This window comes from Ziziphus jujuba, chromosome 11 (genome assembly GCF_031755915.1).
Source record: "Ziziphus jujuba cultivar Dongzao chromosome 11, ASM3175591v1".
NCBI lineage: Eukaryota > Viridiplantae > Streptophyta > Magnoliopsida > Rosales > Rhamnaceae > Ziziphus > Ziziphus jujuba.
Genome location: NC_083389.1, coordinates 20,540,825 through 20,612,913, shown reverse-complemented (window position 1 = coordinate 20,612,913; position 72,089 = coordinate 20,540,825). Strand labels below are relative to the sequence as shown.

Below are 72,089 nucleotides of genomic sequence, written 5' to 3'. Positions count from 1 at the left end.
TTAAAAAAATTAATTTCTCAATTTTTTTTTCAATATTTAAAATTCTAAAAGAGTTATTAAGGAAAGAAAAACAATTAAAAGACTATGAAACAATAAAGAAAATGGATATAAATATTATTTTTTTAATTGCTATATTCATTGCTTGAAATATATTTTATCCTTTTTATAAAGGTGGTTAAATATTTCTTTTGCTTCTTAATATTTATTTAGATATTTTCATTTTTTAATAAACAATAAATTTTAAAATTTATTACATTTGGTGTCTAAACAATTTAAAATTTAATTTTAGCTCTGTAAATTGACCAACCCTATCCCTAGTGCAGGTCGAATATGACAAGTATATATCATTTTTATTAGCAAAACAAACAAGAAACCAAGTAAGAATTAACGGTGTACTATTCCATCGCATTTGAGAACCAAAAATAATAAGACAAAAGAAAGTTCTAACACCAAAATTGATTAACCTCTGTAATTCAGGAAACCCATATTCATATTTAATGGTTACTAAGTTTTTGTTTCCCATAAATTCTTACAGTTGGTTTTATGATTAGATGTTCAAATGAAAATTTAGTAGTTTAAAAAGGACATCAAAAAAATTTGTTTATATCTTTCTAGAATTTATTTGATTCTTTAGTAGGTGACATTGTCAACTATATTTAAATATCCATATGCTAATGGAAAATATATAGATTTTAAGTTGGGCCCTTGGTCTTTTACTACTGTAGAAAATAATAATAAAATAAATAAACTATGACATTTTGGAAAAGATTTTTGAGCTACAAAAATAATTGATATAGCTAAATCATGTTTTATTACGATATTAATTAAAGGCATTGTTTTTGCCATGGTACAAAAGCCTGTTTCCATGATATTTAATGCTCCATCTTTTGCAATTCCTATTTTGTCCTTAATGAAATTTTCTTTTCCCTTTATTTTCTCATTCAGTTCAAATAAAAATTAGTAAATATTGTTTTCCTTTTCTCTCATGATTTCCTTATTTTATTAGAATAGATTAATATAGCATGTAAATCTTTATTAAGAAATAGTAAATAGTTTTTCTTTTTCCAGCATGATTTCCTTATTTTATTCGAAGAGATTAGCATATGCGTAAATCTTTATTAAAAAAATAGTAAATGTTGTTTTCTTTTTCTAGTATGATTTCCTTATTTTATTAGAATAGATTAAGATACATGCAAATCTTTAATAGCATGTAAAATTCTAAACTTCCAAATATATAAATATTTACACTAAAAAAAATTTTAAAAAAATCCATTCGTTATTAAAAAAAAAAAATTGAAAGAAAAGTGAAAGAATGCATGCAAATTATTTTAAAACTTACATACGCGTGTAAAATGTTAAAATTATTTTACAAATATTATTATTTTTAATTTTTAAAAAAATAACTAAGAGAAATAAGAAATTAAAAATGTGTAATATTTACAATTTCAACAAAATTTGAGAGGAAAAAAGTCATTACAAATGTGGAAAATAAATTATTAAAACTTTGCAAGCATGAATGAAGATAAAACTGGAATAGATAAAGAAGGTGCATTAAAATCCCGTGGAAAAAGGTTTTTGCACCGTGGCAATAACATTGGCCATTAATTAGTTTAAAAACAATTTTAGCTTTAAAAACATGTAAATTAAATTAATCTTTATGAAAAACTTTTAATTACGAGATTATTAGTCATGTTAGTATACTTTATATTGCTAATACTTTTTAGAAAACTGTAGCATTTTGAAGCACAATATTTATTGTCATTAATAGTTAATATTTTTTTGAGAAAAATTATTTTCTCAATTTTCTTTTTTAGTATTTAAAAATTCTAAAATAGTTTTTTAGGAAAGAAAATAATTAAAAGACCATACAACAACAAAGAAAATGGATATAAATATTATTTTCTTTAACTATATAGTTTTTGTTATTCATTGCCTGAAACAAATTTATCCCTTTTTATTTAGGTGGATAAATATATCTTTTACGTTTTTAATGTTTATTTATATTTTTTCATAATTTTATTAATAAAACAGTTTTAGCTTTGGAAAACATGTAAAGAAATCTTTGTAAAAAGCTTTTAAATTCAAAGTTACCAATCACATTAATATACTTTGTTGTTGCTAACACTTTTAGCTAAATCTGTAGCATTTTAGGCACAATCTTTGTCGTCATTAATAATTAATTTATTTTTTGGTTTCTCTAGTTGCTGAAGAACTTGGAAGGGTTAAGGGTGAGACAGTGTGATTCATTGGAGGTGGTATTTGACTATCGGGAAGGCCCATTGGCTCCAGCCCTCAATGAGTTGAAAAGTTTGAAACTATCTCATCTACCAAAGCTGATGCACATATGGAAGGAGGGTCCACAACAGGTTAAAACAGTTTGCTTCCAAAATCTCAAAACTCTATCATTAGATTCATGTCCAAGTTTGAGATATTTATTCACTGCTTCCATAGTCAAACTCCTCGCGATGCTAGAAAGTCTCGACATTGTTAAGTGTGAATCGATGGAAGAGGTTGTTACAAAAACAAAAGAGGAGATCAATAATGTTAATGCGGAATCTTATGTGGTTTCATTTCCCCATCTGGTTTCCATTAAATTAGATAATCTGGATAATCTTTGTTGTTTCTGTTCACAACCTTATGCTTTTGAATTCCCATTCCTAGAGACTTTACAGATAAGAAAATGTCCTAAGTTACAGACATTTATGTAATAGCCTAGTCCACCTGCATGCGATATTGTCCGCTTTGGATCCAGTCTGCACGGTTTTATCAAAACACGTCGCAAGGGAAAGATATCCACATCCTTTTTTAAGGCATGTTTCGTTCCCCTTTTCAACTGATGTGAGATCTCACAATTCACTCCCCTTGGAGCCCAGCGTCCTCGATGGCACACCAATACGGGTACTGGCTCTGATACTATCTGTAACAGCCCAGTCCACCCGCATGCGATATTGTCCGTTTTGGATCCAGCCCGCACGGTTTTGTCAAAACACGTCGCAAGGGAAAGGTATCCACATCCTCTTTTAAAATATGCTCCGTTCCCCTTTCCAACTGATGTGGGATCTCACATTTATTACTGCAAATAAACCACTAAAGACACCTAATCTTATGGGTGTACAGCTTGATGACAAATACATGGAGATTTTGGAACAGAATTTTAATGGCACCATAAGACACTGTTTTGAAGCAAACCAGGTACCTATTTTAATTCCACCAATCCTTTTATTATTATTATTATTATTATTATTATTAGAGAATTTTCCAATCATTATATTTATATAAATTTTGTTGACACTCTCTTTATATTTTGATGACACTCTCCTCTCTCCACATGTAAATCCTATTATTTTTGGGCTCATTTGCTACTTAAATTAAGGGGAAATTACTTATTAATAACTTATAAATTTGTCTTTTTGGGGCTGTTGATTTTTTTTTTTTCAGTCCATTTCAAAAAAGTACACTTCCAAATCATTTAAAGTTTAATAGATTACATCAAAAACTGGTCAAATGAGTTGCACGTGACCACCAAAATTAGTTTTTGTTTTTTTTTTTTTTAACTCTTTTATTATCATTAGAGACTTTTTCCAATCATTATACTTATGTAATTTTGGTTGACAGTTTCTTTATATTTTGTTGACAATCTCCCTCTCTCACATATAAATCCTATTGTTTTTGGGCTAATTTGCTACTTAAATTAATGGAAAATTACTTATTAGTACCTTTATAAATCTGCCTTTTTGGGGCTGTTGATTTTTTTTTTTTTTTTTAACATCCGTTTCAAAACCTTACATCAAAACTGGTCAATTGAGTTGCATGTGACCACCAAAATTGGTTTTTTTTCATTTTTTAAAATTAATTTCGATGAAAACCAGATATATGCAGAAAGAAATGAAAAAGAAGTGAAGAAGAAGAAGAAGATCCAGAGAGCATAGAAGAAGAAGAAGAAGTTGAAGATGAAGAAGAAGAACCAGATATTCAAATAAAAAAATCTGTATGGTGGAGGAAGAAGAAGAACCAGAGATGAAAACAAAAAAACTTTGTATGATGGAAAAACATATGCAGTTTGTATTCAGAGTGTGGCAGTACTGGGGGTTTGGGTTATTGTATGTTATTTTCAATTTTTGGGGGTTTGGTGTATTGTATGTTAGCATATATTAGTTGTGATAAGTCCATTATCTCTTTTCCTTTTCATTCGGTGGTGCAGTCCTAATTCAGTTGTAGTATTTATCCTCATTATACATCTCCTTGTAATCCTAATTATCTCATTAGTTTTTTCAGTTTTATAGTACCCTTCTTGTATATTCTTGAACATATAGAAAGCCTTAACAGACAAATATTTATTGTCCATTAATTTGTCTTTTTTGTTAACATTGCACTCAACAAACCAAAAAAAGTCTTCATGGGCAAGTGCAACGTGCATGTCCTATGGCTGTATCATTTTATGCCCTTGTAATGTAGTATGAGTATATTATTGGTTCAGCCAGGGGTAAGAAGTTGGTTGTTGCACTTTATTATCTTTGCACTAAACTGGCCAAATGTTACAACATATAGCAAAAGATTATAAATTACTTGATTCTCTACCATTAGGCATAATTTATTTATTTATTGTTTTGGATAATAGATTTTCTATCTTTAAGAATTTCCACTAACATTACATCCTTTCATTGCAATGTCAAAAAAAATAGCATAATTATGCTCTTTGTATGTTTCATTTGAGCATTGCATTTTTGAGGAGTGGACCCCACTACAATAAAATTTATGGGATCTAACATCATTAAATAATAAACTTTTTAGTTTTTTAATTGATAAAGTTTAAAAAGTGGAACAAATCCAAACTTTTTTGGTAGATAAAATAAAATAATGCAGCTAAATAAAATATATATTTGTCTATGCTATTTTTTGTCATATGTCATTAGAGAGGTAATATCAAAATTTGTCATTTACATTAGTATTTATTATTGGAAAAGGTATATCAATGTCAAAATTTAGAAATGCCAATGATAAAATGCAATTTACCATTGGAGTTGCTTTTAAATATATTATATTAAAAAGGCTGCATACCTCTCTACTTCTTCTTCTTGTATATTTGATTCATTGAATAAAGCTAGAAATACCAAATAATTTTATCAACATGATGTATATTAAGTGTCATATGTTAGTATTTTATTTGTTTATATTTAATTATATTTATTCCTTCAATAATTCACTTATCTATAACTAAATTATAATAATATATTAATGAATAAAATATTCACTCATGACACTTGGTATAATCTTGGTAGGTTTACTTAATATCTTTAATATTATTCTTCGTTCATCTAGTCCTTTTTCTTCTACAAACATATCATCTTCTTTGTCTTCCTCTTTTTCTACACATATATCTTCTTCTTTTTTGATTTTATGTCAAAATTAATTATAAAAAAAAACACTTTTTGGGTCTGGTGCAACTCACATAACCCTTTTTTTTTTTACGGAATTTGTTAGATATGGGCAAAAGTATATGTTTTTGAAACTACACGGTATCAAATGTTACAAAAAAACAAAATGAAATAACAAAAATAGAGGGGGGTGCAAATTTTGAAGGTGCTAAATTGTAATTTTGTTATAAATTAATATGTCACTTGCACTGAAAGTCTATATATTTCTAAGCAATCATGTGTGTGTGTGTATATGTGTTATATATCTTTGACATAATTTGCTACACATATTAAACTTACTTTCTGACAATTTAAACTTTTGAAAACGACAATAATTTAACAAAATATTAGAACCAAAATTATAGACACCCATATATATTCACTTTCTAATGGTTTAAATTTTTAAGAATAGTGGATTTTTTTTTTACATATATAAATATATATAATTTTGATTTGTCAAAAACCTAGTTTCTAGCTTATATTGGACACTAATGATGTCACAGGTGCTAAGGGTTAGTATTTGTCTAACTAAGTAACACCTTCAACAATTAGCATATCACATGCTCCTAATAGAATCTCTCTCTCTCTCTCTCTCTCTCTCTCTCTCTCTCTCTCTCTCTCTCTCTATGTGTCTATATATATATATATATATATCAATAATGATACGTTGGGAATATATGTCCAAGATAACATAAGAACATGCTAATGTGTCAAGTACTAAAGGTGTCAAAAAAAAAAAGAAAAAAAGAAAAGAAAAAGAAGTTGTCACTACAATTGATAATTTAAAGTAAATATTTAGTTGCAAATGACAAGCCCTTTGTAATTGTCATGTCAATAGGTTTCCAACATAAAATATGGATGTTCCAACATATCAAGGTTATATATGAGAGAGAATTGTTCTGTTAAGAACATATCTTTAACATAAAATGTTAAAAGTGTTATCTCAATTAATGAATTAGGATTAAAAGCTTACTTGGACAAGTAATAACTCTTAACACTTATCATGTCACTAGATACATAATACTTAATATAAGTGGTGGTAACTATATTCCCAGCATATTAAAACTGTATAGAAAATTATTTCATTGGGAACATTTTTCTAGTTATATATACATAAATACACTTAGATTCACATTAAGACAACATGATATTTTTTAAATAAGATCTTCTTGCAAGAGCTAGATTTAAAATTCAAAAAATTGTCAAATATGATTTTAACGATATATTAAAACCCTATTTAAGAAAACTAAACCCTATTAGAGCCAATAAATAACAAATATAATTTTAAATATTAGTCATTGATATAATCTAGTGGTTGGAAAAGAAAGTTTGAATGCTAATTCTGATATCAAGGATCTGATTTCAGCCTAATTGTATATATATATATATATATATGTATATCTATTATATATAATATCACAATCAGACTGATATAAGGTCCTTATTGTCAGTACTAATATTAGAATTTCTTTTTTCAACTCTTAGATAGCATAAATGATTGATATTTAAAATTACATTTATTAATTATGAGAATTCGACAATATTCAATTTTCTTAAATAAAGTTTTAGTATTATGTCACTGAATCTATATTTGACTTTTTGAATTTAAATCTTGACATATAATATGACTTAAGGATTAATAAAAAAAAAAAATCCGATGTAAAAGAAATTAGTTTACCTTGATGTATGCCTAACTGTATAATGAATTTGGATCCTTTTTTGGTGTTCTAAACTTTTTGTAAGCTTTTGAGGATCCAATAACACATGGCAAATGCATGTCAATAGCCATGATTTATCCTTCATAATTTTAAAAGTTTATAATTTAATAATTCCATCAAAATAAGATAATAAATCATATGCGCTCTTTCCACGCCCTTTTCTTCTTTGTGCTCTTTTCCACAATTTTCTTCTCTGCTTTGACAGTTGTTCTTCTCAACTTCAAGACTAATATTTCAAAGGGAAAAGAAAATCTCACAAAGAAAAATTTCAACCAATACTTTGATAAGGTTAGACATATTCCAACAAGATCCCTAAATATTTATTCCTTTTTGCGTTTTTCTCAATATATATATATATATATATACATTTCTACAATCTTTGTGTCATAATTTGCTTTCCCATTAAACCAGTTAAATGAAAATTAATTATTCTTGGAATTTATACGAAAATTGATGGGAAGAAAAATTTATTTAAAAATTGCTGATGGCTCTTCCTTTGTCTAGTTTAGGAACTAGAAAAATTAAGTTTTATTTAAATTAGAACCCTTTTAGCAACGTTGTGTACATAATAATTGTTGAATTCGTCTTGTATGTTGATTATATTATTTTATTATTTTCTTTAGGTTAGACATTTTTGTAAATCTTTATTTCTATTTAATTGGAATTTTTATTTACAAGTCCTACCACTAGTGGACTACACCTTTTGTATTGATTTTTAGAAGCTAATCAAATAATGCCTTCTATTTGTCAAGTTACAACAATAAATAAATAAAAGAAATTACGTCGAAATTACTTCAGTGCTTTGGGCAAAGCCTTGAGTGGAAACTCCTTTCTTTATTAGGTCAATAAGGTATTTATTTTTCTATTAAAATATTTTGTTTTTCAGATTTTCTTCATAGTTGTATAAATTTATTACAATTTTATTTATTTTTGAAACACTATTTTTATGAGTTAATAAGATTAAATTTAAAAATAAAAAATTAATGAAAAGATGAATATTAACCTTTTCATTTATTAATTGTTAAATATCAATAGTTTAGGAAACATTTTAAACATAAAAATGGAATAATAATAAAAGAAAGATAAATCATGGGCATTGATATCCAATTTGTAATGTATCATTGGATCCTCAAAAGCTTAGGTAAAGCTCAAATCCCTGTATAATAATTTATCATATTTGATTTGCTAATTGTCTTTGCAGGGAAGAAAAATTTAGGTAGGATGGTAACACCTGGTGTGACTATGGCTATGACTTTTGCCCTTTTTGCATTAAAACGATCCTAATCTAAGTTGACCAAGCAAAGGTGATATAATTTAAATGGTGGCAAACTATGTTTTCTCTAAACCCAATTTTATGTTCCATGAAGAAACCCAGCCGAATGCAAACTCTTTATTGCTTCATCAATTTCTTTTAAAGCCAAAACTTAGACCTTTTTTCCCAAATTTCTTTTCTTAGTTTGCAAATTTTACCCACAATTTAATAAAGATATATGAGTTTTTACTGTTGCCAACCTGTTGGGGTTTTCTGGCCAACTATGGTTTCCAGCGAGAGGAAAAAAGTAGTAAAGGCCGTTTACTTTCCATTAAAAAAAATAATAATAAATTTAGATTTTAACAAAAGATTTAGAAGTAAAGGAAAGATATAGGGACAAAAGGAAGAGATAGAGATGAATGAAGAGGCTCTTAGAAGAAATATTTACCGGAATCACATAGAGGAGAGGAGAGGTGGAAAAAAAGTGAAATAAATAAAAATATATATTTTCAACAAAAATAACACATAAAAACTTTTGGTTGGCCTAGTGCCACCATCTTTCTCCCCTAATCTAATTGAAATGTCCGCATTCTTTCACACATGTGAGATTTGAATAATTCTCTTGATCAAAAAAATAATTGAATTGTTAATTAATTATGATTTTGCATATAAAGAAAAGTTGATACGAACATAAAATGCAAACCCCTCACACCTACACTTTTTAAAGTAATGGGTTAGAAATATTAAAGGGAAATTGTGCGGATTTGTTGTAAGAAATCAAAAATAAATAAATAAATAAAAACATAAAATGCAGCATTTATTCTGTTACTCATAGACAAGTACTTCATAAAAACATGAATTCCATTAGCCGAATGGGAGTACTTTTTCTTTTTTTTTTTTCTTTTTTTAAATAATTCACCTAATTACAAGTTATCCAAATCCTCCTTTCCCAAAATTTTTATTTTTTTTTTTTTAATTGTTACTTTTTTTTTTTTTTTTTTTTATCTCTTCACAGATGGAACAAATATTTTGATGGCCTGCAAAAGCTATTAGGAGACCTACCATTATTTCACCTAAAAAAACTGTCATGTCAGTCTACACCGCTAAAGATATGGTGGTGCTTTTCGATGTTCCATATTATTCAGAAAAGGAAAAAAATAACAATAAAAAATAGTAATAATAATCATAAACAAATTTTGAACATTGCTTGTTACAAAATACTCTTCCATCGAGTCACAGAAGAAAAGAAGCAGAAGATTTTTGCTACAAAAGAATTTTTACATTCCATGTACAATGAATTTTGTTAACCAAACCACTGTTTCGGATGGCAGTCTACCCAACCCAACAAAGAATCAGAACCTCCAACACCACTCTACTCGAATGAAAGAATACCATCACATAAATTACATGTATACAAAAAAAATTATAATAATAAAATAAAATAAATTATTACCCAAGACAATTTTTTATACTGAACCTCCTATCTATGTATCTGTGGTAGTACTGCTCTCGATACTTGCTTCGGCTTGTTTACACATGCAATCTGGCATGGGAAATGTATAGAGTGATCCACTGGGCTTTCTCATTTCAATACCCTTTTGATCACTGTGGCAAAGCATGTCTCCCATTTGCCGCTTAAAGGCATCCCATCTGCAGTAGACGAACATTGATGTAGGACAGATAGGGAAAGAAAAAAAAAACAAAAAAGAAATAGATAGGGTTCTAGTATCACACTAGATTGATTTTAGGAATCACTCCCAAACCCTAGGCATCACACCTAAGTTTGTTTTGCATCACACAAAATCAGAGAAAATAATCTCATAAAATTCTTGTAATATTGATTAACTGCCCCCAGAATTACAAAGAACTCTATTTATATTAAAATCATCTAATAATATTAGGAAACTAAAATAATAGGAAACCTAGTTAAATACGGAAACTAATAACATTAAGAAACTGAAAACAATAGGAAACCTAATTAAATAATAAAATGCTCTAATTAAAAATAGGAAACTAAATTAATCTACTAAAATCCTTGAAGATCCCAAATAAGCCCATCTTGTCCTAGATCATGCCAAATTAATGTTTGGGCCTTAGAATCTGTTTTTCCTCTTCTCTGATAAGTTTTCAGAGGTTGTTTCCATCTTGCATCAATTCCCCTTGGCTTAGAAAAACTCGACCCCGGCAAGTTGATGGCATGAAATTGATCATAGAGGTCTTGATTGAGTTTCTGAAATTCTTGGTCAGTGATCCATGTGCAATCTGAAAGTGGTCGGTCCTTCCACTTGATAAGATACCATTGATATCCTCCACCTCTAGTTGATACTATTTGATGATCAACAACATCTTCAATTTCCTCTTTTAATCGAAATGTAGATGGTAGACTTGCTGCCTTGCTACCTCTTGCTGTATCATTTTCATGTCCCTCATAAGAACTTAGATCCTCAATATTGAAGACATTACTTATACCCATATCCTTTGGTAGATCAAGGACATAGGCATTTGAGCTGATTTTCTTTAAAATCTTATATGGACCAACATTCCTTGAATGTAGCTTCTTATAAGTGCCTCTAGGAAAACACTCAGGCCTTATCCGAACCATTACCATATCCCCTTCATTAAATTCAACAAATTTTCTCTTCAAATCAGCATGTGCCTTGTAGCTTTCATTACTTAGAGCAATTTTTCTGCGAATATCATCATGAATTTCTTGAATGTGTCTTTCAAAAGTTTCAGCTTCAGCACTTGGTCTTGCTGCCAAAGGTAAAGGAACCAAGTCAATAGGCTTCCTAGGGAGCATCCCAGTTACAATTTCAAATGGACTGCGACCTGTGCTCCTATTTATGGAGCTATTATATGCAAATTCTGCCATAGGAAGTATTTGATCCCAACTAGATATGTGATCTCCAACTAAACAGCGAAGTAAATCTCCCAAGCTTCGATTTACAACTTCTGTTTGACCATCTGATTGTGGATGAAAAGCAGAAAAGAACTTCAATTTAGTATTCATTGTCTTCCATAAGGGTCTCCAAAAATAACTCATGAACTTTACATCCCGATCTGAAACTATTGTCATAGGTAGTCCATGAAGACGAACTATTTCTTTGAAAAATAATTTAGCTACGTGAACAGCATCCATGGTCTTTGAACAGGCAATAAAGTGTGCCATTTTTGAAAATCTATCAACCACAACCATTATGCAATCATGCCCCCTTATTGTTTTAGGTAATCCTAAAACAAAATTCATGCTTAACTCTTTCCATGGCTCATGAGGTATGGGAAGAGGCATATACAAACCTGTATTCTTCTTTCTTCCTTTTGATAATTGACATATCTGACATCGAGAAATTGTTTTGATAACATCCCTCTTCAAAGTTGGCCAATAGAATCGATCTTCAACCATGGCTATGGTTTTATCTCTTCCAAAATGACCAGCTGCCCCTCCACCATGTAATTCCCAAATCATTTGCTCACGTAATGATGTATTAGGCAAACAAAGTTTGGTTTTTTCAAAAAGATAACCATCATGTAGTGAAAAATTAGGGTATTCACCTAGCTGTCCTCTTGTTAAAGCTGCATGTATAAGGCTGAAATCCTTACAAGAAGGATAATCCATTTTAAGAGATTCAAACCCCACAACTTGAATTGCCATAGAAGCTAAGATATACACAACTCTACTCAATGCATCAGCAACCTTGTTTTCTGCACCAGATTTGTGTTTGATAAGGAATGAATATTCTTGCAAGAAAGAAATCCATTTCCCATGCCGATAATTCATCTTCTTTTGTGAGTTGATGTACTTGAGGGCTTCATGATCTGAAAATAGAATAAACTCCTTTGATATAAGATAATGACGCCAATATCGCAAAGCTTGAACCACCGCATAAAATTCTTTGTCATAAGTAGAATACTTTTGCTTAGCTTCATTGAATTTCTCACTGAAAAATGCAATTGGATGCCCTTCTTGACTAAGTATGCCACCAATTCCCACATTAAATGCATCACATGCTACCTCAAAAACCTTTGAAAAATCTGGGAGTCGAAGAATTGGTGCTTCAGTCAATCTTTTCTTAACCTCTTCCAAAGCTTTTGTTGCTGTCTTGGTCCAAAGAAATTGATTTTTCTTCATACAATCAGTTATTGGAGCCATAATTGAGCTGAAATTCCGAATAAATCTTCGATAAAATGTAGCTAATCCATGAAAGCTCCGTACCTCTTGCAATGAGCTAGGAATTGGCCACTCTAAGATAGCTTTAATCTTCAAAGGATCCATTTCCAGCCCTCTTGATGAAACAACATAACCTAAGAATACCACTGATGATGTCATAAAACAACACTTCTTCAAATTTATGTAGAGCTTCTCTTGTCGAATAACTCTCATAACTTGCTGCAAATGTGAAAGATGGTCTTTCCTGCTCTTGCTATATATCAATATATCATCAAAATATACTACCAAAAATTTACCAAAGAATGGCTGTAGAATTTGATTCATAAACCTCATAAATGTACTTGGAGCATTTGAAAGACCAAATGGCATTACCAGCCATTCATAAAGACCATCCTTTGTTTTGAAAGCTGTTTTCCACTCATCTCCGAGCCTTAGACGAATTTGGTGATATCCACTTTTTAGATCCAATTTTGAAAATATACACGAACCAGCCATCATGTCCAACATGTCATCAAATCGAGGGATAGGGAAGCGATATTGGATTGTAATCTTGTTAATCGCACGACTATCAACACACATTCGCCAACTCCCATCTTTCTTAGGTGTAAGCAAAGCAGGAACAGCACAAGAACTTAAACTCTCACGGATGAATCCCTTGGACAACAACTCCTCCACTTGCCTCTTAAGCTCCGCATGCTCGCTAGGATTCATACGATATGCTGGAAGATTAGGTAATTGAGCTCCTGGTACAAAGTCTATGGCATGCTGAATGTTACGTAAAGGAGGTAATTCACTTGGAAATTCTTCCGGAACCAAATCTGAAAAATCAGACAACAACTTCTGAATCTCTACTGGAAACGTTTGCTTGCTCGTTGCTGTTTCCTTCTTTATTTCCTTTGCTAGAACAGCATATATAACTCCATTTTTCTTACTTTCTCGCTCAAAATTCTTCTTAGTGAGAATATGTAGAGACTTTTGTGGATTGTTAGAAACCTTACTTGGTTTTTCCACCTTATACTTATCCATCTCAGCTACCGTCATAGGCTTCAACACAACCTTCCTACCTTTGAACATGAAAGAGTAGGTATTTTCTCTCCCACAGTGAAACACATCTCTATCATACAGCCAAGGACGACCAAGAAGAAGATGTGTTACTTTCATCGGAATCACATCACACCAAATTGAGTCATTGTAAACCCCACATGAAAAAGAAACTAGACAGCGTTGGGTTACCGAAATTGAAGTACTGTCAATCCATGCTACTTTATATGGATGTAGATGCGGTTCAATAGGAAGTTTTAATCGTCCTACCATAGATGCCGACACAACATTCATACTACTCCCACCATCAATGATAAGTTTTTGTGCTTGATTTTCACAACGAACCAACATTTGAAAAATAGAGGTGCGTTTCCAATCTTCCTTCTCATCTTTCGGAATTGAAAGGATACGTCTAACAACAGCACTTAATGAAGTATCTACTTCATCTTCTTCCAAGTCATCAGGATTATAAACTCCATAGTTGAAATTGTCTTCATCTTCCTCTCTTTGTTGATCAGGTTCTTCATGATGTTCTACATCAAGATGTAGGTTTCTTTTAGGACAATTATAGGCCATATGACCAGGCTGTCCACATTTGAAACATTGGTTGCCTTTTCCTCTAAGTTCAGAAGCATTAGGAACAGGTACCTTGGCCTTCATAGGTTGTTTTGAAGGCTGATTTGTTACAACTCTGCTGCTGCGATTTATATCCAGTTTTTTAAAACTTCCAAGGTACTCCTCCAAATCCAAAGAAACTTGAAAAGCTTGCTCTAAGCCGTAGATAGGTTGTCTTAGTAGCTCCCTCCTAATGTCGGACCTCAAACCAGATTTAAATCTTGCTAATGTTTGCCTTGGATCTTCAAGTAGTTGGCTTCGAATCTTCAACTCATCAAACTTCTGCATATACTCAGCAACTGATAAATTACCTTGCTTCAAGTTGATTGCTTGCTCACATAATTTATCATAGTAATTGGTAGGCATGTATTTTTCCCTAAGCTTGGCTTTCATCTCTTGCCAAGTACCAATGGGTGGTGATCCCATTCTCCTTAAATCTCCTTCAACACCCATCCACCAAATTTTGGCAAGACCTACTAGCTTCATCTTAGCAAACCTTACTCTCCGATCATCATCCATATCATACCAATCAAAATATTCTTCAATGGAAGAAAGCCAATCAGCAAACTCAGTTGGATTTACTTTACCTTCGAAATCTGGTACTTCAATCTTTACCCTCTTTGTGATGTCATCAAAAGTATTGTGACGTCCTTGTGTTGATTGCAATATATCTCTCACCCAATTAGGTGTCTGTTGGGCTGTAGGGAAAGGCACTGGAGCAATTGTCTTTGCTGGCAGCTTCTCTTGACTTTTATCCTCATTGGCTTCAGGATTCTCATCTTGTTCATTGTTAGTTGAAGAACTGCTAGGTTGAGATATTTGGGCTTCAATATTACTAACCCAAACATTAAGAGACTCCACTTGTTCGACCATACGAATAAATAATTCTTCAAATTGATTGTCAGTTATTCTACCTCTAAAACTCTTTCCAGATCTTGTAGTCATGATTCCTTAATCCAAAGAAACAATCTGATCACCGATACTGTTCACGTCGGATTACTGTTCACGCCGAAGAGTTACTGTTGACGGAACTGTTTACGCGGCTAGGGTTGGAACCTGTCTCTGATACCAAACTGATGTAGGACAGATAGGGAAAGAAAAAAAAAACAGAAAAGAAATAGATAGGGTTCTAGTATCACACTAGATTGATTTTAGGAATCACTCCCAAAACCCTAGGCATCACACCTAAGTTTGTTTTGCATCACACAAAATCAGAGAAAATAATCTCATAAAATTCTTGTAATATTGATTAACTGCCCCCAGAATTACAAAGAATTCTATTTATATTAAAATCATCTAATAATATTAGGAAACTAAAATAATAGGAAACCTAGTTAAATACGGAAACTAATAACATTAAGAAACTGAAAACAATAGGAAACCTAATTAAATAATAAAATGCTCTAATTAAAAATAGGAAACTAAATTAATCTACTAAAATCCTTGAAGATCCCAAATAAGCCCATCTTGTCCTAGATCATGCCAAATTAATGTTTGGGCCTTAGAATCTGTTTTTCCTCTTCTCTGATAAGTTTTCAGAGGTTGTTTCCATCTTGCATCAAACATACAACAAATAAATAACATCGCAACATGTTTTTCTCAACCATTGCTTCTTCTGGCAACTAAAAGACTGTCAATGAAATTATAATCAATAACAAAATTTCTTATTAAAGTAAAGGGCTTGCAAAAGCAGATTATTGCTCCAAATCATAGATTGAAGAATAATAGAAAGAAAATCCAGAACATCACCTAATGCAACATGTTTTTCTCAACCATTGCTTCTTCTGGCAACTAAAAGACTGTCAATGAAATTATAATCAATAACAAAATTTCTTATTAAAGTAAAGGGCTTGCAAAAGCAGATTATTGCTCCAAATCATAGATTGAAGAATAATAGAAAGAAAATCCAGAACATCACCTAATATAAGATGAGGAACGTGTCTCTAAGTTCACAAGTGCCAATGAGCCAAATGCCTAATTCAACATGATATGACACAAATGTATAACGCAAACTAATGGAAGCAACTTGTTCTAAGGTAAAACAAGAAGAAAATAAATGAAAAGGGAGACAGAAAGAACAAAAAATATCAAGCAAACATGTAAGGTTTGTGAATTAGGTTGGGTCCCCATCACACAATACAGGCATGCAAGACTACAGAACAAGACTAACTGTTTCAAGAGCAATCAATTCATATCTTTTTATTTTTTATTATTTTTTATTTTTTTATTATTTTTTTTATTTTGGTAGGAAGACCAATAGTTTCTCAGTGGCACAAATCTCAAAAGTAATTACCTAGAAATGAAAGAGTTAGACAAAAGTTTACTTGATGTTGGGATTATCAAGCAATAGTGCTAATCTCCGCTTGTCAGGTTTGATTGTCTTTAGCATGTCCCCCATACAAGTAGCGCCTGTGACCCATCAAAAAGTGGGGAAAATTTCCACCCTGGGTGGTGACAAATACTTCACTGTGAAGGCATACCCTATAATCAAGGGCAGCCAACCTAGATGAGTGGCCCTACATCAGAAATTTGGATATTACAAAGGTTTAACCGTATTCTTGTACTAATTATTAATAATAGCAACAAAACCAGATAATCTTCCCACAATAAAAAAATTAAAAAAAAAAAAATATATATATATATATATATGAAGTATTACAAATATTCATTGGTATTTTGCTCTATTAATCGTTTATTTTGTCCAAATTGATAAGATTGGTTCTCGGTTGAAAAATTCATATACCATGACACCCATAATACCTTAAAAGGAGCTAGTTCTTCTTGAGTTGCCAGTGTATCTTTCGTTTCTAATCGTGGAAACATCTGCTTACGTGGGGCCATGTATTTTTCTGCTTTATAAATTTTTCCTGCTGCAACGTATATGGAGGTGGTATTATCAAAACCCATGCCCCTCAGCATCATTCCAACCTACAGTAGCAAAGCAATGCTACATCAAACATTGACATCACATCTCAAACAACAAAAACCTACAAGAGAATTAGAAAATGCTGCTTAACTTAAAATTCAAAACGCAAAATAACAAAATAAAAACAACAATAATAGCAATGACTCAAACTAAAAATGACTAAAATGGTGATGATACTGAGAAAGGCAAACAAGAAGAAAAGCATAAATTTGATACAAGTAATGGAGGGACAGATAGAGCTACAAACCGAGGTATGTTAAAAGCAAATAATCAGATATGATCTTTAACCAAAAAATAAATTTGTTTCGTTTCCTGGTTATTTTCTATCTCTGATAGTATGGAATTTCTTACTGCATATCATTTTGTACAAATATTTGAGTAGCCAAGAAGATGATGATATTATTAATTGGTCAATAATGCCAAAAATTACAGATTTAGCAATTCAGAACCATACTAGTTACCACCATTTATTTCCAAAAATGTATCAAGCTAACACAATAAATAACTAAGCTTCCCCTTTCAGTCTACAGGGGAAGGAAAAAAAAAAAAAAAAAAAAAGAGGGGGGGGGGGGGACCAATAAGATAGCTATTCATATACCTAGCTTACACAATAAATTAATACTTCCACTCAATTGTAGGCCTTAAATATATCTAAATACACATAACTTGCGCAGATATTTGAGTAGCCAATAGGATGGTGATTTTATTGATTGGTCACTACAATCCTGATTGAGCAACAGTTCCAGAATTGTGTATTTTGCAATTCAGAACTAGATTATTTGTAAAGACCACCAAGCCCAAAAGTACCACAAACACACAATCAACAGCTAACACTCCCTTATATATCATGATAACAAAAAATCTACACTTTCCCAATTCATAAACTGACAAACTTTTTGTACCTCCAATGGAGTTAAAGGGCATTTTCCATCCATGCGATTTGCACCAGGCCTTATAACTCTACCCCTTCTCCTGAATTTTCCTCTCCAGCTTCTTTCTCAAGCAACATCCATTTCATGTTTCTCTTCATCTCCACCATCATATTCGCAGCATGAAAAAGCAACCATGTCCTTTGGTGGAAAAAATAATAATAATAATAAATAAATAAATAACCCAACATGTTAAGAAATAATCTAAGAAGAGCTACAGATTGATTTAACAAAACATATGAAAAGTTATACTTCTTCAAACCGAAGATGTACTGAAACATATTTTCCACCACTGTGGGAGCTATTCTTAACTATTCGATCAACCATTTTCTCTGCCAGTGTTTTTATAGGTTGGGAAAATCTCAGTGCTTCAAAATTGGCTAAGCATCTAAGCCCTTGGACGTTTGAAGGAACTGCATGAGCCAATCTGTTGGAGAAAGGTGCAACGCGTACAGCTCTGCATCATGGATTGATGAAAACTATATATAGCTCTCACATACAATGTGTTGCAAGCTTCCCATAACAGGGGGAAAATTAAAATATAAAAAAACAAACCTTAAAATAAACAGGTAACATAGGGTTGCATACATATGGCTAATAACAACCTAGGACTCTAGAAACTACTTTGAATGGTGTAGAGTACAAATTTGATAAAAAAATAAAATGATACAGACACAATAGAATGAGTAAACACAGACAGACATCGATGCATGTAACTAAGTGAGCACATATGCATGTAATGAATGCACATGTTGGTACATTGGAATAGGTAACTCGATAATACAATATTAATGCCACATCATCCAAAAAACACAAACATGCCACCAGATCAAGGAGTAAGAATCAAAAGTATAACCAGGATTCTCCATTAAAGGAAAAGGTTTTCCCCATGTGGGTCAAATTTAAGAATTTGTTACTCAATATCCAAATAATAAAACCACCATATTTTACAGAACAAAAAATTAAAAACTTGTTTTCGAACTCAATGAATCATACAAAAAGAATTTTGTTTTTCTTATCACCAACCAAACATAACCTCAGTAAATGTAAAACCTTATTGAAACTTGTTTTGGAACTGAATGAATCACCATATACAATAAGGTTACCGTAAAACCTTATACAATAACCACCATGTTTTATAGAACAAAAAGGTTTTAAAAACTTGTTTTGGAACTCAACGAATCATAAAAAAAGAATACTGTTTTTCTTATCACCAACCAAACCGAACGCTAGTAAGTGTAAAACCTTATTGAAACTTTTTGAATTATAGACCCATATTGAAAATTAATATAATGATGAGGCTGAAATGTATAGTTAACATAAAATCAAAATTCATACATAGTCATTCCCTTCGGAATAGAGATAAGCTTGTCATAGAGGAAAAAAAGACAGCAAAGAAAGATGCAAAGTAGGAAAAAGAAAAAAAATGTAAAATGACATACTTCAGCTCCATCAACTTTGGAAGGACCTTCTGAAGATATTAGGTGGGACTTGACCAAGCTTTTAGTCTCTGATTAACAATATTGCTTATATTATTATCAAAACGCTGAAGTATATCTTCTGGTAGTTCTCTGACAACATTCACATGATGTTTGAGTGCATGAATGAAGAAATCTTCATCCAATATTTCCCCAAAGTGGCTGCAGTTGAAAAATAAGAAGTACAGGTAAAAGATCCATCTCTTCCATAATAAATTCAATGAAAATATTCTAATCTTCTTTTATAGTATGAAACTCGATGATCTCTTTGCATTGCTTTTGTATTATTCACTTACTTATCGGTGCTTTCTGTCTATTCCAGTGATGTTTCAAAGCTTAGGACAGAATAAACAACTAAAAATCAACTGAAAGCCTATAAACTCTTAGAGAAAACTTTAGAACTGCGATGCTCAAACTTCAACTAACATTCAGTATTCATGTAAATACAACATGACAAAGATATGGGTGTAAGATCCATCTCCAATCCTTTAAAGAAGGCAAAGGATATGGAAACAATCTTTACTCCTCACTCTTCTTGCCAAAATCAGATTTAAGAGTATTCTGCAACCCTTGGTTGTAGCTTCATTATTATTATAATTATCATTTTCCCCCTTTTATTTGTATTTACAGAGTTTCTCCTTGAAGTCATTTTCAAATAAGTAGTAAGACCAAGTAGGAGATTTTTTGTAGTAATAGTATCTTGTGGAAGTGAGAAGTAATGACAATTTTATGGGTCTTAAGTTGGAGATAAATGGGAGAATAATTTGAAGATAGATCTGAATATTTCAATTACAATTAGGATGGAATTAGATTTGTGACAACATTTTGGACTCCTCATCCATGGAATTCAAAGACAACTGCATATTATTTCAAAATCAGCAGTCAGCTATTCTTCTTTTATTATTATTATTTTTTATTTTTCAAATTTAAAAACTTTAATATAGTAAAAAAAAAAAATTGATAATTAGCTTTGTTCCCGAATTATCAAAACAACAGTAAAAATGAAACTCAATATACTTCTTATATTGTCCTTGTCACATTAAGTAACAGGTGTCAGACAATTAAAATATTTCAAACGTCAGAAACTACCTCTCACTTAAAATGAATGTTATCACAAATTACCAGATAATTATGTTGAGTGTTCAACACGTAGAAGAAGCATGATACATACACAATAGAGCATGTTGGTGGCCAATTGTGTGCATGTGTATCTGTGTGGACGTACAATGCCCTTGCATCTAGCATCTGAGCCTTAGTGTAGTGTCTAGAAAATCACAAAACGCTTCAATATCCTACATGAAGTGCCTAGAAAATCGCAAAAAGGCCTCAATATCCTACATGCTACTGATTGCATGAAAAAAAAATTCCAGGTAACTAAAAGTTAATAATGAGTCTTGAATGGAAACATTAAACTTGCTTTGGAGATATCCTTTTTAACACAAGGCTTCCAGCCTTGCCGCAGTTTAAAAGTCCATATTGACATTAACTGCACGATCTCCATTTATAAAATGTCAGTTTATCACATTGGTTGCGAACATTGTAAAGAACTTAAAAAAAAATGCATTAGGAAAAGATAGTAATTCATTAAGATAATTCCAAAGTAATCAGAATTAAAATTCAGACCAAAATAATTCCACTTACTGAGCAGTTAACACTCAAAATAAGTTCCAAAGTGCCTAAATTTTACATTACTGACAAAGCAATATGTAACAGGCTTATGCATATTTCAGAACAAAAAAGCAGTAAAAGTGCAATGCTTCATCGTATTGCCTATCAATTCTTAGTTGCTAAGCATCCAAGAGATGTGAGGTCACAATTGATTGAACAGAGGTGGTCGTACTGAAAATGACAAGGCGAGAAATCACCATTGCTAAAGGCCAAGGCAAACTAGAGAGAAGTGATGAAAATTTAACAGGGAATCCCATCCAGGGCATGGAGGTGGTAGGATGAGTTCCAATTTTGTGTGGTCACATGACATTTGTCTAAGGTTTCTCTTTCTTTCTCTCCACACACACAAAGCTTACAAAATACGTTTTTAAAGTACACATTCTCTCAATATCACACGTTAGAGTGAGCAGGGCCGCACCAGTGAGCCTAATATAGCAAAAGAACAGCTGGCTAAATTAAATGGACATAACACTTGGGAATCTTGAAGGAAAAGGTGCTAAAACGTATTCCAAACATAGAATTCATGCTGGATGATAAGTGCAACAGAGTCATTATATCTAAAACACATTCTACAAATTGGCTTCCTTCTTGCTAACAAGTGCACCAGTGTAACTGTTCCTCCTTGTTGGGTTAGTTAGACAAACTTTTTAGATTACTTGCTACTAATAGGCCTTCTCAAATGTCAAGCGACTATTATTAAAACATCAGCTCAAATTCAAATTTTTATCATAGGACCCATCACAATGCTCTCCATTTTGATTCTGGTTAATTAATATCAGAATCCCAAATTTGTAAACATGCCCAAAAGCCTCACAACTAAGAAATCAATCTTTCAACTTAGCTTATGCTTTCTTTTTTATTTTTCTTTTTTTTGGGGAAGAAATGCAGTTTTTTTTTTTTTTTAACGCTGTATTCAATTCCCAAAATATTACAAAATGCAATCACAAAAAAATATATACATATATATGTATAAAAACAAAATTAAAAATAAAAAATAAAAAATAAAAAAAAGAGTAAGAAACTGAAAAAAGAAGTACCCCATTATCAGTTCCATTGTTCTCAGCTTCCGTAAGAGGCCAGAGCTTCTGGAAAACCTTAGGACTTCTATAATCGGAGCCCGGAGGAGGACGCTTGTGGACAACAACAACAGCGTTCTTAAAACTAACATCAAAGTTCACTGTACCCATATACAACAACATCAACGAAATGTACAACAGCGGAGCGAACAACAGCACGCCTCGCCTCGTAAACACCGCCTATATTATTACAAACACAAGCTTCTCCAAAATACTCTGCTTTGATCCCCTCCCACCACCGGCGTTCTTATTCCGGCCGTGGCGGAACCGAGGCGAGGACGGCGGCGAGCCATTAACCCGTGCAGTGCCGAATCGGCTGTAGCCGTGCATTGTTAATGTAAAAGAGGAGCTAGACGACCTAGAGCTAGGGTTCTATTAAAAAAAAAAAAAAAATCCTACATTCTCAAAGCCTCTTCTTTCAGCCTACATTCACAAACTACAAATACTAAAACAGAAATATAGAAACACTTGACTCTCTAACAGTATTATTACAGTAAAAAAAGGAAAAAAAAAAATTAAGAGTGGGTCCTTTTTTTTTTTTTTTTTTAAGATTCCTCAATGACTTCAAATTTTTTTTTTTTTTTAATATGTATGTTGAATTGGCTGTTAGTGTGTGTTCTCAAGAAAGGGAAAAGAAAAAAGATTTTTTTTTCTCGAGAAACAAACGGGAAGGACATGCAGAGAGGGAAAAAAAAAAAAACAAACAAATGGTTAAGAAATGGTTAAGAGAAAATTTGTTTTATGAAATTAATAAATTTAGGTAAATTGTTTAATTTAAAGAAAAAAATTACTCAAGCTTTTGTCGAATTGGGTCGCTTTTTATATAAGTTTCAAGGACAATTTAATGCTAAAATTTACTGTTTCATCAAATAGTACACTCATTGCAATTCCTCCATTCACATTTTTTTTTAAAAAAAAAAATTTAACTTTATGTAGTTTTTATAAATTTAAATAATTTTAATAAATTAATTAATAACAAAATTTTTATAAATATATTTTCATCATTAGAAAAAAAAAATTAACTAAAAAAAAAATTTAACTTTATGTAGTTTTTATAAATTTAAATAATTTTAATAAATTAATTAATAACAAAATTTTTATAAATATATTTTCATCATTAGAAAAAAAAAAAAAAAAAATTAACCTATTGACCAATAATTTCACAGCTTCATAAAAAGGCAGAGAAAAACAACATGAGGGTCCACATTTTGCGGTGTGCCTGCGATGAAGAATAATCGATGAATGAAAATAGTTTATATTTTTTCTTCCGAAAATAAAGAAAATAATTACTCTTTCTTAAAAACAAAAAATATATGTATTTATTTGCGATTATGTAGAAATACAAATAATATTAGCTCCGGATGCACATTAGAAATCAATGTTAATTTTAAACCAGAAAAAAAAATAATATTGTCTCTTGTTTTCTCACGAAATTAGGAATATTTGTTTTCCATAATTTTTATTAAATTCATCAATTTAATTTATAATTTTCTTTATCATGCCAATTTATTATCAAAAAATATTTCTACACGCCAAACAAAAGATATAAATATTGTTTAAATTATTTGATGAAATACGATATTCATTTTTTTAAAAAAAACAAATGAAATTTATTTGTAATTTTTTTTTTTTATTTTATGATAAGCATAATTGTGAAAAAAAAAATCTATATAGAAACTCTTAAATCGTCACCATCGAATGACTTTACACGAACGGCTAAGATTCGATCAGTTATTTTAATTTACACACTTTATCTCAACCATCCAGTTGTAAAATAAAAGCATCAGGGTCATCCACATTTTCAATTTAAGCCTTTTTTTTTTTTTCCCAATCTCAAACTATCTAATGTTGTATTCCCCTAATCGTAAGTTTTTAGGGTTTTCAGTGACACATAGTCTCAACAGATCTCTCTTGAGCTTGAGCTTACAGTTCTCTACTTTAGGTCCGCCTAAAGCTCTTTTCTTTTTTCATTCATCGTATAATATATCAAATATACTTCTATGTATTTTCATGAAAAAGTGTTTAAAAATTTTTCTGCAACAAAAGTGGATTCATTATTTGATATTACTCGAAAAAACTTAAGTCTTTGAATTGTGTTTTCATGGATTTCTTTGTTTGCATTATAGGAAAATTGTTGGAAAAATTGCTGGAAAATTTAATATATGAATTTTTTTTTTTTATTATGGTTTTGTGATTGAGTATTAATGAACTAACCTATGCTGTACTAAGATTAAAGTTCCAGTGATTTTTGTTTTGTTTTGTTTTTTCATTGGTTTGCAAGATGGAAGCTTTTATCCTTTTTTTTTTTTCACCTTATTTCTAATTTTTATAGTTTCTACAATGTTTATCTATTAGTATGTGAATGCATTTGTGGCCAATATTTTGTAAAGAGAAGGAAGAACTATTTATTCATTTTGTCCAAACATAATTTTAAACCATAATTATATATATATATATATATTTTTTTTTTTTTGGGCTAAAAGTTGGGGTGTTATAAAACCTAAAGAAGCAAACATACATACACGCATGCTGCCAATGAATCAGGCCATGGTGATACTACCACTTTCCTGGTTCATTGTAGAGACAAAAAGATTAGAAATGTTAGAAGGAGACATCGAGCCTAATCCTACATTTACAAGGCCCCATCGGGCAATCATATGAGCCAACCCATTGTTTTGCCTTGGTGCCCACTGAATCAAAAAAAAAGAACCAACTCCTTAATATTCCTAAGGAAGCTAACAACTGTCCAATGAGTAGTCTTTTATAGATCCTTCACACTTTCAATAACTAATTTGGCATCACTTTCGCAACAAACTTTAATGAAACCTTATTTAAGAGCTAGGGTGACAACTTTATGTAGCGCAGCTGCTTCAGCAGCTTTAGGATTTCCATTCTTACCCTAAAAGCTTGAATTTTGTCACTTTGTGTAACAACTCATACCAAAATATTTTTGTTGTACAAGTTTGATTAAGTTTAACCAAGTTTGATCAAGTTTAACCAAGTTTAATCGAGTGAACAGTATATGCGTCCAAGGGTGACTTTTTTATGGATAAGATTTTTGGTTTGACTGATGTACTATTGTGCAGAGCTTGTTAATACGAGTTCATAGACTGGTGGAATGCCTAATTCTGAATTATAGATAAAAAGTTATAATTCTGTAAAGTTTCAAATATCAGTTTTATATTAGTGTTTAAACCAGTCCCAGATTTTTGCCAGTTAGTAATCCAAGGCCCAATATAAATTTTGGAAAACATGCCCAGCAGGAAACAAGTTCCAAAATATCCATTTTGTCCCCTAAATGTGAGAAATTTCTCTCCAGACCCACGGATCTAAACCGGATCATCGCCATTTTGTCCAAATCTGGCCACCACCTTGATGCACGCTTTAGCCACCTCAAGACGACATCGTCAGCCAAATTTCAGGTCAAACTGCTGGCCGACGCAGGATCGGTTGTTTGAAGTCAGTAGCAACCGTTTCAGGCCAACCTATAAACTTTTTCCACCATTTTTGGACTTCTTGAACTTATTTTTGTGGTCCATTTGCCAAGATTCTTCACCATTTGAGAGATATATCAACTTGGACTTTCGCCAAGTATTACAACAAGTTTTCCGGCCACCGGTGATACTTTTGGACCGAGGTGAATACACCATTGCATTCCTTACCTCTTGGGCTTTTCCATTAATATAAAGTTTATGAATTTTGAAGGTGGTTTGATAATTTTTCTATTTTTGGATCAATTAGTTAAATACCAGATAAATTGGAACTATGTTTGGATAAAATTGGAGTTGGATTAGTGAAATTAGATATTATTAGGACCCATTAGAAGGTTTAATTTTAAAAGATTAGTCTTTAGATGAAATATCCCAATTTTGGATTCAGGATCCTAAGGGTACGAAATATAATTGGACTGTTCGACATCCAATTTATGTAATTTTATAGTGGAATAGATCATTTTAAGACATTTGAGTCACAAAGTGTCTTTGGTTTAGTTATTGAAGACGGAGAAATATTTCATTATATTATAGGTATTCAGGTTGAGCCTAAAGACGATCCTACAAGTGAATAGGAGTGAACATTTATAGTACTGTAAGTGGTTATATCATTTTAAAATATTTTGAGTATATAATATAATATATATGTGGTTTAAATTTTTTTTTACGTATATACTGAAATGTTTGTTTTCCGCATGTATTTTTCTAGTTCATGATATACACTCTTTTTTGTTTTCGTTTTCCTTGATTTGTAACAATGTTTTGATTTTAATACTTATTGTATGTCAAGTGTCCTCGAATGGCCACAATCTAGGTTGAAATGCAGACCTAATTAAAAGTGATAAATTTTAAAAAAAAAATCTCCAAGTTTTATTGTATGTTCTACACTGGAATAATCTTATAATATTTTTGCATATCATAAAATTTCTCTGTCAAGTTGCACGAGTCATTTTAAAAATTCTCAATTTAAATTTACAAAAGTTTGAAAAAAAAAAGCATAAAATTAACAAAGATTAAGTTGATATAATTGAAAAAATAAAATATTTTATTTTATTTTATTTTTTTAATACTGGAGGTGAAGGAGGATTGGAATGTTCCTACACGTACAAAAGAATTTTAAACCTAAAGAAAATCATTTTAAGATTTTAGTAAAAATTATTTTTATCGGAAAGTAATGTATGGCAAGCATGCTGGCGATTATTGATAGAGGAGACGATTTGTGAATGAATTATCCAATACATATGAATTATTTATCCATCAAAGAAACTTTGAGTATTTTGTGAAAAAAATAATAATAATAATAAATAAAGAAAAAAAAATGAAAATTAAAGAATACAAGGAAATGCACTTTCTTTTCACTTTATAATTAAATTTTATATTGATTGGTGAAAAAAATAAAAAAGTAAAAATAAAAAACTTTATTAGCAAAAAAAAAAAAAAAAAAAAAAAAAAACAATCCTTTGGAGATATATTTTTCCAAGGTATTTTCCGTCTGTACTTGCCGTTTGGCAAAGCTGAGAAGCTCAAGATATGGCGTGCATACTATCATCTTCTTCTTCACCAGCTCCGTTAACTCGGACCCATCTCTCTTTCGAGTTGCTTCCGGCTCGTTCTTCTTCAAGTTCGCTCGCATGGGTTTCCACGTTTCCAGCCATAAACATATCCACCATCAAAGACCCTCCCTTTTATCCACTCAACAAGGTATGTTGGTTCTCCATCCTCAATTTCATTATCAAAACCTTCCGATCTTATATGGGTTATGAAAATGGAAATATTTAATTAAAATTAAAAAGAAGTTATTATTATTTTTTTGTTGATTTTGCCCTTTCAGTCATACACTGAGCTCTTTATCGAAGATAAGGATAAATTCGGAAAATGAATCTTAATGCCTTCTATAAAAACCCTAATTTCCGTCATCGTGCAGCTTCAGACTGCCGGCTACCCTCCTTCAGCCCCAAGTTAGAAACCAATCGGTGCCGGAAAATTGTATCATCCTCCGATTGTTCGGCGGGAATTCAGTTAAAGACACCAATTTCTTCTTTGTTTCTTGTTTTCCCGGAAACCAGGTATTTTTGTTTGCCGTAATTTTTATTTAAAATTCGTTAATTTAATTTCTGATTTTCTCTGTCATCGAAATCTTTGAAAGTCTTGAGTTTTGTTATGTATGTAGAACTGAATCTCTTTTTCATGTGGCTGATTATAATTTTTCGTTTCTTTTTATTTCTGGTTTTGGGTCACTTTGATTATTTATGACTCAATTTTTTTTTTTTTTTGTGTGTTTTCTGCATAATTAAAGATGTTAAGCATATATATACTTTCTGTTGCCGCTAGCATGTGGAAACATAGTTTATAGTTTCATGCTAGACAATAATTTTGTTATAGCCAATGAACCCAAATAATCTAACCTGGGATTTCTGTAGCAGAAGCAAAGAGGATAAGGTGGTAAAATTGTCACGGTGAGAGAAAAAAAAAAAAAAAAATTGCTTTCTGCACGTTATAGAGAAGTTATTTTGTATTTGATCGTTGGTCTGTAAAGCCCTCTATGTGGTGAGAGGGAGATGGAGGAAGTGGATGATATAAAGAAGCCGATATTTAGGGACATAAGGCGCTATTTCTGTGACTACTGTGGTATTTGTAGGTCTAAGAAGTCGCTGGTTGCTGCTCACATGCTCACTCATCACAAGGTTAGTCCCTTTCTCATTTTTTTTTTTTTTTTCCTTTGTGTATATATATATATATGTGTATGTATATGGTGTTTTTATTCAAGGAAGTGTTCTGGGTCGTTGTCAATTTGCACTGTATGTGTAGCAAACCAATATGTTTCAATTATGGAGTGACAGATGAATAGCACCGTGAACACATTAGAGCACAAAAAGTGTTAGTGTTTTTAGCATCCTAAGATGGGAATTTTCAATTCTTAGCTGGGAGTGACTGAAGTGCTTCACAAATGGAGGAGTTGAGATATATGATGCGTGTTTTTGTTTTTGTTTTCGTGTGCAGGAAGAAGTAAACAAGGCAAGGTCTGATGGAGATGGGGATGCAGGGGGGTTAAAAGCATCCAATACGTGCCCAGAATGTGGTGTTAGCTTCAAGAAACCTGCATATTTGAAACAACATCTGCAAAGTCATTCTCTTGAGGTATCTACTGTTTTCTTTAAAGTTTTACACCTTATAGGTTGGATGGATTTTCTTTATCAGTTTCACCTGTTTTATCATCTTGCTGAGTTACTAACTTTGAGACATGTTTACTTGAGATGGACATGCATTGCTCATTACTGGCATGACCATGTACGGGATCTCTATTTTAGGTCAACTTTTTGGGGTTGCTTTTTTGGCCTACAAATTGACATGTTAAACAGATTATGGCATCTCAACATGGTAACCATTCATGTTCTATGCAATCTCCTTCTATGGATTTCAAGTTTTGTTCTTGATTGGATCATAAAACCTTGCAAATGTTCCTGTCTTTCTATTTTGTTTAGTCCGCTATCGTTTTGTGGCTGATTAAGAATTTCATGGTTTGCATTCTAGTATAAACATTTTTTTTGAAATTCTTTGTAAGTTACTATTTGGCTAAGAACAAGGATCTGGTCCATGGCTGGCCATAAGTGGTGGATAGCGCTTAAATTCTGGGTTTGTATATTGTCTCATGAGAGAGCATAATAATAATTATGCTTTTGTCTCCAATTGGGTTGCTTTCTTTATGTTGTTATCTCTGACCCAAATCAGAAGGCCACGACTGATTTGAAAGCTGGTTTTGCCTTTGATCAATATGTTTTTCAAATGTATCAAATTTTACCTGTGAAAAGTCAATTAATCCATAAGTTGCCAATCAGTTGAGTGGAACCTTCTAGCTGGTATTTTTGTGATGTAACAGATCTTGGCAATATGTTATTAAGCTGCTGACATTGCTATCATTGTATTTCCTTACCCTTAATTAAGATTTCATCAATTTGAAGGTGATTAAACTTTTGCAGGATTTATATAGTTGAGAAAAAAAAAAAAATGGAATTATACAGCATGAAGCATTGGATCCCACAAATAAGCACTCCAAAATGCGAGAGGATTTTAACTTGATAGGACCAGTATCAGGTTGGCTGACTGCCTGAGAGGCTCCATCAAGTGAGCCTCAATCACACCACATTCAGTTTGAGGTTTGATGCTTGTTCGTGAGTATGTTAGTTGTGACTTGAGTTACTGTGAACATGTAGATTTTTTACAGCTATAGGTATTTGTTTTCATTACAGAGGCCATATAGATGTTCAGTAGAAGGTTGTCATTCCAGTTATAGAAGAAAAGACCACTTGACTCGCCATCTTCTTCAGCACCAAGGAAAACTTTTTAGGTGTCCAATTGAGAACTGCAACCGTGAGTTCGCTATCCAAGGAAACGTGAAGAGGCATGGCAGACAACTCCATGACGAGGATCGGCCCTCAACTACTCAGAAGCAGTATGTGTGCCAGGAAATTGGTTGTGGAAAGGTGTTTAGATTTGCATCAAGGCTACAAAAGCATTTGGATTCCCATGGTAGGTTGCTTTTTTCATAGTTCCATTCATTTTTCCCTGTTTTAGTATTATGACTTTTCTTTATTAGTATTATTATTATTATTATTAACATTAATGGGAAGTTCCGTGACTGGTTCTACATTTTTTCATGAAACTTAACAAGGGTAATGTTTGTACTGTGTTTTGCAACATGTTCTGATTCGTGAATTCTTATGAATGTCTTATGACCTTACTGCTGCAGTTAAGTTGGATTCAGTGGAGGCATTCTGCTCAGAGCCAGGCTGTATGAAACCATTTACTAATGAGCAATGCCTTAAGGCCCATCTACAATCCTGCCATCAACATATTACCTGTGAGATATGTGGAACCAAGCAACTGAGAAAGAACATTAAAAGGCACCTCTGTGCACATGATACAAAAGACTCAACGGAGAGAGTTAAATGCAACTACAAGGGTTGTGATCATACATTTTCAAATGTAAGTTGCTGCTTCCTAAACTGTGGCATGGGTTGTATGTTCATCTTCACCAATGCAAAACTGGCTTTCATTCTGGTAAAGAGTTAGCTTATATCTGTTTTCAAAATGTGCATAATGTTGGCTATTAAATTTCCTTTTCCTTTTTCCATGTTGTTTATGCAGAAATCAAATCTTCAACAACATGTGAGGGCTGTGCATCTTAAGAAAAAACCCTTTGTCTGGGGCTTCTCGGGTTGCAGCATAAGATTTTCATACAAGCATTTGAGAGAGAACCATGAGAAGACTGGAGCTCATGTTTGCATTCATGTAAGTCTTATTCTAGGATCAGAAGACATCATTAGACATCAAATCTTAGAAAATGAATTCATGCATGGAGAATGGTATTTTCCTATTAAAAGGGAGATTTTGGAGAGACGGATGAGCAGTTCCGTTCAAGGCCAAGAGGTGGACGGAAGAGGAAGTACCTAGTGTAGAAATGCTGGTTGGAAGGTCACACCACCAGATCAATCTGAAGAGGGTGCCGAATACCTTTCTTGGTTGGCACAAGAGATTCAGGGCGATGCGTGAGTAATGGCCTGTATAGCTATACTAATCTTATCACTAGTAAACTAGCTTTTGATAGTCAAAGTAGTATGTATAATGTATAGTAATCGTCCTGTAGTTCTCGCTTTTGTTCTTCAATGTAATGTTGTAAATTTTGGTTCCCAGTGGATTAGAGAAAACATGAATTTAATTATTAAAATATTTTGGAAATACTCAAAGCAAAAAAAGGCAACATTCTTGGAAATCATGATTTTCTGTTTTATGTATTTTCCTAGTTCATAATATACACTCTTTTTTGTTTTTGTTTTCCTTGATTTGTAACAATGTTTTGATTTTAATACTTATGGTATGTCAAGTGTCGTCGGCCTCTTTGATATGCACTTGAAGAAGGAATTGTCTTGGTCTAAATTGAAGTATCTATTACTGCATTACGCTATTTTAGTGACCCTGGTAATTTTCAGCTTGATGAAAATCCATATATTCTCATATATTCTCTTTTCGATGAGACCAGTGGGATTTTAGAGTTTGTTGGATGCCAATTGTTGGATCAGAATAACTTGTGTTGTCTGGAGTTACGTGTAGCATGAAATGGGCATTATATTTATGTTAAACTATTGCTAACCAAGATAAAAAATCAATCTAATTAGTCCAAAATGCAAATTGTAAAATGAACTTATGGAGAAAGTAAGCAAAATTACCTTAACCTGGTTGGGCTGACTTCCTGTCCTGCCAACAGCCTGAAAAAGAAAGGGGATAGTTGAACTGTCTGTGTATTCTGGTGAGTATCAAGGGTTAATGTTCTAGAACTCAACTGTTTGTGTTCTCTACCTGCTTGTGCGTAAGTGACACATATTTGATTGTAGTTATCCAATATGCTTGTCATATCTTTTTTACCTAATCCCAGCAGTTGTTCTGTTCGGAACTTCTATAATTGTTGTTTACTAGAACCTAGCGAAGCTCGGACAAAATGGTGGTAAGAAGTATCAGTGCAATTGGCTTTGCGGTGTCCGCAATTTGCTTTGCCTTGTCATGTTGGCTATGGTGGTAAGAAAGAAGCATCAGTGCAATTTGCTTTGCCGTGTCATGTTGGCTCTGTTCAAATATTCTCTTGCAATGGGTCCATTTAACAACTTGTCTGGCACTTGTGTTTTCTTCTTGGTTGCTCCCGTAGAAGAAGTGGGATATTGGTAACCAAACAGTTTCTTAATATGTATGCCAGCGCCCTTTGCATGCATGCACTAGACACTTTCCAGTTAAATAATGACCTTCTGGATGTTTGTCCTTGTGCTGTGCTTTTTTGCTGCCGCTTCTATAAGATACTACTATACTAAGCAGATCTAAACAAATTTTCATTTTTCTGATCTCTTGTTGGGTTGAAAGCAGCATGGTTTGACTAGAAAATTTACCACATTCCAATTTCTGTTAATCTCCTCAAGCTGGTGAAGAATTTCCTTATGCATTGTATAGTTTAGTGCTTATCTTAAGAAACTGTTTGGTTTACTCGAATTGTTCTTCAAAACAACTCCAAAATTCCATTGAACCTCTTAATTTAGTTTCACAAAGACAATTTCATACTATCTTTGTTCTTCTATTTGTCTTCACACTTTACAGGAAAACAAGAAGAAAAATCTAAGTTTGATGTATGCACTTCTTGTAGGAGGATTATTTTATTCGAGCAGCAGCATGGACCAGGAGATCTCGAGGCGAATTAGCTAACAAACCTAACAGGAAATCATGGAAACAGAGGACAGAAATGTATATGAAGCCGTTCTTGCTGAATGTTTTCTTTTCAAAAAAATTTATTCATGCAAAGGTGATGCACCGGGGAACAAGCAAAGTGGTATCGGTGGCTACCACAAACGCAAAGGATCTTAGGAACAATTTACCTTTACTTAGAGATCATAATGCATGCAGAGTTATTGGAAGGTTATAGCTGAGAGATCAAAGGAATCTGATGTTTATGCTATGTCTTATGAACCCAAAAAAGGTGAGCGTATTGAAGGCAAGCTTGGAATTGTTCTTGATACCATTAAAGAAAATGGAGTTATATTTGTTTGATTCATTTTTCATTTCTTTTCTACCATGCTCAATCAAAAAAATTATATATATATATATATATATATATATATATATAAAATCCTTATCTAAATTGTTTTCTTCAGAATTTTTTCTACATGATCCATTATTTATTATTTTCATCTTTCAGAAAAAATTATGTTTACACTCTTTTTGTACTAGAGCCTGTTTATAATTTGATTATGGACTTATTAAAAGTGAACTTAAAAAAAAAAAATTATAATAAATTTAAATGTTTGATAGACAACTTGCAAATTGAATTATTGCAAAATCACTTTTGTTTCTCCTATAACTGAAGCGTTTAAATTTTTTATTGCCAAATAATTAGATACTAGATATGGTGAATTTTTTATAAAAACTCAATATGCCCATATTATTTATCATATGTTTATTTAATGTTCTTATTAAAGTTTTTTTATCACCTTAGACATACAATAATGACATAATAATGCTTATACTTTATTTGTATGGGAGTTCACATTGCAATGTGCATGATTAATGAATAAAAATATATTTCGCAAACTGAAGAAAAGAATAAATAATATTATAAAGATGTGGTAAGGTTTCGACATGTCAAAAAATCATTAAATAATTATATTTGACCCCCAAAAAAAAAAAAAAAACATTACTTTTGTTGAGTGATTATATGTACATCAGAAAATGGAAAGTAAAATTATGCGTGGAAAAATTATTCTGGTCATCGGGATAGCAAAACACTTGTCACTGTTTTATTGTTTGCAATGCTCATTTTTATTTTTACATGTGAGTTATTATTATTGTTATTATTATTTTAACTTCTTAATTATGACATGTTGCAATCATTTCGCATGTATATCCACCATTGCCATTTACAAAATTATATAATATTAAATGATTAAAACAATTAAATTAGTCCAAGATGGAAAATAAGCCCAAAAAAAAAAAGTAATTAAAAAGAAGTTTTAACACTTTAAAATTTCACTCAAAATTTAAAATAGTGTGTTGCTATTTTTTTGGTAATTAAAAAAAAAAAAAAAAAAAAAAGGAAGAAGCAAAAGAAAAATTAGGTGGTGGCAGTAATTAGGAAGCTCAATGGACGGTGATGGGGCTTGTTCTTTTACCTTGGAATCCACGCTCGCTGTTATTGGACTCTTACTCTCTCTGTCTCTCACTTTATGTTTTGGGTTTTGGGGTTGGGTCCCACTCAGCATGGCGGGAAAAGCGTAACGACCGGGAAACAAAGAAAGATCAGATATGGTGCCCATACACTGGAAAGATCTCGTCAGCGCTTCTCTCACCGTCGGATCTTGTGACCCGCTTTCAGAAATCTCACGTGGTGGGTCCCATCCCCCCCTCATAATGACACATCGACCTTTCACGAGCACTCTTTGTACGACTCTCTCTCTCTCTCCTCTTTCCCTAACTCCCTTTCTTACGTCGTCCCACACACACGTGTCAGTCTTGTCACCCAATTACTCATTTTCTAACCAAAAATTAATGAAATGTTTATTTACTTCATCTTATTTATTAATATTTTTTCTTTCTTCGTATATTTATTTATATATAAAGTATACTCTTTAAAGTATACTACAAGAATTTTCACTTTGACCAAAAATACAAAAAAAAAAAAAAAAAAAAAATTGTATATCGATCGATTTTTAGAAGTAGATTTACCAATATATCATGTTTAAATAATTTTATATTGTAATGACGTGTTGTGTTTTAAATTTTTTAAAAATTTTTTAGAAGTAGATTTACCAATAAAAATCACATACATTTTTTTAGATTTACCAATAACCCACCCCCTTTCCATGTCTTTCGCATTTTATCGAACACATTGTGTTCGACTTCAAGGACTAACCATGGTAGAAAAAGAAAAAAAAAAAACGAAAATTGTACTACCAACTTATCAATGATAATTGCCACCAAAATCCTGATTGAGACCAAAAAAGAAAAAAGAAAAAAAAAAAAAAGGCACCATAATAATTTTGATTCTGTAGCCTATAGGATTGAGACCAACTAATAGCAAAAACTTAGAAATATTGTACAATCAACTTATCAATGATAATTGCCACCAACCCATGCAAAAGGATTTCCTCCAACAGATGCAACAGAACCCTGTGTTGATACATTCCTACAAAAAATAAGTAAGTAAATAAATAAATAAATAAGCATCTTCATTATGTTTAGTGACTTGATCTTTTTCAGCTTAGTGAATTAATCAAGATTTTTTTTTTTTTTTCCTTTTCAATTATGTTACCAACATCAAATCCTAATTGATGGGGATCAGAATTCTTAATAGTCTATTAATTCATAAGAGAAACAGGATTTAACAACCATGAAAAGAGATGAGAACCCAGAACTAGAATAGAAACAACTTACGATATTTGGGAGCTCAGTACTCGCACTGCCATGTATGTTAAGCCACCTATAAGGTTACGATAAATATCAAGATCATGAAGGAAAGGAACAAATCAGCAATTTTCACCAGGTGAATCCAAATTACATGCTTAAATTGACATTTAATCAGCAAAATTTACAGCCAAGGCATTACCATCACTTGTTCTACCTTGTCCTGCAGCTGGAATATTAGGTGCCACCGCACTTTGGGGAAACCACAGTTCAGATACATCACCAAGGAGGCTTGAAGACAACTACGCATTTGGGAGAGCAGCTTGCTAGGAGCTCATATCCATAAACTAAAACAAGAAGTGAAGCAGGATGGCATTGGATATAAGAAATGTTTATTTATTTATTTATTTTTTTTTTTTTAGATATATTGGAGGCAGAAGGGGGAGAGGGCTTTGTATCAATTAAAGCAGATGGTTGGTGAGGTACAGGTTATGTAACAAACATATGCACCAAGACATATACAAAGTAGGTGAAATAAATTCATAAAATTTTATAAACTATGAAGTTTACAGAAAAGATGAAAATAGTTTAAAGGCATAGCATGGAACTGATATAAGTTGCATTCTAAAAATATAGACAAAAAGAAGAGAGATGTTGCCAAGGCCTGACACTGTATATCTATAATGCTTCAATATCTCTTTTGTTCCACTGCTCAACTTTACACACCTCAGCATGTTGAGCAGCGATCATTATTAACGCTGGTTCCACAATACAGCATTTTGTTCCACTCCAAACCTGATGGAGATCCATAAAGTAAAAAACTATGTTAGGTGTAAGTTTCAAAAGTAGTTTAAATATTTTTATGAGACTTCATAAATTATTTAGCTTCCTAGTTTAATTAATTTTCCTTAATGTATTTAATTTCCTAAACCCTCTCTTGGATCCCCTTTCTAAATCCTCTCCTCTTCTTCCAAGCATTTTTATAATCAACATTAGGTAAAAACCTTCAATTTCCTCTCTAAATCCTCTCCTCTTCTTCCAGGCACTTTTCTAATAAACACTAAGTAAAAACCCTTAATAAGCAGCAGTCTGAATCAACAGTCTCTTCAATCGTAAATTTTATGAAAATATATAACTGTAAAAATGCTAAAAGCAAACCATCAATGATAGCATCTGAAATCAATATCATTTGTGCATCTTTCCAATTTTATGTCTGCTCGAATAATGTCTTGGGCAGGAGATTTTTTTTTTTCTTTTTCTTTTTATTTTTTTGACAATCTCAGTTATGCTTATGACTGAACATAGTTAAAGCTAACAATTATCAGCTTAAAGTACAATTGGAAACAGGTATGGCTGGAAGCACACTCAAGAAATGGCCATAGTAAATGTTTATGCGACTCAGTATAATGTATAAATACCATGCCATATTGTTCTGTTCCAAATTTGAATCATAAGTAAAATCAAATGGGTTATTCGATTTGTGTTTACTTGCATGAGATTGTGTCTCTTCCTGTAAGAAGAAACAACCACATGTTAATAAAAAGAGATTAAAGAAACAGACAGCTGTATGTGTTTGTGTGTAATGCTTACTAAGTATCCCCTTATCAAAATTATACAAGGTTAAAGCAAAAAGCATACTAACCACCTAAGAAAGCATTGGTGGTGTATAGGACAAACCCATCACATTAGGGGACGACATGACAGGACCCAGAGGTTCACCAAGGAAAGAATCCTGTTGTATCCCATCTGCAATAGAATTCTGCACAATAACGTTTATAAGAATAAAAGGGATAATGAAATGAAACAAAATAAACAACTTAATTTAAAAAAATAAACACTTAATCCAGCCACCTCTGAAACTCTTGAGCCCAAATATTGATCTGCAGTTGATGACAACTTGTCTGTCTCTAAATGGATTTCATCACCCTGCTTAACACACTGCAAAGGTTGGTGTCCTGCAGAGTCTTCAAAAGCATTCCATAACTGTTCAGATACAACAAGTAGATGGTGATTACAATCGGTCAGTTTACATTTAGCTGTCATTATCTTTTATATAAAAAAAGTATACTTCATCCATATAATAGCAGTTCTTTATTACTCCTGAGTGAGAATCACAAACAAAATAACAATTGTATACTTCAGAGTACAGCAAAACTTACCTGAGCACTTGTTGCAGTAGGAACTGTAATATCATGCATACTCCATGAACTCGAAATAGTTGAAGGAGGAGCGTTAAAACTAGAATCTTGGAATGATGGCCACTGAGTGCTTGTACCTATGGATGAAAATGGATCAAATCTTGGAAGGAACATTAAAACTATAATATTCAATAACTTTTAGTTTTTAACTAGTTATATTTAAAATTATAATTGTAATTAAATATAAATCATAATCAAATAACGTATTATAATAGTAAATATTTATAAATAAATAGTTTTAGTTTTATTAAACCATTATAATTGTTGAAAAGTTATAAATGAAATAAAGTATATAAATGAAAACTATTTAAAATAGAGAAAGAAAAAAAAAGAAATTGAAAAAGCTAATGGGAACGAGAGAAATTGAGGAGCACAATTAATATTTTATCAATAAAATAATAAATAGGTTAAACAAAAATTAAAAGGTAAAAAAGTTTACCCATATGGATTTGCTATTGATTTTTGTTTTTTTTTTGTTTTTTTTTTTTTTTTGGTTAGAATTACAATAATATTATATAAACTAAAAGAATGGTAGATGTTAACTTTAACTTCAAGTTACAATCTTAAGAGAAATATATCAATGTGAAAAAATAGAAAAGTAATCATATAATAAAAAAATTATATATACAAAAAATCATCATTTATGGATAATACATCCCATTTTATAACAAAAAAAGAATATTGGAGTAAATAACTAGAATGTTTCAAGTAGCTAAAAAGTGAAAACTAAAATTCTATTTAAAAGTATAGATATAAAACTAAAAATTAAAATTTTATCAGTGGAATATGATTTAACATACTTATACTTTATTATGGTTATTATTATAAATGTACACAATCTAATATATATATATATATGATTTTACTATGGATAGAATCAAGTTTATTTCATATGGTGAGAAATTGACATTAAATATTATTTCGAGAGGGTTAATTTTGTGTCAAAGTGGACAGATTTACTATGTAGGCTTGTTGTATGACATCGTATTCACTCTGGCATAAAATTGATCCTTTCAAAATAATGTCTGACATTTAATTCTCATTTTATAAAATTAATCTAGTCTATGGCAAAATTGTATATATTAGTGTGTGGATATGTACTTTATAATATATTTTTTTTGCAATATATATTTATAACAATTAGTATATTTTTATGAAAGCAGACTTATATCAAAACTCCATTTATCCACCATCATTGTTTAATGATATTTTAAAATATATAATTTACTAAATCTCTATAGGATTCCTTGTGTTTTTTAAAAAAAAGATTTTGTTTTAGGATGTTACTAAATCTGTATTAGTCTATTTATTATTTTTAAAAATTAAATTTTGAAACAATTTATGAGTTTTGTTTTTTGAACAAACAATCTAAGAGTTTTAGAAAAGGACCTAATTTGACTATAAAATTATCAATAATCTTAGAGACACTGACTCAACAATCTATGATTCTGTTTTTTTTTTTTTTTTTTTGGGCTTAAAATTTGTTTCTTTTAATTGAATCTTCATCTTCGCATATATATATATATATATATCAATTATTTTTGCCATTTATCTACTTTTTATTTTTTATGTCTCATTTATCCTAATATATTTGTAATAAACATTGTCAATTTTTTAGTTATACAGTACTTCATATAAAAAAAATATTATATCATATTTACTGATTTATTATCTGAACAATATAATATATATTTAATTACTTTTTAATTTGTTATACATGGAAATTTATGTAAACTTTTTGATTTTAATGACAAATTTCTTTTATTATTTTTTCATTTATTTTTGTGGTTAATTTTATATAGTTTAAAATATATGTTAAATTTAAAACAACTATGGATAGATACTTATAAATAAAACAGTCATTTCATCATCATTAAAGCTTAACATTCTAAAAGGATTTTGTTAGCATTTCAATCCGTTTATATTATTTTTTTAAAATAAAATTGCTTTAATAATTATCCTAATTAGTTGGACTCTATTTAGCTAAGTTTATTGCATTTTTATCAATATTATTATTTCTTAAAAAAAAATATTAGAAAACAATTTGATAGTTAATTTTGTAATGTTGACCCCTCTCAAATAAATTTCTAAGTTCACCATTTATAGAAAAAAACCCCTAACACTTTACCATGCTATTGTTGTTATTATTATATAAATTATACATTACGTATATGTGTTAGTATATATGTAATATATTTATTTAGTTTTCAAATTATAGCTGTTTTGATGAAAAATCATTAAAATCTTTTCTATGAACTTTTAAATTATTTTAGGGACTAAAATTTAAATGTATTTAAAATTTAAATAAATCCATATATGGTTTACTTTATTAGAATAGAATTTTAGTATATTAATTAACTCATATAGTTTAATATTACAATTTTAAAGCTTTTGAATTAACTCAAGAGTTAATATTTATAAAGTTTTTGAAGCATCGTTAGGGAAATATCAAATTTTTGGAATTTAGGTTGAAAAGAATCAATTTTTTTGTACAATATGTGGTATAAATTAAAAATAAATTTATATGTTTAGAAAATTCTAAAAAAAATGATTGTATTTATATTTTTATAATAGTTAGTATATACATACACATTGATGCACATATATGTGCAAATATTTTTTTGAAAAAAGGGAACTTGTTTTAGTAAAACAGACAGCTACATTTTTTTTTGTGCATATTTGATATTTACAAAATAAATTCTTATACCAACACACTTATTTACCAAAAAAAAAAAAAAAAAAAACCTTTTTTTTTGTTTTTTTTTTGGGGCTATGCTCCAGGCATCCCTTGTTCCTCGGAGATTCGAACCCAAAAAAAAAAAAAATAAAAAAAAAATAATAATAATAATAAAATAATTTTAATTTTTCGTTATTTTTCGTAAATGAAAATTTTAATTTTGCATTGGTGGGAAATTTGCCGTCATCATTTTTGACCCCTTTCCCTTCTGATTAAACCTAGCCCTCTGAATTTCTCTCTGCGTAAAAAGTAGCAGCAAAGATCCAAAGGAATACCGCCGGACCATCAACGCCTGATCTTCGCAGGAAAGCAATTGGAAGATGGAAGATGGTGGAACCTTGCCGATTACAACATCCGTAAGGAACCCACCCTCAATCTGGCCCTCTGCCCTACACGCTCTAGAAGATTAAGCATAAGAAGAAGAAGAAGAAGAAGAAGAAGAAGAAAAAGGTGAAGCTCGCCGTCCTCCAGTTCTACAAGGTGGACGATTCTGGGAAAGTCTGGAGGCTAAGGAAGGAGTGCCCCAGTGTCGAGTGTAGCGTCGGAACTTTTAGGGCCAACCACTTCGATAGGCGCTACTATGGTAAGTGTGGTCCTTAGATTTCCTATCTTCAATAAATCACTGCTAGCTTTACTGCGTCATCTTCCTTGGTTTTCTTCTTTCCCTTTTTGTTTTTTTAAGTTGGGTTTCGGGCTTTGCTAGTTAGCAACAATGAGAGAGGCTACTATAGAGGCAAAGACATTGCCAGGGGCAGAGAAGAAAGAGCTAGCTTTTCTCTTTTGCTGACAAGTATGATGGGTTCCTCATAATATCTGAGAGTTCAGGAGCCAACATCCATGGTTATTTTATGCCTCTGTTTTCTTTTTCTTTTTCTTTTTTTTCCCTCTGAAATTGTACTTGGTTTGGCAAAGACCAATCGAATTTGGGGAAAATGGTAGAGGAAGTAGGAAGGTACTTGGCAACCTAGTATTTAATTCGATATATCTATATATATATATATATATATATGTTGAAGATTTATTGCAATTACCACAGATCTGAGATCTAATAGTACTAATGCATCACTATTCCTTCCCATTTCAGTATGATCTGCCTTTTGTGCATCTTGCTTTATAGTGTGTATATCAGCAAAGGTACTTGGGCTTAATTTTCTTCCGAAATTCAAGCTTTGAAATTTAGTCACATTTATGGGAACTTTTTTTTCTCTGTTTTATTTAACCTATGCTATAAGATGGGTTCTGATTTAATTTTTTGTTTATTATAAGTATGCATACTAAGATCCGTTTGGCTGCTCTGATTTGGTAATTTTGATTTATATGGAAATTACTACAACAAAAATTACTTTTTTAACCAAATTTTTCTTGTTGATTAATTCTTTTTATTTTGCAAGTTTCAGGTGGTAAGCATCCGGTGAAGGTGAAAGCAACTTAATTTCCTTCTTATACTTATCAAAGCAAGGTACATCTTCTATTTTATTATTCTATTGTTTGTAAGTTTCAAGTAGTAATGTATACATAAAGACTTGTCTGATGAGGTGATGCGCATGCTTCAGCTGCTATTACTATGCTTGTGCTTGTAGCCGTTGATTAATATTTCACAGAGATTTATTTTATATTTGTTCTAAGTTTAATTACAAATTGGATATGTAGTTTCATTTTTGAATATTGATAGCATCAGCTTTGGTACAAAATCTGAATTAGAATTATTATATAATTTTTCTATGAATTAAAATCTGATTTCATTTTAGTTGTTAAGAGGTGAAACTTAAGTTATCAATTTATATTGTCCTGAATTGAAACATACTTGAATTAATATACTCAATGAACATATTGTTTTATCAAGAAATGAGTTTTCAAGGCTTCTCTCTCTCTCTCTCTCTATTTATATATACATATCATGTATGCTAGTCACTTATTTATATGCTTTATTTATTTATTTTTATGTAGTCATGTCATACTGGTTTACTATCTATTCTTAGGCTAATGCTAATCACTTACTTATGATGTTTTATTCTTTTATCAGGTATATTGGTGTATTGGTAGTAGAAACTTTGGGTATTTTATAGAGACAATTATGGTGTAGGAGTTTGGCCTTGATTACCCAAAGGTGAAAACTTGCTCTTTACTAAATTATTATTTTTTCCAGTTGGTTTTATTAAATGCTATTTTTGTTGCAGTGATGGTTGGTTCCCATCTATATGGATTAAAGTTATCCAACTAAGCAGTTTGCTGGTTTACTAAGTAACTATATTTTGATTATTGGTTGGTGATTCTGATACTAAAATTTGGATTGCTTGTGAGATTTTCTATTGACCTTTCACTGTGCTTGTTTGAGTATTTCTTATGAAATCTTGACACTTTGGAACTATGTTTTATGTTTTCTCTTAACACCTAGGAAAAGGAAATGAGCTTAACCTCCCAATACCTCTCTAGATTTGAGACAATGTTGTCTTGAGTTGACATAATTGAGTCCTCACCAATGATGGTTGAGTAGAATTTCTCTACTATTATAGGCTTAAAATTGATATAATGATTTTCTTCGATTTTGCATCCTTGTAAAATTGTTTGGCGTCTCTGTAAGAGAATTGTTTGGGCTTGTGGTGTTAAGACTTGAGAAGATATTGTAGACTTAAGTCATTGTTCTATGTTTTATCATCATTTTCAATTTATTTTCTTTATATTTACGAATTTTGTAGGGAAGAATACACATGGAAATGAATTATAAGCTGGCATTTAGGGCTGCAGAGGCTGCTTTTAAGTTATTATGGAGGTTGGAGCTCCTTTAAATACTTACACCATCCTGGTATGCAGGTATGCAGTGTTTTCTGTTAGCATTCATAATTTTTCCAGGTGCACCTTTTGGACAATTAAGATTCAGGATTGATGAGTAGAGAAAAACTTTTTGATAGTTAATTATAGCTTTTCACATTGTCTTTATATTTTTTATAGTTAATTATAGCTTTTCACATTGTCTTTATATCTATCTGTCTATATATGTATATATTATTTTAGTTTGAATTTCAATTTCTTAGGTCTTCTTTTTAATTTATCATCCGTTATTTTTTAGTAAACGTCAATAGTAATTTGCATTTGTTCATGTTTGTGTTTGGAGGGGTTTTCATAAGAAAGTTTGAAGAGGGTTCAGGATTTCGTTTAGTGGTCATATAGCTCTTTTTGTAGGAGAATTGTCTGGTTGTGTATTATGACATGACAAGGTATTTCAGTCAGATTTAAGTCCTTGTTCTATGGTTTTATCATCACTTTTGGTTCTCTTTATACTTAAAAAGTGTTGTAGGGAAGAATTATATTTTGGCATTTGTGATAGGATCCGCTTCGGAAACCTTCTTGGATCTCCTGTGAGATCCCGCCTGATGAAGTTCCACTGGACAATTCCTAAGAATATCTAATGGAACTCCACTTGAAACGTGGACAACAAACACAAGTGATATCAATAATATTTCAAACATTATATATAATAAATCCACAACAGCATAAAGTCCACAACCGGCCTAAGGTATCACATGCTATAACTACACACATAAGCAATATAGTCTCTACTAGGATTCATATTTAAATCAAAGCATTTTAAGAGTGTCAGTAAAGTTTAGAAGTACAATAGTAGTAAATAAGTTAAGGAAGACAGATAATAAAGGAAGGAAAAATACTAGTGCTGTAGTGGAAGAAACAAAGTGATAAGCTGAGTGCGAGGTAGATTGCTACTAACTGTTTGGGCCTAGGGGAATGAATTTAAAACAAATAAAACGTGAGATAAAGAAATTTCAGTGAGTGACATTGTATAATAGAAAAATAATAATTTTTTTCCACAAAAATCTCTCTCAAGATCTTTCGTTCTATTTGTTTGAAAAGTTTCCCATTTAAAATTGTTTTATAAAACCCAAACTTGTACTCCAATTGAATATTGTAAAATTGATGCTCAAAAGCACAAAAATGAACAATTAATATAATATTACAAAATACGTTAAACAAGATATGGAGTTTGAACATAAAATCTTATAAGCTCAATTTCATGAAATAATTATGAATGTGTAGCAATAACCACCATTTTGAAAACCAACAATATATTCAAACGTATACAATGTATAAAACTATAAACCATGGAATATCCCCATCTTACGACCTTCAATATCCGAAATGTATCGTGGAAATAGTAAATCGTTAGGACGTATTCAACTTTATGGTTCGTGGCAATAATATCCTGTGGGTCGAGGCTCAATGTCACGGTACCGTGGCAATAATAACCTATGGGGTAAATGCAATCTTATGGTCTGTGGTAATAATATATTGTGGGTCGAGTCCAACCTTACGGTACCGAGGCAATAATAATAAATCATCGAATAAATTCGATGTCATGGTCCGTAGCAAAAATATTTTGTGGGCTACGTATAACTTCACAGTACCGTGATAAAAACCCAGCACATTGTAATATAATTCTAAATGGGAACTCTGGTACTATATGGTACATCAATTGAAAATAACTGATACAGTATCCTTAAAACAATCTTGTAATATATTAAATATTTTTCCAAACAATACTGTATCATAAGTTCTTATTTAATATTTAAATTCAACTGTTTATTTAAATATTTTAAAATTTTCAAATCATCATTTCATATAAAACGAGAAATACACAATGAAACATATTCACCATAAACCAATTTTAAGCATATAAAATTTTAAAATATTTGAACATGTTTAAAATCATATAATTTTCAATCTACTTTCTCAAATCAATCATTTCTGAAATGATTAAAAATTCAATTCAAATACCGAAATATTTTAATACCACAAGTTCACTTATGAATTCATTAGAATTGAAAACCATTTAAAATATTATCAAGTATCACATAAAATGACAACTCATTTATAAAAGCAGATATTTATATATATACATAAACCAAACATTTAATCAAATGGTATTACGCAAATTATTCAAATCACATATATATTATATTATACCTCAAACAATTTTAAAAATTATAAAACCATTTATAGTACTGCAGATGCTCACTCCTATTCTTGTTTTCAGACTCAATGTAAGTGCCTAAAATATAATAAAATATTTTTCAGGCTTTAATAATTAAACTAGAGATACTTGTATGTTCCAAATATCTTAAATTGACTTATACTATTATGAAATTATGTAAATTGAACACCTGATGGTCTAATTATACCGCCTATCCTTTGGATCCGGTATTTTAAATTGGGAATTTTCATCCGAAGTCTAATCTTTCGAAATTGAACCTCCTAGTGGGTCTTCATAATATTTAATTTCATTAATTCAACTTCAATTTTAACCAATTTGACCAATTTTGTCCAAATACAGTCCGAATTTATTCGAAAATTATCAAACGACCTTCAAAATTCACAAATTTTATATTGATGGAAAGACCAAGAGACAAGGAACTCACCAGTATGTTCACCTTGGTTCAAAAATTCCTCTGGTGGCCGGAAAACTCAGTTGAAGCTTTGGCCGAACGTTAAGTCGTATCTCCCAATCGGTGAGGAATCTAGGCAAAAGAACCATGAAAATGAGTTCAGAAGGATAAAAAAATAATGGGAAACGTCTATGGGTTTGCCTGAAACAGCTGAAAATCACAAAAATCCTACGACCTACCTCGTTGGCTGTTGCCACTTTCGCCGACCCAATCTGGGTACGTTCGACAGCCGTTCGGCGTGAAATTCTATGGCCAAGTTCGCCGTCGAGTCCTCTTCCTCCCTGGCTGACGTGTGTACAAGGATGGTGGTTGTAATGGACAAAAAAAGCAATGACTCGGTTTGTCATTAAATGGGTTGAAGCAACCCAGTTTGGACCCACGGGTTTGATGGGAGAATTTTTGGGATTGAGGCTGAAAAAGGTATTTTGGGATTTGATTTCTTATTTGGCACACTTACCAAGGCTTATATAGAGTCTAGGTCACTAACAGATAAAAATTGAGGATTAGTTTGGAAACTGATATAAAACTTATGTTTAAAATTTTTTAAAATCATAACTTTTTATCTATAATTCAAAATTTGGCGTTCCGTCAGTTTATGAACTCATATCGACTAGATCTACACAATGGTATATCAGTCAAACAAAAAATATTGATCATAGAAAAAATTAATTTGGACCCACATATGATTCACTTGGTCAAACTTGTTAAAATATATGTATTTTGGTACGGGGTGTTACATTTGGGTTTGCTGAGGTTTATTATGGATGGGTTCCTTGAAATACTTCTCTTCCAATTATGCGGGTATGAAGTTTTTTTTTTTTTTTTTTGGGGGTCAACATTCATAATTTGTTTTTCATTCGTGGTTCTCTTCTGAAATTCTGTATTTTATATTTATTATTTTCTAGTTGGTGCACAAGAAGTTGTGTTTATTCTCTTTTGAACTTGATAGTCACCTCAAAGTGACTAGTTGAGAGGAAAGTTGCAAAGTTTCAAGAAAAAAACATCATTAAAAGGGGATCATTTATTGTATAGATAGTATAATTTGCTTTGAATTATTTGATTTAGGAATTATAGTTGCTATTATCCGAGTTTGGAATTATAGTAGCCAGTAAACATGCTAGGTTGGTTTTCATTTGACTTTGGTTATTTAGGAATTTAAGGACCAAGGTCAAGTTCAATCAATCGAGTACATGTTTAAAATTAATGCAATGATGAGTTCAATACAAGATTTGTCTCCACCACTGCCCACCATCGCCATCACTACTTGTAATTGTTTATAGATTTTATTGCCTATGTTATACAAAATAATTGTTTTAATTGTGTAATGGCAATTATCTGCATATAAAGACAATTATTGTTTTTATAAATATTTAGAGTTTTGGTGCTCTAAGAATTTGCTAATTTGCTTTATATATTGTATATTTTTACACCTTTACTCTTAATTAATTTAGAAAATAACTAAAACAATTGCCTTTTAGTGGACAAATTGGTTACTTAAAATCCATACATATTGGTTGCTAAACATAAATCATTTAGAGACTAAGTTTGGTTGCTGGATGTAGAGCATTGGTGACCAGTTTTTGGTGATTAAAAATATTTTAGAATATGTAAAGGATCAAAAGTAATCACTGTGTTGGTTGCTGTGAGTATTTTCACCGATCAATCAATTCGGTCTCAAAAAGTAATTTTTCAACGACCATGTTGTTGGTCTATAATAATTATAATATTGGACACTTATACCACTTTAGGCCATAAAAGTTGATTAAATTGGTGAATTTTTTAGAGTTTTAGAAACTAAAGCATGGTCACAAAAAAATTTAAATTTGGTTGTTGAAAGTTTTAAGTTCTAGCAACCAAAGTTGTTCAGTAACTAAATATAATTAGTTACAAGCTTCTATCAACCATGTAGTGGCCATGTGTTTTTGGTCGTTGATATTCTTCAGCAACCAAAAACCCATTTTTGGCGACCAAAAAGAGTGGTTAATGAATGCGATTTTTTTAGTGAATGAAAATAACTATCCTTAAAAGACGATCCTATTTATTGTTATGCACGCCCAAGTTTATTCTTCTAGGTTTAGGGATATTTGCTTTGAAGTCTAGATTAAATAAAGAGGTTTTTGCACCGCTATTCCTCAAAGTATATTGCTTGTTGCATTTGAGTCCCTAAACTTTTCTCATTTGGCAAATTCGTCCCCGAACTCAGCAAAAGAGTGCACCTTTGATCCTGCATTATTCTGTCTATTTTCCACCATTACACGCATGTGTTTTGCACCTGAGTGTCAAATAAACGGCAACCTCATCTTTTCATCTTCATCTTCTTTCCAAAGGAAAAAGTCCCAGAAACACCAGAAATGAGCTCTTTCCAAAGATAGAGAGTGGCTTGTGGTGTTAGCATAGGTAAAGAGGGAGCCATGGCTCTTTAACTGTAGAAAAAGTTAGAGCTTAGGCTCGGTCCACTTGGTGAATATTGGACGCTGAAAGATAGTTTCAAAAGTAATGGAGAAAGGGATGAGTCTCTCTCTCTCAGCTATTTCTTTTCACTTCTTCTGGATTTGTCTTGGGAGTTGATTAGAGGGACTGTGCTTTAGCAGAGAAACCCCTTTAATTATTTTTATTTTTATTTTTTTCTTCCTTGGCTTACTAGGGGTTCTCTTGGTTTAACGAAGAAAGCGCAAGTGAGTATTTCAAAATTAATATATTTTTCAACTTAAAGATTGAAAATTTCTTTGATATTTTCTTTTAGATATCAGAGAATAATAAATAAACTGAAGGAACTCTTTCTGCTTTTAAAGCTTCAGAACCCAATTTTTTTTTCTTTTTTCTTTTTTTTTTTTACAGGGAAATCAAAGCAGTGTAAAAACAAAAAACAAAAGGAAAAAAAAAAGAAAGTTCACATTTATAGATGTGAAAGACTTCTGTGGTGGGATTCGGAAGATAATCACCTCATCTCGGGTTGATTGGTGCTTGGTCACTTATAATCTTAATTATACGAAAGATTATTGGTTGTTTTTTTTTTTTTTTTTTTTTGGCAGGCTCAATTTTGTAATTATCTTAATTATATAAATGTGGCTGATGCTTCTCGGCAATAGAGCCATTGCTTGAGTGTTCATAAGAAATTATACTTGTTCATCTTGAAGCCTCTCCTTGATGCTTTGTTCTAATGATTTTTTGTTATATACGGTTTTTTCATTTGTGAGAGATGACCCTGTGACAGAGATGAGAGAGAAGGCATAAGCTTATGAGAAAAAACAAAAATTGCCCGTAATTTGACTCTTACTTGCATATTTTGTGCGTTTCACCTCAGAAAATAGACAGAATAATGGAGAACAAACTTTGCACTCTGCTTGGTTGGGGGACGACTTTGTTAATATAAGGGGAAAAAAAAAAAAATTAGGGACTCAAAGGTAACAAGGGATATAATTTGGAGATCAATAATGCAAATATCCCTTAAATAAAATATGACTATAATCATCAAACTGTTCTTGAAATTTGAAATGCCTTGTACAAAATTTAAAAGAGTGTCATTCTTATTTTATTTATTTACATATATACTCAGGTCCATATAACATTAGATCTTTCTTTTTCAACTGTTGGATTGCATTAAGGGCAGAAACTGAAAATTATATTTATCAATAATCTGAATTCAACATGGTTGGTCCATTTTTTCTAAGTAGGATTTTAGTATATCATTAAATTATTTGATTATTTTTAAAATTTGAGCATTTAGTGCTATTTCATGGTAATCAAGGTAGATCTTAGTTTAGTAAAGTAAAATAGATCTTACTTGAGACTAATTTTATATATAAGCCTTTTATTTATTTATTTAGAAATATAATTATAGAACAAATAATAATAAAACTATTATAATAACCATTGAATATTTTTATTATTTTTCCAAAAAGAAAAAGACCATTTTTTTTTTCCATGATCTAGATGATGGTCATTAGTTAAATCTTCCATTGAATTTTCAATTACATAATCTAAATTTTGTGGTTTTTTAACAATGACTTTTTCAAGAGCGATTGTATAAGCGCTTCAGTTTTTTGGTTTTTTTTTTTTTTCCTCTTTAGTTTTTCATATTCAAATAGTTATTTTCTAGAATAAATTTTAATTTCTATAGCAAAAAAAGATTTAAAAAAAAAAAGAAGAAGAAGAAGAAGAAAACAAAACAAAATAAAATAAATACAAAAGTAAAAGAAGATTGGAAAAATAGAAACTGGTTTATGGTAAAACAAAGACAGAGAAGCATATTGATAAAAACTTTATAAGTAGTTATTTATAGAGAAGAGCAGAAATACAAAAACAAAATTGTAAATCACACACTTATGAAGAAGATGGAGGTTTTTTGTTTTTTTTTTGTCATATTTCTATTAATAAGAGAAAATTTTTCCAAAAGCTATTAATTTTGGTCCCTGGTTAGTTAAATTTGAATAAAATATCTATTTTCTTTTTGCAATCAATAATTTTGCATAAAATAAGACATAAATATATTTTTATTAATTAGTTTTTGTGATATTTACTATGCATTATTATATAGGTTGCCTTAATCATATTTGGTGATATTTAATTTTGATATGGGTTTCAAAAATATATATATATATATATATATATTGTTAATTAATATGCTGTATTCTTTCCCAAAAAGAATATATTCATCTAATATTTATATATTATTTTAAATCATGTTATCTCCAAATTTTGGCCTTTTAATTTGGCAAAAATAAATTTCTTCTAGAAAACTCTTTAAATAAAACAAATATATATATAACTTATTATGTATCTATGACTATTGTGCCACTATGATTGTTGTGCCATATGCGGTTGCACATCTTGCATACCTTTAGGGTAATTTTATAGTTCTATAAATAACTTGAGCGTTTAAAAAAAAAATTGATAATTTAACATAATATGAAATTTACAGCCTTTTAAATGAGCTTTTTCTCCAAAAAATTATGCAAACATTTTATGGCTCACTAAGATTTTGTGTTCAAATTATGACAATTTCATCCAAAAGCACATGAAAGAATATAAAGGAACCTAAAAATGGTCAGATTTACACACACACACACACATATATATGTAAAAGGGAAAACGAGAAAGAAAATATAAATATAATTGTAACCCACTTCTAGTAGTTTATATGAAAAATAGTACTTCAAGGTGAACAACTTTCAAAAGAATTTTAAAAAAATATATAAAAGACTACAATTTTTAATACATATCTCTTTTCCTTTTGTTGAGGGTTTACTAGGTGTTTTTAATTGATACCTTATGTTTTAAATGATATTCAGGTAATTTTCACCTTGCTGTAAGCTAAAAAAATTAAAAAAAAAATGAAAAGGTCCTTAATAAATTCTATACTTGATTTTATACTCTTAAACACTTGATGTAAAAAAAAGAAAAAAAAAAAATTGATGGGTCTTCTGGTGGAAATTATCCGCCGTCTTAGAAACTTAACATAACTTGCCATTGAGGTTTACTCAAAATCAATTTCTTGTACTAATAACAAGGGAATTCTCTTTTTTGTTTTTTTTTCCCCTCCTTTTTGGAATAATAATAAGGGAATTCATTGATATGTAAGCAAAGCATCATTTTCTCTTTACCTTTCCTAGAATTACATTCTCTTTTCCTTCCCTACTTGTTTAGCAAAGAATTATATTCTCTTTTCATTTCCCTATTTATTTCTTGCCATGCCATTTCTAATGGGTTACCTACTTTGTGTTTTTTCCATTTCGTGTGATTCAACCTTCATTGCTTTCCACTTCAAAAAAAAAAAAAAAAAAAAAATCTTCATCACTTTATTAAGTCATTCTCTCTCAAGAGGATTGCTCTGTTGATTTGTGTAATTATAAAAGGTATGTTCTCTTGGATCTAAATTGTCTGTTTGTTTTTGTTCACTCTATTTCTTTATGCTTGTATAAATTGTGTGTTTTTACTTTTATTCTTATTATTCTACTTAAATGAATCCTCTATAACCATTCAATCTCCTTGTTTAATTTTGTTTCCTATGTAGTTTTTCTTCAAAATAGGAATTAAATTGAATCATCTTCTAACTAGGTTCTAGAGTGGACTAGGTATATATATAGAAAAGCCTTGGTCACTGATTTTATAAATTAAATGAACATTTTAAGATGTTTCATAGAGATTAAATTAATGAATTTATTCAACCGTCCAATAATATTACGATAAGTATCAAATGACATTAATTTGATGTTCTTAGAATTTTTTTAATTTTGTTTTTTTTTTTTTTTTACTATTATTATTATTTTTTTAAGGATAGAAGCAAAAGAAAGAAAGACTTGTTGGATGATATCCAAAAATATTCTCGTCACTTTGATTATGTGGAATTTCTTTAATGTTCCTAGGGAATTGAATAGGGCTGCTGACTGGGTAGCCAAATTAGCTAGGAATAAAGATTTACATCCAAGTTGGATACTACTTTATTCTGGATTTTGTTAATGTGCTACAGAGTCAAACTGATGTTTTGGTTGTACCAAAGATTTATATCCAAGTTGGATGCTACTTTATTCTGGATTTTGTTAATGTGCTACGGAGTCAAATTGATGTTTTGGTTTTCTCGTTGTCGAAAATTCACTTCTCAAACAAACAATGACCATGCAAATTCAAAAACCATAACACACGATGAAATTCCTGTTTAACTCTACAACTTTTGTAAATTTTATATATTAACCATAACATAAATTTTTATTGTTCCTTTTTAAGTACATATAGGAATCACGCCTACATATTTCAACGATCAGATAGGATTTTACTGACAGTAAACACCATTTAAAATAAAAAAAAAATAAAAGACAACAACTTTTTCCTAAGCATAGTAAAACAGAAGACACTAAGTCTAACCCAGCAACTGTCACACTTGTTAATCCAAATAAATTCAATTTGTAAGACACATTAGCTTTTATTTTATTTATTTTGATAAAATACACTTAGTAAATTTTAACATAGCTAAGATGCTATACCAACATTTATTTTATGGAAGTATGCATACATTTTAATATAAATAATGATATCAAATAACGGAAAAGTATAATGATGATGATGATGATGATGATGATAATAAAAGATTACTTAAAAGGAAAGAGAAAGCCAGAAACATCCCAACTAGGTTGGCATCCTTCCAACTTTCACCACTGAACAAGCTAAAATTAAAATTTATTAGGTAATAATAATAATAACAATAATGATAATAATATTTTGAGGTAATACACACATAATTATAACAAAAGTATATTTCTTAACCTATTTCAAATGTTCTAAAAAAATGAGATGTAGCAATAAATTATCCAGTATTGTGCACATTCTTTTAAAAAGATATTCTCTCAAAAAAAAATTATTTCAGATATTTTTTCTACTCTACAATTTGTAGTTTTAATTGCCTTATCCGAATTCCAATCCTCCAATCCTTATATATATATATATATATATATATATCTACACACATAAAAGTATATTTATTTACTACCTTTGCCAGTTCAAATATTTTATTTTATTTTATTTTTTAAGGTATACAAGTACTATTTTTTATAGTTATTTGAAACTTTTTTTTTTTAAGTATTTAAATAGATTTTTTTTTAAAAAAAATTTACCCTTTCAAAAAAAATTCTTGGGAAAAAATTTGCACTCCACTTTTTTCCCATAATTTTCTTTTCAAAATATATTTTTTGGACTTTTCTTTACCTCTAAAAGCTTTTTAAAATTTTGTATTATTTGTAGGGAAAAGAATTTCTCTATAGTTATATATATATATATATATATACATATAAATAGTTATTAACAGCGTGGTAGATTAACCATATTGTTGGGAAAAATCACACAAACAAGAATAACACAGTGGGAATATATTTTTCCTCTTTGTGCAATTAAATAGGCAAGCCCCCAACAAACCAAATTGATAAAACAACAATAAATAAAAATAAACAAAAATAGCACCAAGATTTTATATGGAAACCTTTAAAACAAAGGGAAGTCCAAACTCATCCACTATCAATAAACTAATGGGGTATAACATGCATTAATCAAACTAATAAGTTTTAATATCACACAAATGGTTTGTTCTAGGAGGAGGAAACAACAATCAGACTGTAAGGATCGTGGCCTTTACTCCCAAAAAAATATTTGAAAAAGATCCAATAGTGTATGATGACTGTTGGACTAAAGGAGTTACTATTCTCGAAAATCTCCTCCCCCCCGCCCCCTCCTCTACCAAAGCTTTAGGTAGCTTTTTCACTTGGACTATTCACTTTCTTGCTTAGTTTGTCTCCACTTCACAAATCAATCCTATTTATAAGAAATGGTGAGCTTTGACATGCTTCCAAGTCCTCCACATTGAACCATTGAAGACCCCATGAAACATGTGGGTCATCTTCTCTCCATGTGGGGAGGTACACCTCACTCAACAAACTCTCCCTCACGACTCACATGGAGGAGAGCTTTCTAAATCTACAACTTGTTTACAAATCTCAATATTATCTTGGTAAACCTTTAGTCATCATATACGAGGCATTGTCATCGATATAGATATTCTCCAGTTGCACTAACTTTATCTCCATTACATCCTTAATCTAGTGATACCTTCCATCGTTATGTTTTCACTAAGAGTGGAAGAGGGGTTCTTACTAATATGGATAACATTTTGACTATCATAGTAGAGAACAAACTTTTCCTACTTCTAGCCTAATTATTTTAGGAACTTATTCATCAATAAGACATCCTTGGAACCCTCAATAATTGAAATATACTTAGCTTCAATGGTAGATAAAGCAACACATTTCTGCAATCTTGATTACTATGATACAACACTCCTTGCATAAGTAATCAGATACACTAATGTAGACTTCATAAAATCAATATCACAAGCCATCTTTGCCTCTATGTATCCATCCAACATATGCTTTTCATCTCCAAAATATAGATAGGCTCTATAAATATCTTTGAGATACCTAAAAATCTATTTTATAGCCTCCCAATGATCTTTGCCTATTTTTGAAAGGAATCGACCGACTACACCAATTGTACAAGTGACACCGTGTCTTGTGCATGACCACCATAACATATATCAAATTACCAACTGCTGGTGCATAAGGCACCTTCTTCATCAGTTTCTTGTCTTTCTCACTTATAAGACATTGTTTTAGGCTAAGCTTGAAATGACATACAAGTGGAGATATAACTGATTTTACCTCACTCATATTGAATCTCTCCTAAACTTTCTCAATATACCTCTCTTGAGATAACTATGTTTTATGTTCTTCCTGTCACGAGTGATCTTCATGCCAAGGATCTGTTTCATTAATCCCAAATGTTTCATGTCAAATGACTTATGAGTTCCCTTTTTCAACTTTTTAATCTTACTTTCACCATGAACCACAATTAGCATATCATGAACATAAAGCAAAAGAATAATAAAGTCATCTTTAGAAAATTTCTTCATAAATACAAAGGCATCAAAAGTAGTCTTACTATACTCGTAATAGTTCTATAAAGGAGTCAAATTTTCTATACCACTTTCTTGGTGCTTGTTTGAGCCTGTACAATCTTTTTTTTACTCTACCTTGAATTCTTCAAGTTGCTCTAATAAAACTGTTCCATCAAATTCCTATGGAGGACAGTTTTCACATCAAGTTGTTCAATCTCCAAATTCTAACTAGTAGCTAAACCCAACAGCACTCTAATAGAAGAAATTTTCATAATAGGTGAAAAAATTTCTTCCAATATATTCCTTTTTTCTGGTTAAACCCTTTCAAAACCAGTGTTGCCTTGTACCTTGGTTGTGAGCAATTCTTTTGAGTCTTCAACTTGAAAACCCATTTGTTCTTCAAAGACCTTTCATCATTTGGTAATTTACCAAATTTTACATGTGATTCTCATGCATGGGTTTCATGTTTTTTTGTATAGCATCTATCCATGAACATCTCTTCTCAGCTTCACAGCTTCTTCATAGCTCTCTGGGCCTCCCCCATTAGTGACCATCACATACTCATGAGGTGGATATAAGCTAGAGGTTGTTTTGCCCTTGTAAATCTTCTAAATTGATGTCCAGCTGGTGAGTCTGGAAGGTTTACTTCATCTTGCTACATTTGTAGGCACATCATTGATAAGATTATCATCTATATTGGCATTGTCATCCTTTTGAACATCTGCCCTATCATTATCATGTCTCATAGATGGATAAGTTGGAACAAATATTTCTTGATAGGTAGACTTTGGTTTCCACTCTTCTCAAAGTCTTCAATGATCTAATCTCAAAATATTACAAAATCTTTGTTTTTAATGATTTTTATGTTAATGGGATCCCAAAATCTATTCATGGCCATATGCTGATGAAAATGCACTGTTTACCTCTACTGTCGAGCTCCGTTCGACTATCTTTGGGCACATATGAACAAATGTCCTACAGTCAATTGGTCATAGGAAACATAACTTCCTATCCAAACCTTTTTTTGGTACATCACTGTCCAAAGGAATTGAAGGTGATTTATTAATAAGTTCTATCGTTGTTTTTGTTGCTCACCTCAAAAGGACTTAGGCAGTTTTGCATGACAGAGCATACACCTAATCCTATCATTAATAGTGTGATTCATTCTCTATTCAAACTCATTATCTTGTTGTGTTGTTCGCACAAATTTTTCCAATTTGATTCCATTTACTTTACAATAGTCTTCAAATGGGCTCTATATTAGCCACCATCATATGCACGAATACATCTTAATTTCCTTCCAGTTTCTCTTTCAACGGTAGCATGAAACGATATCCAGCTCTTAACTTTTAGCCTTCAATGCAAAGCTCCAAATTTTCCTTGAGTAGTCATCAATAAATGTAACATAGTAGTTAGCACCGCTTAAAATTTTGGCATCTATCCAATAGAAATTAACATGCACCAAATCCAAAATACTGGATTTTCTAAAAGGAGAAAAAGTTTTAAATGCAACACTATGTTATTTACCAATTGTGTGTGCATATATTCTTCAAACCAAGAACTTGAAGTTTATGCTTCTTAGATAATATATGCATCCCATTTTCACTTAGATGTTCAAGTCTCATATGCTATAGCTCAGTGGAAGATTCATCAACTGCATACACAATTCTTCTATGTTGTTTTACTTGTAATGTATATAAAAATAGCTAGACATTTAAGAGTTACCAAATAATTTTATGTGACAATTAAACCCATGATCCAAATTGGGGAGTTCAAGTCCTGGATTTGGTTGTGGGGATTTAAGTCTTGTTTCATTGGTCTTTGTTGCTAGTGTTAGTCTTAGTTCTAGTTTTAACATAAGGTTTCAGATACACATCTTGGTAAAAGATTCCGAAACCCCAGTTGGAGGAATTGGAACTTAGGCTATGTTCGGAGTTTTCTTTTAGACCTGCTAAAATGGATTATGGAATATTTTTTCTCAAATAAAATGTTGTGGAAATTTATGAAGTTGGAATGTAATAAGCTACTTCTCAAATTCTACTTCTAGTATAATTAGAATTTTAATATTAAAAATTATAAATTAACCTTCAACTAATAAGATATATAATTCCCTGTTACCATGTAACTTTATGATTTTTTTTTTTATAATCATTTTTCTTATTTAAAGTTAGGTTTGTTTATGTTTTCTTGGTTTCTTCAATTATATATATATATATATATATGCTTTTTTGGGATGAGAAAAGAGAATATATACATACGTTAGATTATTTTATATGTAGTAAAAACATCAATTAGCAAAAATAATATATATATATATATATGAACAATAATAATTCATCTCTGTTTTGATGATTATATACAATTACAATTATCAAGCACGTTATTTAGCAAATGCCAAAATTATAATTTTGTTACTATGAGTAGTTTTGTAACAATAGTTTACCAAACACTTATCAAATTGATTAAAAAATTGACTGTTGCTACAGTAGAGTTTTATTGATTATTTCATAATTTACAGCAATATCAAACCAAATCTTATTCGCCATCTCGATATAGGTTTGAAGTTTCCAAAATTTCAATCATAATCAAGGGATCTTGAGCCGCTTAAATTTCCTAGTCTAATGTTCCTTAGTTTTAGTTCTAATTTTCCTATGGTCATGATCCAGTCGTACAGGGGTCTTAGATCTCAATTGCAATCCCATTACAAGGTTTCAGGGTTTAGGATCCAGTCGTGGCCTTTGGTTGTGGAGTCTCAATCTTTAATCTACATTTCTTAGGACCATTCCATGTGTGGGGTTCACAAATTTGGATATTGGCCCAAGGATCTCATGTCCCAAGCATGGTCCATGATTTGAATGCTAGGATGAGATATTTACTCATGACATTATATTGTGCTTAACTATAATAGTTTAGTGAGATATATCTTTTCAATTGTACATATGGTTTTTTGATAATATTAAATGTTCAATTTTGATATTGTTTTTTTAGTTTTGGTTTATGCTACGACAAACAAAATTAAATATGCATTTGGTAACACATTTGTTACTAGTCTTTATTTATTTTTATTTTTTAATTCCTAGTCTTCAGAAATTACTTTAAGGACTTATTGATTGTTATTGGAAACTATTTTAATCGATTTTTTATTTAATTATAAAAAATATCCCCTCTCCTGTCTCTCCTTTCCTCATTTCCTCTCAATTCTATGATAGTTCTTTCATCTTTTTTAAAAATATTAATAAATAATTGTTACCATAATATTAGCTAGACATTTAAAAGTTACCAAACAATTTTTCTATTTTTCGTAGTAGTAATAACAGTAGTTCAAATTTTTATTCTCTGTACATCCTAGCTACAGCTAGTACTCACATTGCAATTTATATATAATTACTGGTTTGTCTGATATATTTTCAAAGGAAAATGGACATTATCACTTCAATCATATCAAAAATTGGAGAAATGTTGGTGGAGCCCACTGGAAGACATCTTGGATACTTATTTCACTATAAAGTCAACATCAAGGCTCTTGAAGATGAAAATGTTAAGCTGATGAACAAGAGAGCTGATGTTCAAAAGTTGATCGATGCAGCAAATAGAAATTCAGAAGTCATCGGAGATGAAGTTAATTGGTGGGTTTCAGAGGTGGACAAGATCACAGATGAGCTGGAGAAGTTCTTGAAAGAAGATGCAACAGCAGACAAAATGTGCTTCCATGGATGGTGCCCAAACTTGAAGTTGCGACATTCTTTGGGTAGGAAAGCCAAGAAGCACGCAGAGGGTGTTCTGAAGCTCCAACAAGAAGGAAAGTTCGATAGAATATCCTACCCTGCACCTCCAACCAGAATGCACTTTTCTTCATCATCCATGAAAGACTTCAACTCGAGAAAGAAAATCTTAAATCAAGTTATGGAGGCTCTAAGAAATGAGAAGGTGAGCATGACTGCGATATGCGGGATGGGCGGGATCGGGAAAACAACCATGGCCAAAGAAGTTGCTAAAAGAGCAAAAGATGAGAAACTTTTTCGTGAGGTTGTTATGGTAACGGTGTCCCAAAATCCAAATGTTGGTCGAATCCAAGACACAATTGCAGATTTCTTGGGTTTGAAGTTTGATCAGAAGAGCGACGACGAAGGAAGAGCAGAAAAATTGCGTCAGAGAATATTGAAAGAGACAGAAAACATCCTTCTTATACTGGATGACTTGTGGAATAAACTTGATTTGGAGGCTGTAGGTATCCCCGATGGATGTAAAATTCTATTGGCATCACGAAATGAAGATGTTTGCAAGCAAATGAAAAGTCAAGAGATTTTTCCCATCAAAGTCTTATCTGAAGACGAAGCTTGGAATCTTTTCGAAGAGGTGGCAGGAATTTCCAATTGTACTCGTGATCTACACAAGGTAGCAAAAAAGGTTGCAAATGAATGCAAAGGCTTACCTGTTGCGATCGTCACTGTTGGAAGAGCGCTCGAAAATAGAGACGAAAGTGATTGGAATGATGCACTTCTCAAACTTGAAAAATCAATACCAGATAGCATGTTAAAAACGGATATAGAGGTCTATTCCCGTATCAAATTGAGTTACGACCTTTTAAGAAGCGAAGAAGCCAAGTCATGCTTTTTGCTGTGTTGTTTATTCCCAGAAGACTATGATATTGGTATTGAAACTTTGGTTCGATATGGGAAAGGATTAAGGTTGTTTCAAGAAACTCGGACAATGGAACAGACAAGAAACAGAGTTCATACTTTGGTTGGGTATTTAAAAAGATGTTTTCTACTGATGGATGGCAATGAGAAAGAGTGCATTAGAATGCATGATATTGTTCGTGATGTGGCCATATCAATCGCATCAAGAAAGGAGCACGATGGCTTCGTAGTTAAATGTGATAATGAAATGGAAGAGTGGCCAGAGATAGATTCAAGTGAAATGGAACATTGCACTGCAATCTCACTTGTATTTGATAAGAGAATCAAGAAGCATCCTGATAGTTTGGTGTGCCCCAATCTCAAGCTTCTAAGTTTGTCCTCGACAATTAAAATAAAATATCACTTTATGGTAAGATATGCTTGGCAGAAATTGGAACTGAGTGAGAATTTTTTCGAAGGGATTAAAGAAATCAAGGTTTTGGCTTTTCAAAGTATTTACTTTCAAACGCTTCCAGCATCATTGCAAATGCTACAAAACCTCCGGACCTTGCATTTGGAGTATTGTGAGTTAGGAGATATTTCAAGAATTGGAGGATTGGAAATGCTAGAAATCCTCAGCTTGATTGGTTCTTGGATCCAACAAGAGTTGCCAAAGGAGATAGGAAATCTTCAACATCTAAAGGTGTTGGATATGACAAAATGCAAAGGGCTTAATAGAATTCCACCTGGTGTACTCTCGAGATTAACCACATTGGAAGAGTTAAAGATTTTCCCCTTCAGTAGTTGGAGTTCTCTGGAAGGAAATGAAGAGAAAACCTCCGCAAGTCTTGATGAGATAACTCCTCTGCTTGATCGATATTTGAAAGTTTTAAATGTTTGGATACCAGAAGTGGAGTTTATTCCAAGAAACTTTATTTTCAATGATTTGACAAGATTTTCAATTGGTGTGGGTAGATATGCTAGAGATGAAATCAATGATTTGTTTAGAAAGAATTTGCAGCTAGACGAAGTTAGCACTGATTCTATAAAACAGAGTGGGATTCATCCAATAGTCAAGAAATGTGAAGCTTTGAGATTAAGGAAGGTGCATGATTTGAAGAATTTATTTCCCCATTTTGATGAGGAGGAGCAAGATGGTTTCCCGTGGTTGAGGATTCTTATAGTAGTCAACTGCAATGAAATGGAGTACGTGGTGAAATTCACGTCAAATAATAATCGGACTGATCTTCATGTTCCAAACAAATTCCCTCTTTTGGAGGAATTGTATTTGATGAATCTTGAAGGATTGAAGGGAATATTCCATTATAATTCTGATGATTTACAACTTCCTCCTACTGATCATCAGTTTGTTAGAAAGGAGAGGATTTCCACAGCATCATCTCTTCCAAGAGGATTTCCACAGCTCCAGAGTTTGTATGTAGGAAACTGCCCAACATTAGAAGAAATCGTTTCCGTATGGAACCGCAAAACTGATGATCCTATTAATACATCTACATCCGATGATATGATTCTCTTCCCCAAATTAACTGAGTTAACTCTGTGGTGGCTACCGAGTCTAATCAGTTTGTGCAGAGCCATAGATGATGAGGGAAGTACAGGGCCACCTAAGGTACGTACATATACGTATATATTTAAATGATTTAAAAAATTTAAACTTATGAAAGGTCAATGGCAATTAAAACTGCTAAGAGGTAAACTTATAATTTTTAGCATATTTGTTTAAGAGTTCATGTGGTGATTTAAATTTTACATTTAATTTATCATATTTAATTTTTTTTTTTTTTTTTTTTAGTTTAGTCCAATCATTATATAATGAATTTGCCCAAATTATATAGTCAAACACACTACACAAAAATAAATATATAAACCAAAATAAATATGTTTCAAAATAAAGTTACATGATTGAGTTTTCTTAATTTTATTGAATTTATTAATAACAAAATGTTTAATTGAACTAAAATAACATAAAAACATTGGTATGGAAAACGATGTGAGAATTTTATAGTTTGGAAATAAAAATATGCAAAATATGTCATAGTTTATGATAAAATAATATTAATCATTTTACTAAATTATTGTTCCAATACAATATGTATATGTATAGTATCATGATATTATTGGAATGTAATTGCATGGCTGTAGGATGCTGATGGAGTAGAAAGCAACATGGATAATATGAATACTCCTACTAACATACTTGTTCCCTTCAAATGTATAAAGTGGTTACCAAGTCTAGAAAAGTTAGAGGTGAACGACTGTGATTCAATAAAAGTACTTTTTGGTTTTCATGGAAATGATTCACCACAGCTTGATCCAATCAACAGTAATATTACCAATAATATTAATGTTGATCAACCAAATGATTCGGAAAATCTTTCTCATAAGAAGTGCTGCCTAATTGGGTGTCTACCATGTGGTAATATAGCTGGCAAACCCAACATGATACAAAATTCTCAAGAAATCATCGATACTTCCCACTTGACAAAGGATGTTAATCAGGATCGTCAGCTGGACAATCACAAAGAAGAGGTACAATGTTCTCTCTCTCTCTCTCTCTCTCTCTGTATAACTTTACAGAATATACTATTTAATAATATTTTTAACTGTTCTATAAATTAAATATTAAAAAGAAAACTTTCTTTCGTATGTATATAAAATTTTCAAATTTTTATTTTTACAAAAATTAATTTCTCAAAATTTTGTTTTCAGTATTTAAAAATTCTAAAAGAGTTATTTAGGAAAGAAAAAAAATTAAAAAAAATAAAACAATAAAGAAAATGGATATAAATATTATTTTTTAACTTCTATATTCATTGCTTGAAATAAATTTATCTTTTTTATTTTAGGTGGCTAATTTTAATATTTATTTAGGTTTTTTTTTTCCATTTTTAATAAATAAAAAACTTTAAAATTTATTGCATTTGGTATCTAAACTATTCAAGAATGAATGTGATTAACCTCTATAATTCAAGAATAAATGTTATATTTACTCCTATTTATATATAATGATTATTTAATTTTTTTCCCCACAAATTATTATAGTTGGTTTAGTAATTAAATGTTTAAATGAAAATTTAGTACTTTTAAAAGGACAATGTGGTCATCAAAAAAGTTTGTTTATATACATTTTAGAATTTATTTGATTCTTTAGTAGGTGACATTATCAACTATATTTAAATATCCATATGCTAAAGGAAAATATATAGAATTTAAGTTGGGCTATTGGTTTTTTGGTCCTGTAGAAAAATAATAATAAAATAAATAAAATATGATGTTTTGGGAAAGATCTTTGAGCTGCAAAAGTAATTGTTGCAGCTAAATCATGTTTTATTACATTAATTGATAACATTATTATTGCCATGGTACAAAAACCTGTTTCCATCCGAGTTTAATGTTCCATCTTTTGCAATTCCTATTTTGTCCTTAATGAAATTTCCTTTTCCCTTTATTTTGTTTATTCAATTCAAATAAAAATTAGTAAGTGTTGTTTTCCTTTTCTATCATAATTTCCTTATTTTATTAGAATAGATTAATATAGCATGTAAATCTTTATTAAAAAATAGTAAATATTGTTTTTTTTTTTTCTAGCATGATCTCTTTATTTTATTTGAATAGATTGATATAGCATGTAAATCTTTATTAAAAAATAGTAAATATTGTTTTCTTTTTCTCGCATGATTTCCTTATTTTAGTAGAATAGATTAAGATAGCATGTAAATCTTTATTAGCATGCAAAATTCTAAACTTCCAAATATATAAATATCTACACTTTGTTTAAAAAAAAAATAAAAAATCTATTGGTTATAAAAAAAAAAAATTTAAAAAAAAAGTGAAAGAATACATGCAAATTATTTTATAACATTCATTTATGATAAAATAATAAAAATGTTAAAATCTACATACACATATAAAATGTTAACTTTATTGTACAAATACTACTATTTTTAATCTTAGACAAAACAAAACTAAGAGAAAGAAGACATTAAAAATGTGTAATATTTACAATTTCAACAAAATTTGAGAGGGAAAAAAAAGTCATTACAAATGTAGAAAATAAATGATAAAAACTTCACAAGCATGATTGAATAAGGATAAAATTGGAACAGACAAAGAAGGTGTGTCAAAATCCTGCGGAAAAAAGTTTCTGCACCGTGGCAATAACATTGACCATTAATTATTTAGTTTAAAAAACAGTTTTAGCTTTAAAAAACATAAAAATAAATCCTCCTTGTAAAAAAACTTTTAAATTCGAGGTTACCAATCACATTAGTGTACTTTGAGTTGCTAACACTTTTAGCCAAATCTGTAGCATTTTTTGGCATAATCTTTGTCATCATTAATAATTAATTTATTTTTTGGTTTTTTAGTGGCTGATGAACTTGAAAGATTTAGATGTGATTTGGTGTAATTCGTTGGAGGTGGTATTCGACTATGGGGAAGGCCCATTAGCTCCAGCCCTCAATAAGTTGGAAAGTTTGGAATTACGTGGGCTATACAAGCTGATGCACATATGGAAGAAGGGTCCACAACAGGTCAAAACTGTTGGCTTCCAAAATCTGAAAACTCTATCATTACATTTTTGTCCAAGTTTGAGATATTTATTCACTGCTTCCATTGCCAAACTCCTCGTGATGCTAAAAGGTCTCAAAGTTACTTACTGTAAATCAATGGAAGAGGTCGTTGCAAAAACAGAAGAGGAGATCAATAATGTTAATGCGGAATTTTATGTGGTTTCATTTCCCAATCTGGTTTCCATTGAATTAAATTCTCTGAATAATCTCTACTATTTATGTCAACATCCTTATGCCTTTGAATTCCCATCCCTAGAAACTCTACAAATAAAAAAGTGTCCTAAGTTGCAGACATTTGTTACCGCAAATAAAACTCCGAAGATACCTAAGCTTAAGGTTGTAAAGCTTAATGGCAAAGACATGGTGATTTTGGAACAAGACCTTAATGGCATCATACGACGCCAGTTTGAAAAACCAGGTACCTATTTTAATTCCACCAACTTTTTAATTATTATTAGAGAATTTTTCAATCATTATATTTATATAATTTTTGTTGATAGTCTTTTTATATTTTGTTGACACTCGTCCTCTCTCACATGTAAATCCTATTATTTTTTGAACTTTGCTATTTAAATTAATAGAAAATTACTCATTAAAACCTTTTAAATCTGCCTTTTTGGAGCTGTTATTTTTTTTTTTTTAAACATCCGTTTCAAAAACTTACACTTGCCCAAATCAGTTAAATCTAACAAATTACATCAAATCTTGGTCAAGTGGGTTGCAACTGACCACTAAAATTGTTTATTTTTTTTTTCATTTTTTAAAATTAATTTCGGTGAAGACCATATAGAAGAAGAATAAGAAGAAGATCCAGAGAGCACAGAAAACGAAGAAGAAAGTCTAGAGAGCACAGAAGAAAAAGAAGAAGAACAAGAACAAGAACAAGTTGAAGAAGAAGAAAAAGAAACAGATATGCAAATAAAAAATTATGTATAGTAGAAGAAGAAAAACCAGAGATGGAAATAAAAAAACTTTGCATGGTAGTAGAACATATGCAGTTGGTATTCACAGTGTGGCAGTGCTATACCCTTCTTGTATATTCTTGAATATATAGAAAGCCTTTACAGAGAAATATTTATTGTCCATTAATTCGTCTGTTTTGTTAACATTGCACTCAACGAACCAAAAAATTTCTTCATGGGGTAGGTGCATATGCATGCCCTGTGGCTGTATCATTTTATGCCCTTGCAATGAAGCATGGGTATGTTATTGGTCTAGCCAGTGGTAAGAAGTTGGTTGTTGCACTTTATTATCATTGTACTAAACTGGTGCAACTGTTACAACATATAGGCAAAAGATTATAAATTACTTGATTCTCTACCTTTAGATATTATTTATTTATTGTTTTGGATAATAGATTCTCTACCTTTAAGCATTCCAATGATATTGCATTCTCATTGCAAATTAAAAAAAATAGCATAATTATAGTCTTTGCTTGTTTTAAGGGAACGTTGCATTTTTTGGTAGTGGACTCCGCTACAATAAAACTTATGGGATCCACATCATTTAATAATAAAATTGGGACAAATCCAAATTTTTTTGGTAGATAAAGTAGAATAATGTGATTAAATAAAATATCTATTTGTCAATGTTATTTTCTGTCATATGTCATTGGAAAGGTAGTGTCAAAATTTGGCATTGGCATTAGTATTTATTATTGAAAAAGGCATGCCAATGTCAAATTTTGCAAATGCCAATGATGAAATGCAATTTACCATTGAAGATGCTCTTCAGTATATTATATTAAAATGGCTGCATACATTTCTACTTCTTGTATATTTGATTAATCAAATAATGCTAGAAGTACCAAATAATTTTTTATCATCATGATGTATATTAAGTTTCATATGTTAGTATTTTATTTGTTTATAATTAATTATATTTATCCCTTCACTGATTTACTTATCTAGAACTAAATTATGATAGTATATTAATGAATAAAATATTCACCCATGACACTTAGTATAATCTTGGTAGGTTTATTTAATGTCTCTAATATTATTCTTGGCTCATCTGGTTCTTTTTCTTCTACAAACATATCTTCTTCTTTAGCTTCCTCTTTTTCTACATATATATCTAATTCTTTTTTGATTTTTTTTCGAAATTAATTGAAAAAAAAAAAATTTCGATCTGGTGCAACTCACATAACCCATTCATTACAGAATTTGTTAGATATGGACAAAAGTAAATGTTTTTGAAACTACATGGTATTAAATGTTATAAAAAAAATGAAATAACAAAAAAAATGGACAAATTAAGAGTGTGCTAAAGTGTAATTTTCTCATAAATTAATATGTCACATGCACTGAGTGTCTATATATTTCTAAGTAATCATATGTGTGTGTATATACATATATATATATATATATATATATATATATCTTTGATATAATTTGCTATACATATTAAACCTACTTTATAACAATTTAAATTTTTAGAAACCACAATATTTAACATAATATTAGAACCAAAATTATAAGCACCCATTTAAAAAAATAACGCTTACAACTTAAAGGGAACGTTATAACACTAAAATAACCTACAAATGAGGAGAATGTTGACATAACTTTATATATATATATATATTCGCTTTTTAATAGCTTAAATTTTTAAGAATAGTAATTTTCTTTCATATATACATATATAGTTTTGACTTGTTGGAAACCTAGTTTCTAGGTTATGTTGGACACTAGTGACGTTCAAGTGCTAAGGGTTAGCACTTGTCTAATAAAGTTTTAGTATTAATCATTAATTGAAGTAGCACCTTCAACAACTAACATGTTATATGTTCCCAATAGAATATCTCTATTTCTATACATAAGTAATGTTACGTTGGGAATATATGTCCAAAATAACATAAGAACATGATAATGTGTCAAGTACTAAAGGTGTCACCCAAAAAAAAAAGAAGAAGAAGGTATCACAACAATTGATAATTTAAACTAAATATTTAGTTGCAAATGACAAACCCTTAATAATTACCATGTCAATAAGTTTCCAACATGAAATATGCATGTTCCAACATATCAAAGTTATATACAAGAGAGAATTGTTCTATTGAAAACATATTATTGACATAAAATGGGCATCTAGTGACGTGTTAAACGTTAAAGGTGTTATCTCAATTAATGAATTAAGATTGAAATCCTAGTTAGACAAGTAGTAACTTTTAACACTTGTCATGTCACTAGATACCTAACATAAGATGGTAACACCTTGTGCGACTAACCAACCGAAAGTTGCCATGTATTAATTTTTATTAAAAATATTTTTTTTCTATTTGTTTTACTCTTTTTTCTTTTTCCTCTTCTTTTGCAAAGGCAAAATCTTTTGCAGGTGCTGTGTCTATGGCTATGGCTTTTGCCCTTTTTTATTAACACTACCCTAATCGGAATGCAAACGACACCATTGGAATCTCCAGAACATTAAATCTCCAAAATACTAGCCACACCATTGGAATCTCTGGAAATCATTTCCATTTTTTTTCTTTTTTTTAAATCTACAATCACTATTATAATACTCAAACCAAGGTGACATAGCAAAGGTCATATAATTTAAATGGTGGCAAACTGTGACATAGCAAAGGTCATATAATTTAACTATTAACATAGCAAAATATATAACTATTACCTTCTAAATTATGTTGGTTGTTACTTTTTTCCCTTTTTGAAAACAGTTTTACTTAATTTGTGTATGAAATGAGCATATAATAATGAATGCCAACATCATATTTATCGACCCAAGTTGCAACTTCTACATGCTGAGATAATAACTAAATACACACACAGCCTCCACATAAACAGCTATGTATTTGAAAATAGCAGTTTGATTAGGTTTATTAATCCCCATCATTTCAGTTGACCAATCCTCTGTATAAACTCTATACTCTCTATTAAAACTCTTCTAAATATGGAAGCTTAACATATGATAAAATATATTTTTTCTTCTGCATTTTATATAATATTATTTACCCAAAAAAATTTAATATAATATTGCTACAGGTATATATATGAATATATGATTGATTAATGACAACTTCAACAAAAGAAAAATTTTCAAAAAGTAAAAATTTTTCTGTGTGTGTTTTCGTGCTCTGCTACGTTTTCTTTTCTTATGTAACAACAACAAAAAACCAAAAAACAAAAAAAACAAAAAAAAAAAAGGAGGATAATTATAAATTCATAATACTTACAATAAATAGTAATAATTAGAATAATAATAAGTATAAAATATATCGAGTTTTCCCAAATTTTTTATTTTTTTTTTTATTTTTTATCTCTTCACAGATAGAACAAATATTTTGATGGCCTGCAAAAAACGGTGAAAGCACTACTACAGAACAAGTTTTTTTTTTTTTTTTTTTCCCAAACAAACAAAAAAAAAAACGCAGTATAATAATTTTGATTCTGTAGCCTATAGGATAGGGACCAACTATTAGCAAAAACTTAGAAACCTTGTCCTACCAACTTATCAATGATAATAGCCACCAAAATCCTATGCAAAAGGATTTCCTCCGACAGATGCAACAGAGCCCTGTGATGAGACATTCCTCCAAAATATAAATAAATAAATAAGCATCTTCATTATGTTTAGTGACTTGACCTTTTTTCAGCTTAGTGAATTAACCGAGATTTTTTATTTATTTATTTATTTTTATTCCTTTTCAATTATGTTACCGATACCAAATCCTAATTGATAGGGATCAGAATTCTTAATGGTCTATTTAATCCATAAGAGAAACAGGATTTAACAACCATGAAAAGAGATGAGAACCCCGAACTAGAATAGAAACAACTTACGGTATTTGGGAGCTCGGCACTTGTGCTGCCATGTATGTTAAGCCACCTATAAGGTTGCCAAAAATATCAAGATCAGGAAGGAACAAATCAGCAATTTTCACCAGGTGAATCCAAATTACATGCTTAAAATGACATTTAATCAGCAAAATTTACAGCTAAGGCATTACCATTACTTGTCCTACCTTGTCCTGCAGCTGGAATATAAGGTGCCGCCGCACTTTGGGGAAACCACGGTTCAGATACATCACCAAGGAAGCTTGAAGACAACTGGGCATTTGGGAGAGCAGCTTGCAAGGAGCTCATATCCAGAAGCTCAAACAAGAAGTGAAGCAGGATGGCATTAGATATAAGAAATGTTTAATTTCTCAACCCTTCCCCCCCCTTCTCCTTTTTTAGACATATTGGAGGCAGAAGGGGGAGAGGCCTTTGTATTAATTAAAGCAGATGGTTGGTGAGGTACTATAACAAACATATGCACCAAGACATATACAAAGTAGGTGAAATAAATTCATAAAATTTAATAAACTTTGAAGTTTACACAAAAGATGAAAATAGTTTAAAGGCATGGCATGGAACTGATATAAGCTGCATCCTAAAAATATAGACAAAAAGAAGAGAGATGTTGCCAAGGCCTGACTACTCTGTGTGTGTGTGTGTGTGTGTGTGTATATATATACACATACAATGCTTCAATAATGCTTCAATATCTCTTTTGTTCCATAGCTCAACTTTACACACTACAGCATGTTGAGCAGCGATCAATAAACGTTTCGTTCCACAATACAGCATTTTTGTTCCACTCCAAACCTGATGGAGATCCATAAAGTCAAAAGTTATGTTAGGTGTAAGTTTCAAAAGTAGTTTTAGTATTTTTATAAGCCTTCTTAAATTATTTAGCTTCCTAGTTTAATTATGTTTCCTCAATGTATTTAGTTTCCTAAATCCTCTCTTGAATCCCCTTTCTAAATCCTCTCCTCTTCTTCCAAGCACTTTTATAATCAACACCAAGTAAAAACCCTCAATTTCCTTTCTAAATCCTCTCCTCTTCTCCCAAGCACTTTTATAATAAACACTAAATAAAAACCTTTAATAAGAAGCAGTCTGAATCAACAGCCTCTTCAGCCATAAATTTTATGGAAATATATGACTCTAAAAATGCTAAAAGCAAACCATCATTGATAGCTTCTGAAATGATTTTCATTTGTGCATCTTTCCACTATTATGTCTGCTTGAATAATGCTCTTGTGCCCGATATTTTTTTTTTCTTTTTCTTTTTATTTTTTTGACAATCTCATTTATGCTTGGGACTGAACATAGTTAAAGCTAACAATTGTCAGCTTAAAGTACAGTTGGAAACAGGTATGGCTGCAAGCACACTAAAGAAATGGCCACATTAAATGTTTATGTGACTCAGTATAATGAATAAATACCATAACATATTGTTCTGTCCCAAATCTGAATCATAAGTTAAATCCAATGGGTTATTCGATTTGGGTTTACTTGCATGAGATTGTCTCTTCCTGTGAGAAGAAACAACCACATGTAAAAAGAAAGAGATTAAAAGAAAATGACAGTTGTATGTGTTTGTGTGTAATGCTTACTAAGTATCCCCCCATCAAAATTTTACAAGGTTAAAGCAAAAGCATACCAATCACCGAAAAAAGCATTGGTGGTGTATAGGACAGACCCATCACATTACGGGATGGCATGACAAGACGCAGACTAAGGGAAGAATCCTATTGTATCCCATTTGCAACAGAATTTTGCATAACAATGTTTAGAAGAATAAAAAGGAAATGAAATGAATCAAAATAAACAATTTAATAAATAAATGTTTAATGCAACAACCTCTTAAACTCTAGAACCCAAATACTGATCTGCAGTTGATGACAACTTGTCTGTCTCTAAATGGATTTCATCACCCAGCTTAACGCCCTGCAGAGTCTTCAAAAGCATTCCATAACTGTTCAGATACTACAAACGGATGGTGATTACAATCAGCCAATTTACTTTTAGCTGTCATTATCTATATATATAAAAGGTTGGTATACTTCATCCACATAATAGCAGTTCTTATTTTCATCATAAAAAAACAAAATAATAGCAGTTCTTATACATCAGGCACTTATTTATTATTCCTGAATCAAAATCACAAATAATATAACAAGTGCATACTTCAGAGTACAGCAAAATTTACCTGAGCACTTGTTGCAGTGGGAACTGTAACATCATTCATATTCCATGGACTCGAAATAGTTGAAGAAGGAGCATTGAAACTAGAATCTTGGAATGATGGCAACTAAGTGCTTGTACCCAAGGATGAAAATGGATCAAATTTTCCAACAGTAACACCATCTACAGAAGGTACATTCCTAGGGTTGTCATTTCCAGTGGCCGAAATAGATGCTGGAGATGATAATAGATCAAATTTTCCGAAAGAACCACCATCTACAGAAGCAACATTTGTGGGGTTAACATTTGGAGTTCCCGGAATAGATGGCGAGGAATGAGGCCTATCGATCATTTTTGGCTCAGAAACCTCT

The 72,089-nt window shown here is 31.0% G+C and overlaps 4 protein-coding genes and 1 long non-coding RNA gene across 24 annotated transcripts in view; 3 read left to right on the top strand and 2 right to left on the bottom strand.

Moving 5' to 3' along the window:
* The window catches only part of LOC112488998 (disease resistance protein At4g27190), a 5,261-nt gene extending 2,553 nt beyond the window's left edge, over positions 1-2,708 (top strand). Inside the window, exon 3 of the mRNA XM_060812929.1 lies at positions 2,202-2,708. Within this exon, the coding sequence (XP_060668912.1) occupies positions 2,202-2,708 (507 nt within the window). The remainder of the gene's footprint in view (positions 1-2,201) is intronic.
* Positions 2,709-27,198: 24,490 nt separating this feature from the next.
* Positions 27,199-31,586, top strand: LOC107433017 (transcription factor IIIA-like). The gene is given in 10 exon segments (XM_060812656.1): positions 27,199-27,477; positions 27,608-27,842; positions 28,200-28,460; positions 28,777-28,914; positions 30,024-30,303; positions 30,524-30,759; positions 30,922-31,065; positions 31,158-31,218; positions 31,221-31,241; positions 31,244-31,586. Coding segments are annotated over 8 exon segments (1,089 nt in total). The 5' UTR covers positions 27,199-27,477; positions 27,608-27,842; positions 28,200-28,334; the 3' UTR covers positions 31,327-31,586.
* Positions 31,587-35,288: 3,702 nt separating this feature from the next.
* Positions 35,289-36,367, bottom strand: LOC125419424 (uncharacterized). The gene is made up of 3 exons (XR_007238385.2): positions 35,927-36,367; positions 35,740-35,785; positions 35,289-35,491 (listed from the first exon to the last, which is right to left on the bottom strand). It is a non-coding gene; the product is annotated as an uncharacterized LOC125419424 (long non-coding RNA).
* Positions 36,368-40,655: 4,288 nt separating this feature from the next.
* LOC112489001 (disease resistance protein At4g27190) lies at positions 40,656-66,075 on the top strand. 4 transcript variants are annotated; one of them, XM_060812654.1, is made up of 8 exons: positions 40,656-41,227; positions 42,042-42,103; positions 42,668-42,751; positions 43,341-43,455; positions 58,950-61,785; positions 62,319-62,705; positions 64,544-65,165; positions 65,529-66,075. In XM_060812654.1, the coding sequence occupies exons 4-8, from the start codon at positions 43,409-43,411 to the stop codon at positions 65,546-65,548; spliced, it is 3,912 nt and encodes a 1,303-aa protein (XP_060668637.1). In that variant the 5' UTR covers positions 40,656-41,227; positions 42,042-42,103; positions 42,668-42,751; positions 43,341-43,408; the 3' UTR covers positions 65,549-66,075. The 4 variants fall into 4 exon arrangements, 2 of the variants coding, with proteins under 2 accessions (XP_060668637.1, XP_048321228.2); XR_009634803.1 differs by lacking the exons at positions 58,950-61,785; positions 62,319-62,705; positions 64,544-65,165; positions 65,529-66,075 and adding an exon at positions 47,252-48,874 and having other exon boundaries at positions 40,686-41,227; XR_007238486.2 differs by lacking the exons at positions 58,950-61,785; positions 62,319-62,705; positions 64,544-65,165; positions 65,529-66,075 and adding an exon at positions 48,939-49,474 and having other exon boundaries at positions 40,687-41,227.
* Positions 66,076-68,900: 2,825 nt separating this feature from the next.
* The window catches only part of LOC107433026 (probable ADP-ribosylation factor GTPase-activating protein AGD14), a 4,844-nt gene continuing 1,655 nt past the window's right edge, over positions 68,901-72,089 (bottom strand). The window contains exons 1-4 of one of the 17 annotated variants that reach the window (XR_009634811.1): positions 71,744-72,089; positions 69,714-71,520; positions 69,547-69,592; positions 68,901-69,296 (exon numbers count right to left, since the gene is read on the bottom strand). The exon at positions 71,744-72,089 is cut by the window's right edge and continues 1,655 nt beyond it. Coding sequence is in view for 1 of the 17 variants with exons in the window: in XM_060812655.1 (XP_060668638.1) it covers positions 71,846-72,089 (244 nt within the window). In the remaining 16 variants the exon portion in view is untranslated. Of the gene's footprint in view, positions 69,593-69,713; positions 71,521-71,743 lie in introns of those variants that run through there. The other 16 variants (XR_009634812.1, XR_009634806.1, XR_009634807.1 and 13 more) reach the window with 16 other exon arrangements.

Excerpts from the sequence above, each read along its gene's own strand:
- LOC112489001 (XM_060812654.1), top strand. The coding sequence starts at position 43,409 with ATGGAGGTTGGAGCTCCTTTAAATACTTACACCATCCTGGTATGCAG. Across the intron at positions 61,786-62,318 it reads GAAGTACAGGGCCACCTAAG|GATGCTGATGGAGTAGAAAG; the intron begins GTACGTACATAT and ends GCATGGCTGTAG. Across the intron at positions 65,166-65,528 it reads ACGCCAGTTTGAAAAACCAG|ACCATATAGAAGAAGAATAA; the intron begins GTACCTATTTTA and ends ATTTCGGTGAAG.